Raw genomic sequence first — 71,520 nt, 5'->3', positions numbered from 1 at the left:
CCTCCCTCTAATCTCTAACAGTTAGGCCAGCCCGTTTTGCTGCTCAGACCTTGGCCAGAGTTGCCAAGTGAGCTCAGCCTTCTCCCATTCTCAGCAGCATTTGTTGATTCTCTCTCTGTGTTTAGATTACATGCACAGCGCCCACCGCCCTGTCACTGGGGGCCACCTGGGGAAAAAGGAGAGTAGTTATGTGGGCAGCGTGGTCACCAGCCCCAGGAAGTCGAGCCACTGCACGCCCCCGCCTGCCGACTCTGAGCTTGTCAGCTTCTGCTACCTCCATATGCGGGAACAAAGGAAGGAGCAGGAAAACCGGACAGATGTCAACAAGAACCTAATCTTCTTTGAAGAGACCAGGCCCCGAACCAAGTCTGACCCCACATCCAAAAGTTCTGGCCAAGGTTATGAGGTAGTACCTGATGACTTTGATGCAGCCAGCCTAGACCACGAGCCTTGTGCCAGCAGGGCCCGGTCATACACCTTGGACAATTCCCTTGGGGCTGAAGCCCTGAATTTCTACTGTGACTCATGTAAAGCCAAACTCCAGGAACAGCTGGGCCCTCGCAAAAGTGGGAGGCCAGGCTCCACTCCTGACAATATGGTAGACTTGATGTCCCTCCCACCACCAGGGAGTGAGGAGGAGGAAGAAGAAGAAGATGAGACAACTTCTCTGTTGCCTGCCATTGCTGCCCCACCCCCTGGTTTCCGAGATAACAGCTCTGATGAGGATGATCCCAAGCGCAGGGCTGTTCAGAGTCAGGAGCAAGGACGTCACCTGCGCGGGCTCCTGTATGATGAGATACCAGTGACACTGATCGACAGTGTGCAGACCCGGACAGTCCGAGATCATGCCCAAGAGCTCGATGATGCCCTGGTGTCCACCCTGCAGGCTCTGGAAGCCCTGGCTGCATCCGAGGATGGACCACACCCCCAACCCCCACAGACTGCAGGTAAACAGCCCGTTCCTCCTCCCTCTTACCTCCTCTTCTTTCCCTGGCATGAAAATGGCCAGCAGGTAAACATTGCTTTTTCTCAAGCTGATATTAAAGTTGCCATGATCTGTCTAGGGTAGTGGATAGGCCAGAAGTAGTACAGATAGGGTTCTGGGAATTCTGGTATGTGACAGTGATGCAGTTCAACTTTAGCCAGAGCCCCAACTCTTGCCATTTCATCTCTGTGGACACATCTTCCAGATACATCTCAAGAATTGGAGCTATGACAGCTCCAGACTCAGGCCAGAAAGGAGGATTGGAGAAAATTTGTGAGAACTATAAAAGATAGGAAAAGAATATCAGCATACACATGATTTTTTAGAAAAACAAAAAGAGCAACTCTATTGAGATGGCATCAGAAAAGCCAAGAGCCATCTGCTCCAGACCTGAGATCTTTATCCTGCCCAAGGACATAGGCTCTGAGTCAGGTGCACTGGAGTCCTGCCTTCTTCACTCTGCAAGTGTGACTGACCCCATGGCCAGACACTGTCTCTGAGCTTCACTGTTGTCATCTTAATGGTGTCACTTAGTGGTGAGGATTAAATGAGCTCACTCAAGCAGAGCACTTAAGCACTGCTTCACACAGAAGAAGGACTCAAGAAGTGGTAGCTACTTCAAGAATTATTAGAGGAGACCCATACACTATGCCTGCTATTCCCTATAAGATGTGCTCACCTGTCTTCTAGACAAACACGCACACCAGATAGATACCCATAGTCACACAAGTACCTCCATACACATCTACCTTTACAAGGGAGGCAGAAAGGGAATATGAATAAGGAATAGGAGGAAGCATGTGAAACAGCCAGGTGTGGACACAGAAGATGAAGGGGCTTTTCTATATGTGAGAACATCTTTGGAACTGGGAGGCCCCTGTGTGTTTGTCCCGGAGCTGGCATTTCTCTCTGCTCAAGGTTTGAAACTCAAAACACTATCTGCAGGCTGGGGATATGGCCTAGTGGCAAGAGTGCTTGCCTCGTAAACATGAGGCCATGGGTTCAATTCCCCAGCACCACATATACAGAAAATGGCCAGAAGGGGCGCTGTGGCTCAAGTGGTAGAGTGCTAGCCTTGAGCAAAAAGAAGCCAGGGACAGTGCTCAGGCCCTGAGCCCAGGTCCCAAGACTGGCCAAAAAAAAACAAAACAAAACACTATCTGCTTCCAGGATTGAGGTCCAGGTGGCTGCCATACAGAGTACAGGCTCAGCTAAATGGCCTCAGCTGCAAGAACTGTGGGGAGGCCTGGCCAGATGAGGAGGGATAGAAAGAGACCACTTTCTGCCAGCCCTTTTCAAGACAACTAGCAAATTTCCTAGCTGTTAAATCTAAAAATAGTGTTGATTAGCATGTTGTTTTGGATGTAAATTTGCCACCAAATGGCCCAGATATTCTCTGCCGCTTTTGTTATCCTTTTGTGTTTCTGCCTTTCATACCCCTTCTCACAACTCATTCCTCTTTGTCCCCTTCACCTTCACTCCTCCAACCCTAGACTGTGCAATCCTCCTAGGCTTCAATGGTTTTCCCCAGCTTGAAATACTTCTGGCTAACTTTGGGGTCCATGAACTTCTATATCTGGTGGGATGTAAGTATAACCAGTCCCATCCCTGTTCCTCCAGGTCTGATTGTGCTGGCCACAATCACTCCTGAATCCTCGCTGGACTCAGGCCATGAGACCAACTCTTCAGAGCTCACGGACATGTCAGAGATGATGTCGGCCATGAAGCAGCACCAGAATACCACATACTTCCTGGCCCAGCACCTCAATAAGGACAGCCTCCTTGCCCGCAAGGACCTGCCCTTCCGGATCCAGAGTTGCGCAGCCCAGGCCGTTCTCACGGCCCCTTATTCTCTTGGGCGCCCGGATCCCAACCCATCCCTCCAGCCAGCTGTCGCAGGCCAGAGTCCTGGTCCTCCAGGTGCTCGAAGAAAGCTGCCCCCATCTGAGGCTCAGGCGCAGGGAGAGCGAACATACTCACTGGCAGTGCACCCGGCACTGTCTCCACAGCTAGGCGAGCAGAAGAATCTGAGCCTTCTGCCTCCAGTTCCTGAGGACAAAGGGCCTGGTCATAGCAGGGCAGGCATGGAGATGTCATTGAGGGCAGCCACACCAACCCTCAGTGAAGAGCAGGTCTCAGAGCTGAGGGAGAACCTGCCCAAGGAGGTCAGGTTGAGCCCCAAGCTGATCCTGGACCCAAAAGGCAGTGTGACCCCAGCTATCATCTCAGCTGCCCTTCAGCAGGTGGTGCACAGCAAGAGCCTAGCCACACCCAGTGGGGCTTTGGGGAACCCCCCCAGCAGAGGTGAGCGAAGACTGGAGGCCAGCGTGGGAAGGCCAGAAGCTAGCATAGTGAGCAGCAGCAGTGCCAATAAGAATCCGAAGATTAAAGTGAGCCCCGGTGCTCCAGAGGCCTTGCGGAATTCCCAGCAGCATCTGGGCCCAGAGGTGTCTGCCAGCCCCAGAACACCCATGGGCAGCCGGGCTGATAACCTCCATCTCTTCCCACAAGAGGACAGACTTTCTATTCAAAGTTTCCCTCCCAAAAGCTATGTATCACGAGCGAGTAGGGAATCAATGGGCAAACAAGCTTCAGGGGAGATGGCGGGCAAGATCGGGCTGGAGGGGGCAAAGCCTCCCCTACACAAGCAGAGCACCAGCTCCAGCCAGGGGGAGAAGGGGCAACTGGAGAGCACCTCCAAAAGCAATAAGCTTGAGGAGACCAGCCTGGTTCCCCGAGCTGGCTACCCTATGGCTCTGCAGAGCCCTAGCTGCCAGCCTCGTAGCCACAGCCCAAGCTGCCAGCCCCGTGGTCACAGTCCAAGCAGCCAGTCCCAAGGTCAGAGCCCCAGCTGCCAACCTCGAGGCCAGAGTCCACTGAGGCCTCAGGTCACCAGTCGGCAGGTGAGCACCATGCCTTCCAGAAAGCTTGAAACCACCCTGGATGGAGCCCACTCAGCCTCCGAAGGCCCCACAAAGCCCAAATCATCCCGAGGTCCTTTTCGGCTCCGCAATTTATTCTCAGCTACCTTCCCCACACGCCAAAAGAAGGAGACAGATGAGCGGCAGGCCCAGCTGCAGAAGGTCAAGCAGTATGAGCTGGAGTTCCTGGAGGAACTTTTAAAACCACCAAGCCAGGGGGAGCTGCCGAGCGCTGAGTACCTGCAACCTCCAGCACCTGGCCGCTGCAGCTGCCAGCTCCGGAGCAGCCCCGTGCAACAAGGACCTGGCATGTCCCGTGAGCAGAGACGGAGCTGTGACTGTAAGCGTATCTGTCGAGGAGGCCGGCCACAGGCGGTGCAGACACCAGTGCCTGTCATCCAAGGGAGGGAGAGGGACAGAGTCCCCCCTACCCAGAGGCAGCCAGAAGCTGGCCCAGGCTTAAGCTTCAGCAGCCCAATCAATGTCCGGCGCATCCGATCCACCAGCCTGGAATCGCGAGAGTGCCGGTCAGACCCTGAGAGTGGTGTTTCGTGCCTGACCACGTGTGCCTCCGGGGGTGAATGTCTGGCAGCTCCCAACTACCGGAAACTGATGCGCCGCTACAGTGTCAGTGAGCTGGACCAAGGTGATAGTGCCTCGCTGACCTCAGATGTCTACCCGCACCCACCCCTGGGCATGCTGCCCAGGGAAGCCAAGGAGGTAGAGGCAGGCCTCCCTCTCAGCTTGGGTCCCAAAAGCAAGTCTGTGGAATCACCAACCCTGGGAGACCCCTCATACGTCCAGGTAGCCCCTGAGACCAAAGGCCCCAGACAGATGGCTGTGTTCTCACTGCCAGAGGAGGTGTACCGGAAGCCTGCCGACCTGGATGAAGACAGTGAGAGTGGCAAGTGCTGCTCCATCCGCTACTGCTTCTATTACCGCAAGTGCGACATGGCCGATGATGCCAGTGATGGCAAGGATGAACTGTCCTACTCCATCCCCATGAAGATTCTGCCTGGCATGAAATTGGATGAACAGGTAGTTCCTGTGGTGAGCAGAACCCTGCAGGTGCTGGACGCCGCTACCTGCAGCAGCAGCCCCGAGGCGTCCCGTACCCAGGAGATTGACCTGCGGGTGTCCACCTTTGAAGGGAGCCTGGCCAAAATCAATGCCCTGCGAGCCCATGCCTATGGCCTCCCTGATGGCTTCCTGGCTGCCCGACTGGACACCAATGAGCTGCTGACAGTCTTACGGCAGTGTGTGGCCAGCCCGGAGGCCCGTGCCCCCAAGCCCTATGTCTCCCAGATTTCAGAGTACAAGCTTGAGCTAGCTCTCAAGTTCAAGGAGCTCCGGGCTTCCTGCCGCCGTGTGGCCAACGTGGACAAGAGCCCGACTCACATGCTGGCGGCCATCACAGGCAGCTTCCAGGTGCTGAGCAGCCTCATTGAGACCTTTGTGCGGCTGGTGTTCATCGTGCGCTCTGAGGCCCAGCGCCAAGAGCTGCTGGCCAAGGTAGAAGAGGTGGTAAGGAATTACACCTTCCTCCTGCGTGCAGCTGAGGAGTCCACAGCCCGGAACCTCAGCCAGCAGCAGCAGCAACAACAGCAGCAGCAGCAGCACGCAGCAGCCACAGAGGCTGCCACGGGGCACCCACCGGGCTCCCCGACTTCGGCGACTGTTATGAGCACATTCACCCGCTCCTTAAAAACCCTTATTAAGTAGGGCATTGGCTTAGGCCTGCCCCTCCCCACCCACGGCACCAGGTTTGAGCTTTGTGGTCCTTGCATCTTGTGGTGAGTGTGTGTGTGTCTGCTGGGCCAGTCAGGGTCCAAGAGCCCATCAGTCTCCAGGGAGTGAAAACTCCCTTGACTGAGGCTCTCTCTTAAGGGCTGCAGGCCTAGCCGCTGCCGCCCTGGGGTCTTCCCGCATCGCCTGGCCTCTGGGTGTCACTGTGAGGGCAAAGGCCCCTCGCCACTACGCCTACTCCAGAGCTGTATTTTCTCTCTTCTCCTCTCCGGAGCTAAGAGGTGACATCAAGCTCACTTCCTGCTCCAAAGTGGGCACCAGGAGAGCTGGGGGCTTGAGCTCCTCGTGGCATCTGCTCCCCTACAGGGAGCAGCGGCAGTAGCAGTCGGCCCAAGCGCCGAGCCAAGAAGAGAGGGTGCTCCGTCCAGATGCACCTGCCCATCCTGGGCTCCCACTCACCTGGCAGGAGCCACAGCAGAGGCCCATGCCCAGGTAGGATGTGCGCAGAGAACAGCCAGGCCTGGCTGTTTGTGGCTGGCCCAACAGGCTGGCAACCTGAGGAGCCTTTGGCCTCAGGTACAATAGCTCCACACCAGCCAACCCCAAAGTGCTCTGCCCCTCACTGATGGGCAAGGCAGCTCAGTCCACTAGAGAGCAAGCCTCTGGGATCACCCCCTCACGTTAGGTAAGATACTTGGTGAAAATGTCTGCCCTGGAGACACCCAGAACAGACCTTGGAGCCTGCCTGGCCCAGCTCTGCTCTGCCCTGCGTGCAGGCTGTGGCCAGAGGCATGCGGTTCCATTCTCAACATCTCTCTACCAGACAGACTTGTGCTTAGGAGTTTGACTTAGCTATGGATTGGGGTAGGGGGTGGGGGGAGGGGGGCAGGGGTGGGGCGGGTGTTGATGACTATATCTTAAACTTCTGGAAGCTAGCGTGATATGTTAATCCTGAGTATATGCTTTTGGCTGTGTATTGACCCTGTGGATTTGTCTCTCTAAGAAAAGAAGCTGAGCGCCTTACCCGGTGCATTCCTGCACCTCTCTCTCCCTCTCCGGAGCCATCTGGAAGGGAACTCACACTGTTTAGCATCCTCCTTGACACACATCTGTTGCCGCCGCTGCTGCCACCACTGCTGCCACCGCCACTGCCACCACCGCTGCCACCCCACCCCACCCCCAGCCTCCTGGGAGTGAAGACACGGAGTCCCTACCAAGGTCCCACTGTAGGGAACAAAGAAAGCCAATGTTTCTTCTGTATAGATTGCTTCTTGTCCACCCCTACATTTCTCCCTGTGGCCCACCCCACCTCCCACACCCTTTGTCTGCCTCTCTTTCATCACTCTGAGAGGCCCATGTGAAATCTCTTGTTCTTATGTGAGTTTTATAAAGATGTACACTGTGCTGAGCCCCTGCCCAATCTTGGTACCCCCTACTGCAATAACCTTACCCCTGCCCCCGAGTGGCAAGGTCTCCTGGCAAGGAGGAGGGGTGTCCCTTCGCCAGAAGTAGTGCCCCCCCTCCTTGCCTCTCCTTCCCCAGGACCAAGTTGTTTAACGGGCCAGAGATGCAGCCAATGGGGAACCCTTTCCCCTACAACCACTGTCAGCCCCCCGGGCTGACGTGGTCTTCCTCTTCCCCCAACTTCTTGATCCTCCACCTTCGCCACTCAGCCTCTGCCTCTGCCTGTGTCATTCCACCACCATCATTCACCTCTCCCTCAGCCTCACGGAGAGGGAACATTTTCTAATGTCTGTACATAGTATATATACTACACAAATATATAAATTATATATATACACTAATTTATGTCTTGTTTTTCAAACAAGAATGATTAAATCTATTCATGTTATTATCCCAACAAGTCATTGCCGTGCCTCTCTGTGAGTGTCATTGTGTCCTTGATGGGTGCCAGCCCTTTGAATATTCCTGCACCTCTGTCCCTGGGTACCTGGATACTGATGGGTGACAAGAACTAAGGACCTTGCTCTTCTCATACCCCTGCCAGCTTCCAGGGGTTCCCTTTACTTCTCTTAGAAGCCTACTACTTATCACACATTGAAGTATTGTCTCTTTCTTTTTGTTGCCTCTGGGTCCTCTGGCTCACTAGACCACAATAGCTGCGACCTCAGAGACAAAGGATGGGGATCAGACAAAAACACATGTACTCCCACCCTACTGCTCCAGATGGCCAGGAACTAGGAGACAAGGTTTTAGGCCAGCTCTTGGATTAAGATTGGGAGATGAAACACCTGTTCACCTGAAGTTTAAACTAACACATCTCCTACATCGGTCTCTGATAATTTCTGCCAGGGAGAGGGATATTGATAGAATTATCAAGACCCTAAGCATGGCTAGTCTCTCTGGCTTTACAGTGATATCCTGCTGAAAAATTATTTCTGTTCTTCATTCCTTCTGGTATTCTTAGGTCCCTAGTAGCCTATCATTTACCTTTGTAGGAAATAAAGAAAGCTGTTGTAATTATTGGCTCATCCTTGTAATTCTAGCTAATTGGAAGGCTGAGATTTGAGGATTGATATTCAAGGCCATCACAAGCAGGAAAGTCCATGAGACTCTTCTCTCCAGTTAACCAGAAGTAGAGCTGTGGCTGAAGTAGTAGAGTACCAGCTTTGAGCAAAAAAGCTAAGGGATGGTACCCAGCTCCTGAGTTCAAGCCCCAGTACCTGCCAAAAAATTAGAAATTGCACTCATTACCTAACTTTTGAAATGGTAACCCCTCTGTACATCACTTTAATAATAACAAAATTACATTTCAAAAAATTAGAGGGAGTTCTCCCCAGTACTCCCTCAGTGTTGAATTAGAAAAAGCCCTTTCTCAGGGGAGAGAAGGAAAGAGAATGATAGAGGGTGAAGAATATCAAAATACATTATGTCCTTTTATTTTTTTTAAAAAAGGAAAAAGTGTTTCCTGTGGATAATGACAGTCCTAAGGACATGTAGCTTGATAATTTCAGTTCAGTCTGGCTGCATTTGCCCTGTTGTCTGGGTCCACAATCAGGTACAGTGGCCCTGAAGAGTCACTTCCACCCAAAGATTGACTTTAGTTATGTCTGCAAAGGTCCTGGAAAAAGATGTTTGGAAGCTAAGCACTAGGTAAGGAGGTCTTCAAATAAATGTTTGTCAAATGAATAAGTGTTTGTTGAGAAGACTGTCCTGAGCAAACTGTTACCATGAGTAAATGTCCCTCTCTTACCAAAGAAGGAGTTGGGACCATCCTCCAGTGTCACACCAACTCCACTGCGTCCCATCAACTACATCCCCCAAATTCCTAAAACTCTCCTGAGATGTGTGCTTCTCTCCTATTCTGTGGCCCAGGGCCAGTCTCTGCAGTAGCTGGTCACAGGGAGTAGGGATGAAGGAAGCAGCATATTTCCACTACCTTCACAACATCTCTAGCCAGGCTTGGAGCCTGAAACTTATGCTTTCCAACCATCCCGTATAAGTCCCCAAGAGCCTGACTCCTGCCTTTCTGACTTCAGCCAATTACAGAAAATGGGCTCAGACTGCTGGCATGGGTCCAAAGTGCCCATGGGGCTGGCACAGGCACATTTTTTTCAAGCTGTTGTCAAGGCACTGGGATAATAGGCAATTTTATCAGCAATGAATTGAGAGGAACTGCCTCAGCCAGAATTTTTGCTGCCAAAAGGGGCAGGGAAGGATCAATTGCCAACACTGGAAAGAAGCATACATTTATGTCTTAGGAATCAAATTTCACCAAGCAGCCAATAGGATGGGAGTAATGACCACATCCCACTCCTCAGCCCACAGCCTGCAGGCAAGAGTGAGGGTACATATAGAGCAAGGAGGAAAGCCTCCGTGGAGTGTGAACAAGTGACCTCTGAGGGTTCTGTCCTGAGCCCTGGTGAAATAGCTTGGGAGTCCAGACCATTCTCTTGGGTCCAATCCAATGCCCTGACCTGCTGCAAGACGTTGTCAGGTGGGAATGAGGAAGGCCACCTTCTCTCAAGGACAGAGTGCTTGTATCAAATCAGTGTTGCAAGTAACTCCCTCCCACATATGCCCACAAACCCACACACCAAACCTCTGGGTGGCATCCATGCTCCAGCATCACAAGAATGTGCATCCATGGTGATCCTGACATTTTCAGCTGTGGTCGACAAACCTGTCACTCAGGAATGTGGAATGCTCTTTCCTCTCTGTGCTCACATCTCATTTTTTTGCCAGTCCTGGGGCTTGGGACTCAGGGCCTGAGCACTGCCCCTGCCTTCTTTTTGCTTAAGACTAGCACTCTACCACTTGAGCCACAGCGCCACTTCCGGCTTTTTCTATTTATGTGATGCTGAGGAATTGAACCCAGGGCTTCATGCATGCTAGGCAAGCACTCTACCACTAGACCACATTCCCAGCCCTATCGTGTCTCATTCTTACTGGCAAAGCTTTTGTTGAAAGGAATACATGCCAGTACTGTGTAGGGATCCTTCCACAACACAGAAAGTACCTCCAGGGAAGAGCAGATAGTCCAATGTCTGTGTGGTAGAGCACTTGCCTAGCATATATGAAGCCCTGAGTTTGATCCCTTCCTCAGGAAATAAGAGCTAAGCATGGTGGCACAGCCTTTTAATGCTGAGGAGACTGGAGGAGGAAAATCATGAATTCTAGGGCAGCCTGGGCTATATAAGACCTTGCATAATGAGACTTTAAACTAAAAAGAAGTAGGAGAGAAGAAGGAGGGGGAAGCATGAAGCGGGGTGGGGGCTGGAGGAGGAGAAGGAAGATGAGGGGGGAGGAGGAGGGGGTGGAAGGAGGAGGAGGAGGAGGGGGAGGAGGAGGGGGAGGGGAGGGGGAGGAGGGGGAGGGGGAGGAGGAGGAGGCGGGACTCAACTCAGAAAAAAATTTATCCCTGCCCTTCAAAAAGCAAAACAACTTGCCATGTTCCTAAATGTTTTATGTACTTTCCATACATGATCTCATTTAACGATACAATCATCCTTTGAGAGAGTTATCAACTCCATTTCTCAAAGGACACTGAAATCCAGAGAGATGTAGCCACTACCTCCAGGTCACACAGTGTGGTAAGGGGTAGAGCAATTTTTATACCCAGTCCTTGTTTTCAAATACCTTATACTGCCCAGCCACACCTCCCAAGCACCTCTGCAAGAAACAGAGAGGTACATGCAGCCACACAGGTCAGAACACAGCCAGACAGCCTGGAGGTAACAGTGGAGCATGGAATGCAGGATACTTTGAAAACTTTCTCCCCCCACACACAGACCTGTCTTCACCTGTCTTCCCTGTACCATGTGCACCTCACAGAATCAGGAATGATACCATTGCTGTGCATGGTAATTTGTAAGTAGAGCAGTTATGTCTCCCAAAGCCACTATCAAAATATGCATGTAAGTTGCTAGGTGGCTCACTGCCTCCTTTTACCTGCCTATTGTTATAGGTTCCCTTTGTTCTCCCCAATCTAGGGTCTGGGTCTCCCAGGGCTTTATACTGTGCTGGTATACACATAGTCTGACACCAGTGGCCCACACCTGTAATCCTTGCTACCCAGGAATCTGAAGTGTGAGAATCACAGTTCAAAGCCAGCCCAAGCAGGAAAGTCCATGAGATGCTTTATCTCCAATTAACAGCAAAAATCCAGACATGGAAATATGGCTCAAGTGATAGAGCGCTAGACTTAATAGAGAAAGTTAAGGGGACAGTGCTCATGCCCTGAATTCAAGCCTCAGTCCAGTCACACACACACACACACAAAAACAAGTCACAGCTACAGGTGGCCTGTATTTCTGACATATGAATTTTTATCAAAGATCTTTTGAGAAAAATATCCTTCAGATGTCATATTAAGTCTTTTTCATAGAAAATATATCACGGAGGCTTGGGGGCATGGCTTAGCTGGAAGAATGCTGGCTAAGGAGCAAAAGCATCAAATAATGAGTTTGAGTCCTAGTCTCAGACAAAAAAAATGGAAGAAAATATATCATGGTGAGGAGTACAAAAGTTGCATGCCTTTGAAATACTTAGCCTTCCAAAAATATTTGAGACTTGCGAATATCTTCTCTGATCCATCATCAATCTAGCGTCCAAGTTCAGCATCCTCCACTTCTAGACCTGCTTCCATGGAAACAGTGGATAGCCTCAGGACCTATCAGATAAGCTAGCTTGTGGAATAGTCTCCAAAGGGAAGGCATCTAGGACTGGTCTGCTTTTGTAGCAACAGATAGGGGTCAAGCATGAGGCCTAGTTATCAAAGCCTCCCTCTCCTTGCCCCTTTCTGCCCCTCCCAGGTGATGGCTATCTCTCACATAAGCTGAGAGTCAGCCAAGAAGCACTCTAAGGGGAGCCAGCTTCCCTGCAAGGTGGAGATTGGAGATGTCTGCACCTGCAATGAGCAAGCAAACAGGAAGACCGTGTGGGCTACGTTGAGCAGTTCACCCCAGAATCAGGGCTCAGTTCTATTTTAAGCACAGTCATTGACTTGCCATATGATGGGGTACAAGTCATTTCACCTCCTCAGGCCTCTTTTCTAAAATGAAAATGACTGAGTTTTCAGCCTCCCTCTGCGGCTGTGAGGATTAATGAGGTGGCAGCTGTAAAAATCCTGACTCCTCGCTGTACATGCTTAACAAGTGCAAATTAAACTGCCCCATTTACAGTCAGTCCACAGAAACTAATTAAGCTTGCACTTAGGGTCTGGAACTAGAGCCTTGACTTGTATAAGTTTGGGGGTCTGATTCCTCCAAATGTCTATTGTTCTCACATAAGACCATCTTCTATCAGTTACCCTCAAAAGGGACATGCATGACCTTCCTCCATCCTGCCTTCCTTCCAACACCAAAAATCCAGCAGGCCCTCAGTGAACAGGCAGCCAATATTCCCAGTCTTCAGCCAATATTCTAGTTTGTTTATCTGGCATTCTCCAGATCTTCACTTATTCTCATCCTCCTTGCTAGATACACCTATAATCAAAGGTTTGAATCTTCAGTTATTCCTCAATATGAGGCTTCATAGGAAAGAGTGGGATGAGAGTATAGCTCAGTGGTAGCGTTTGCATAGTGTACATGAGGCCCTTTGCCCTAGTACTAAATTATTATAAAAAATAATTGGAATACTGGGTGCCAGTGGCTCGTAATCCTACCTAAGTAGGAAACAGATCTGAGAACCGTGGTTTGAAGCCAGCCTAAGCAGGAGAGTCTCTAAGACTCTTCTCTCCAATTAACCACCAGAAAACTGGAAGTGGTACTGTGGCTCAAAGTGGTAAAGTGTGATCCTTGAGCAAAAAGAGTTTGGGGACAGTGCTCAGGTCCTGAGTTCAAGCCCCATGACTGACAAAAAAGTCTCCAACAGAGTACACTGTTATTAACTATAGTCACTGTGTTCTACACTTGTTCTTCCCATAAAATAGTATACATATGACTGAGATCATGTAGTAATTATACTTCTAGGTCTGACTTGTTTCACTTAGTGTGGTTCCCTCCAGATTCATCCATGTTGTGGCAAATCCCACATTTTTTTCCTCACTGGAAAATAAAGGTCATACGTGGGAAAAGTTTGGGACTCTCTCTCTGTCTCTCTCTCTCCCCCTCCCTCTCTCTCTCCCCCTCCCTCTCTCTCTCTCCCCCCTCCCCCTCTCTCTCTCCCCCCTCCCCTCCCTCACTCCTTCCATGCTTTTTTTCTTTCCGTTTTTCTTCGAGACAGGGCCTTGCTTTCTAGCCCAAACTAGACCTGGAACTCATTATGTACCTTACACTGACTTTGAACAGCCATCTTCCTGCTTCTGCCTCCAGAGGTATAGGATCACAGATTGGTGCCATCAGGCCCAATCTAAAGTCCAAATCGTTCCAGCTTCTCAGTGGCAACCTCAAGCTTGTGTATTTTGCCCAAAGTTTTTTCCCCATATTTCCTACTTCCACCCTGGCAATTCACCAACCTGTGGCAGCGTGAAAGAGATTGTGAATGAGGTGGTTCACCTCCTGGCTTTGGTTCCCATGGGCTGGTCCAGACCCTTCTCTCTCTCCCTGGGCTTCATGCATTCCTCTAGCTTCTCAACACCCTACAGAGATATAACCCTCTAGCCTATCTTCTTTCAACTTAAATCGTTGTCATTTCTTCTCCTCAAGCCTAAACTGGTACCATCTATAGACTTGGGTTGGGTTTGGAGCCATGTGATGAACTGAATAAAACACTCTGTGCTGGCCCTAAGGACTACCTACAAAGTCACACTCATATTCAATGCAAGACGCAGTGCATCAGATCCTCTCATTGATATGCATGCTGTGTGATCTTGGTAATGTGGCTGTCAGAAATCCCTCTCTCAATTACAGGATTATGACAGTAGGGAGTAGCCAAGCCACTGAGGTAACATCTGTTCGTTTTGCCTTCTCTAGAACCCTAAGCACTCAGGCCCACTGATTGCCCCATGTAAACTAGGGCTCACATCTGCCCCTCCCTATCACCTATAAGCTTGAGGCTAAGTTTGCAGCCTGAGCAAGCTGTTTGCAGTTTCTCAGAAGTAAATACAATTCCTATTTCTTTTCTTTTTTTTTTTTTTTTTTTTTTTTGGCCAGTCCTGGGCCTTGGACTCAGGGCCTGAGCACTGTCCCTGGCTTCCTTTTTGCTCAAGGCTAGCACTCTGCCACTTGAGCCACAGCGCCTCTTCTGGCCGTTTTCTAGATATGTGGTGCTGGAGCATTGAACCCAGGGCTTCATGTATACGAGGCAAGCTCTCTTCCCACTAGGCCATATTTCCAGCCCTACAATTCCTATTTCTTTGGCCTATGCATCCCAATTCCTGTGATGTATAGACCCCAAACTGCTATATGACTTTGGTCACCAAGGACAGAGGAATTGGCAAGGAAAGCAAGAGATAAAGGACAAGTGTTGGTTCTCATTAGGTAAAGGTACACAATGGGACTATATCCTCCCTTCAGAGACCGGAAAAGACTCAAAAGAATTGAGTCAAAATGAAATGGACAACATGATAGGTTGGTTCAAACAGTTGCTATGAGGTAGATTGTAACTCCATTGGCCACCTGCATGTGACCTCGCATGCTCTGTAGGTATTGTAACCTCATTGGCCACCTGCGTGTGGCAAGCTTGACCATGTGGTGTTTGTCTTTATAACCCGATCCCAAGTGTGGCCTGTGGCGCGTGGTCCCAGCTCCCGAGCCTGGGCCGTGACCCTGGCTGGTCAGTATACTTTTTACTTCCCCAATAAATCCATCTTTTTACTTGAAAAAAATGAAATGGACAGATTGTCTGCTGAACAATGGGAGAGTCTTTGAGTTTTATTTCCTGCAACCTTGACTTGGCTCAGTAACAAAGTTGCAAGCAAAAGCTTGACACCAGGAACCAGGAAACTGGTTAGTTCTTACAGCTTCTCCAAGAACTAGCTGGTAGACTTTGAGGATTTGTTTCCCTTCTCTGACTACCAACTTCTTGCTATGTAAAATGAATAGAACCAGGTGCCGGTGGCTCATGACCGTAATCCTAGCTACTCAGGAGACTAGAACCTGAAGGATCTAAGTTTGAAGCCATCCAGGCCAGAAAAGTCTGTGAGTTTGCATTTCCAAAATTACTGACAAAATGCCAGACTGGGGACATGGTTCAAATGGTAGAGTACTAGCCATGAGCAATCAAGATGAGAAAGAGCATGCAACCCTGAGTTCAACCCCATACTTGTGCACAAGCACACACCCACGCGCACGAGCGCGCGCGCACACACACACACACACACACACACACACACACACACACACGAGATGCCAGGTGATGGTGAATCATGCCTGTTAACCCAGCTACTCAGGAGACTGAAATCTGAGGATCAGGGTTCAAAGCCAGACGTGGCAGGAAAGTTTGAGACTCTTAGCTCCAACTAACCAGCAAAAAGCCAGAAATGGAGCTCTTATTCAAATTGTAGAGTGCTAGCCCTGGACCAAAAAAGCTCACACACAGTGCCCAGGCCCTGAGCTAAAGCCCTAGAACACCTGTTTCCCCTGCCACACACAGAATAAAACTTTTAAAAATAAAATAAAATACGAGTCAAACTGGAAAGGTCTATTAGCTTTGAAGGAACTGTTTTTCCGATCATTCTTTCACAGGTACATTTTTAGTTTGTTTTTATGGCAGAATCTTGCTATGGCCTCAAACTCATGATCTTCCAATTTCAGCCTCCCTGGTACAAGGATTATAGGCATGTGCCATCTTGCCCAGCTTTCATTTAAGCTGTTTTAAATGAAAGCAAGCCCTTTAGCCTCGTCCAAATATTCCCCAAGTCACTAATTAAACTCGGAGAACTCTCCAGTTTATAGAAGTTCAACACCAGAACAAACCACAAAGCCCACTTTGGCCCTGCTGCTTCCACCTAATTACCATCTGTTGCAGGGGGGTGGGGGGGAGGGCTGAGCCCTCCTTTTTTAAATCCTGATTGATTGTAGCTCCCTGAGAAGCTAACTTTACACAAGAGGAGAAATAAACTCACAGAAGCCCCTGAAGAATAAAACTCATTTCTGCAAATCTTAACTAAGGTAAAAACAAACTTCACCATATGAAATAACTCTTTCAGAACAAGAATAAAATGCCAGACAGAAGACATAGCTCAAATGCTAGAATGCTAGCCTTGAGCAATCAGGCTGAGAGAGAACATGAGTGAGGCCCTGAGTTCAACTCCAATGCTGGCGCGCGCGCGCACACACACACACACACACGATGCCAGGAGCCAGTGGCTTATGCCTGTAATCCTAGATACTCAGGAAGCTGAAATCTGAGGATCAGGGTTCAAAGCTAGTTTGGGCAGGAAAAGGCTTTGAGACTCTTATCTCCAACTAACCACCAAAAAGCCACAAGTGGACCTATGGTTTGCATGGTAGGGTGCTAGCCTTGAGAAAAAAACCTCAGGGACAGCACTTGACTTGAGTTCAAGTCCTAGAACCAACACACACACACACACACACACACACACACACACACACACACACACACACACACACAATGTGTATTTGGGTTTTTGTTGTTGTAAATAGGCAAAATCTTCCCCTGTCTCCCTTTCTGTTCAGTGCTAACTAGGACTGATACACACACACAAACACACACACACAATGTGTATTGGGGGTTTTGTTGTTGTAAATAGGCAAAGTCTTCCCCTCTCTCCCTTCCTGTGCAATGCTAACTAGGACTCACACACACACACACACACAATGTGTATGTGTGTTGTTGTGGTAGTTGGAGTTGTTAATAGGTCAAGTCTTTTCTCCTCCCTCCTGTTTTGCAGTGCTATGGATGGAGCTAGGGCTTCAGCATGCTAGCCAAATTCTCAACTGCTGGGCCTCATTCCCTGCCCCCTTCTCTCTTTCCAATGTTAAATCCTTTTGAAAAGTCATTATGAAGTCACCTCTCTGTTCACTATGGTGGTACACATCTGCAATCCTAGCACTCAACAGGCTAAGGCAGCAAGACTGTGATTTGGAATCAAGCCTGGGTTACATAGTGAGACCATCTCAACAACAAAAAATAATGTTACCTTCTAAATTATGTTGAATGTCCATCTTGAATTTCAGGTCAAATCCTCAAGTGCTTAAAATTCATCCCCTCTGAGGACCCTATGCTAGAGACAGTAGAACAGAAGATTGGGAATCAGAGGAAGGGGCTAATGGGAGGTCCATCTTCTAAGAGCAAGTAAAATCAGTGTGGGCTGCTGAAGTGGAGATGCTCTCAAAGGTGTGCTCAGGCTTCATTTCACCAAAGACTTTGGATTCTTTTTTTTTCTTTCTGTCCTTTGTACTAGGGATGAACCCAGTGTCTCTGGCATGCTAAAGCAGTACATTACTGCAGGCCTCCTGCCAGAGACTTTGCAATCTCTCTGGTGTGATTCAAAAAGTGAGACACCCAGCTGCTAAGAATTTTGGCATTGAAATGAGTGGGCTGAATTGTTTTTAAAGAATTAAATAGCCAGACACTGGTGGCTCATGCCTCTATTGCTATCTAACTCAGGAGACTGAGATCTGAGGGTCACAGTTCAAAGCCAGCACAGTCAGGAAAGTCCAAGAGACTCTTATCTCCAATTGACCACCAGAAAACCGGAAGTGGTGCTGTGGCTCAAAGTGGTAGAGCACTAGCCTTGAGCAATAAAAGCTCAGGGACAGTGCCTAGGCCCTGAGTTTAAACCCCATTACTGACATTAAAAAAAAAAAAGAACCATTATTCTATGCAGAAAAATGAAGGGAAATTGAAGTCATCATATTGAGTGACATAAGCCAAGCTCAATAAGACAAATATTTTTTAACTCATGTGGAATCATCACCTGATTTAAAGGGAGGAAGATTTTGAGAGGAATCAGTGAAAGGGAGGCGGGGAAAGGGAAAACATAGTGAACAGTATAAATACTCTCCAAGTACACTACAAGTATAAAGTAGCACAATGGAATCCACTAAAAACCAATTAAAGAGTGGGACAATGGCAAGGAATCCATGACTCATGCCTGTAAATCCTACCTGCTTTGGAGGCTGAGATCAGGAAGTTCTTAGTTCAAGGCCAGAGTGTTCAGAAAAGGCCACTAATCAAAATCTTTTTATTTCTTAATTTGTGCCAGTACTGGGGGCTTGAACTCAGGGCCTAGACACCCTATGCCTGAGGTTGTGTGTGTGTGTGTGTGTTTCTCAATGCTAACATTCCACCACTTGAGCTATAGCTCTACTTCCAGTGTTTTGGGTGTTAAATTGTAGATAAGACTCTCATGAACTTTGCTGCCTAGGCTGGCTTCAAACTATATTCAGATCTCAGCTTCCTGATTAGCTAGAATTACAGATACTAGCCACCAGCACCCTGCCAAGGGCTATGTTGGGTTGGTTTTGTTTGGTTTTGTTTTTTGGTAGTGAAAGCTTTTATTTTAATTTACTATACATATTTATGTTTTATCAAGTTATTAAGTAGATGCAATGCCCTCTGTTGGTTTAGTTTACTCTTCAGTTACCATTTTCCAAGATTCTTTTATTTATTATTTTTTTTGCCATTCCTGGGCCTTGGACTCAGGGCATGAGCACCGTCCCTGGTTTCTTTTTGCTCAAGGCTAGCACTCTGCCACTTAAGCCACAGCGCCACTTCTGGCTATTTTCTATGTATGTGGTGCTGGGAAATCGAACCCAGGGCTTCATGTATACGAGTCAAGCACTCTTGCTACTAGGACATGTTCCCAGCCCTTCCAAGATTCTTAAGTGGGTGGGTAAAGACAGACCCTGGAACCTTCGTATAAGAGGTGACTGAGAGGCTGGGGATATAGCCTAGTGGCAAGAGTGCCTGCCTCGGATACACGAGGCCCTAGGTTCGATTCCCCAGCACCACATATACAGAAAACGGCCAGAAGTGGCGCTGTGGCTCAAGTGGCAGAGTGCTAGCCTTGAGCGGGAAGAAGCCAGGGACAGTGCTCAGGCCCTGAGTCCAAGGCCCAAGACTGGCAAAAAAAAAAAAAAAAAAAAAAAGAGGTGACTGAGAGCGCTAAAGATTGTGATCTGCAGACACTTCATACTGGAAACAAGTGCTTGTTCTTGGAATAAGAGGGCCCTCAGTCACTTCAATGAATTTGCCAATTCTGTGCAGCTTGACTATTCTCTCAGGGTTCTCAGATGCCTTCTCTTCTTTGAAGTCTATTTTGCATTTGTTGTGTTGAAATATTTCTAATGTCACTTTTGCTTCAACTTCCAGAGTTTCAAGTGGAAGATCTTTATATATTAACGTATATGCGACTTTTGTGAAGGGAAGTAGGTGCTCTTTGGTTGGCATTCAGTTTCTTATCCAAAACTACATCATAGCAGAAGGCGCTAGCGATTACAGGAACTTCCCGGGCTCTGACCAAGCTGGCCACATACTCATCTTTGAATGAATGCCCTATTACACAGTCCTTTATCATAGCACAATAACGCCAATAGGCTTTATTCACTTCTTGAGGATCACGATCTTTGAAAGTAAGAAAATTTCTCAGGGGCTGGGAATATGGCCTAGTGGTGCTTGCCTCATATACATGAAACCCTGGGTGCGCTTCCTCAGCACCACATATATAGAGAAAAAGCCAGAAGTGTCGCTGTGGCTCAAGTGGTAGAGTGCTAGCCTTGAGCAAAAAGAAGCCAGGGACAGTGCTCAGGCCCTGATTTCAAGCCCTAAGACATGCAAAAAACAAAACAAATAAGAAAATTTCTCAGAACTTGCTCAAAGGCTTATACTGTTGTGCCAAGTCGCAAGACCACCACCAAGAAGACCACCGAGACTCAGACATTCCGAAATGCAAAAGCAAGGCAAGGCATTATTTAAGCGAGCTGCAACTCGGGCCTCGTCCTACCCACCGACACAGCAGAGGTTAGGAGGGAGCCTCAAGCTGTGATTACACAGGGCTTATAAAGGCAAAGAACAAGGTTACAACAATCAGGTGTTCAAGCAAGCAAGATTAGGACACAGGTACAAATCTGATTGGCTCAGGGTTCGATTCTAAAATGGGGTTCACGTGGTAAAATGGGGTTCACGTGGTAAAATGGGGCCTGACTTCAAAGTCTGGCCCTTCATTTCCTCCTTTTTCTTTTTGGTACCTTGGGAGCCAATCATGGCTCCATTCTGTCCATTTCAATGGCTTGCATGTCTAGGGGATGATATAGAGGTAAGGCATGGGCCAGTAGGGCCCAAAGTAGTATCTGAAAATAACTCTGGTCCCTCGGTTTTAAAGGGGGGCTGATGGGTGAAGATCATCCATCTTCTGTAACTTCTTCAGGCTGACTCAGGAGCGTTGACCTTACCTAGCCAGAAACCTATAACCTTACCAAGGGACTGCAGGATTACTGCAAACTGAAAATTAACTTTCAGCTATACAGACTTACCATTAGCTATATAGTGTTTAGTATCCAAATGTAAGCAACAAAATAATACATAAACTTCTCAGCTGTGCTCTAAGGGTCGGGTGGCTATACCCGTATTCCTGAGCAAGCCCAAAACTACCTAAAATAAGGGGGTCACCTCCCTTTGGAGTGAGCTGCCAAAATAACATTAAAACATTAGCCTGGGTAGCAAGGAAAGAAGGCAAAAAGAAAATTATAACAATATTCAGTCTAACTTTCTTTTCTTGAGGCGAAGGCGAAGCAGCTGAGTTGGGTGCTTGGAGACCTCCCATCCACCACGGTAGTCATCGTCCAGGGCAAAAGGTTCAGCTGGCCTGGCATGGGAGCAATGGACCCAAGTGGTGATGCCATCTACCTTAAAGGTGGTGGGAGTAGTCAGTAGCACCACATAGGGTCCCTTCCATCGTGGTTCTAAGGATTTGGGGTTATGCCTCCGGACGAACACCCAGTCCCCTGGTCTGAATAAATGGGGGGTTGGGACAGAAGTGGAATCATATAATGCCTTAAGTTGGGGCCACATTTTCTTATGCACGAGCTGCAAATAATCAAGTTTACACAAAAATTCAGTATCATCCAAATTAGCAAGCAATTCAGTCTGAAGGCTAGGGATAATGGGCGGGGGATACCCATACATTATTTCAAAAGGAGTAAAGCCAAGCTGATAGGGAGAATTTCTTACTCTAAGCAGAACAAAAGGAAGGAGTGACACCCAATCTGCGCCAGTCTCTAAGGCCAATTTAGTTAAGGTCTCTTTTAGAGTCCGATTCATTCTACCTGTCCTGAACTCTGGGGTCTATAAGCACAATGCAATTTCCAATCCGTCCCCACTGCAGAGGCTATTCCCTGACTTACTTTTGAGATGAAAGCCGGTCCATTGTCAGACCCAATGGTGGATGGGAAGCCATACCTGGGTAGGATTTCTTCCAGGATCTTTGTAGCCACTATATTCGCAGTCTCATGCTTTGTTAGATAGGCTTCCACCCATCCTGAAAAGGTATCTACAAAAACTAGCAAATATTTGTATCCAAATTTTCCAGGTTTGATTTCTGTGAAATCTACTTCCCAATATATGCCTGGCCTATCCCCACAGAGGCGAGCTCCTTTAGTCATGCTTTGTTGATTGGGGGCATTGGTAAGCTGACAGGCCTTGCACTTTTTAACAATATCTTCAATAAGTTGATTTCCTTGTCTAATTTTCACTTTGGAGTGTCGGAGCAAGTCCTGCATTTTTCGGGTTCCCATGTGAGAAGCTCAGTGGATTCTCTTAAGGATCCCCTTACCCAGCCCTTGTGGCAAGGTAAGTTTCCCTTCACAAGTTTTCCACCAGTCATTGTTTCCTTCTCTGTGCAAGGGTTTTGTGGGCCATGGGAATTTTCTTTATCCACTCCAAGGCTTCTTGGGAATACTGGGGCACAGGAGGCAAAGCTCATGGCCCTGGGTCTACTAAAGTCTGTTCCCAGGAACTCTGACTTGTCTGGCTGATTTAGGCACAGAGATTTTTAGCACAGGCTATGTGCATCTGACAGCCAACGCTTGCTCTCCTGACTGGCTGGGGAACTGATCTCTGATGACCTAAAAAGTTACCTTTGCAGGCCTTTAACAGATCTCAATAAAGACACAATCTCAGGTCTACAAGCTTTCTTTCCTAAACAGATGTATCAGCTTAAAATTCTCACTGCCAGTCAGAGCTTTGAGTAAATGCGGGGGGTTGAGATTTTAATCTATCCTCTCATTTGACAAACTTACCCTGACTAACCACTATCAAAGATGACTGGAAAGTTCCTGCCCAGGAGACAGACACGGGCATTAGAAAGGCATGCTTATGAACTATTCTTCTAGGACTTCCCGGCTTTGATTAACTTTTGAAAGGCCAAACAGGAGTGACTCTAGGATCTGACACCATCTCTGCCATCCAAGCATTGGCTTACTGCCTCTGGATGCTCCATCACTTTTGTCCCAGAAGGAGTGACTTTTCACTGGACTTGGACTCAGGGCCTGAGCGCTGTCCCTCAGCTCTCCAGCTCAAGACTAGCACCCTACCACTTTTGAGCTCCACACCACTCTGTTCCCAGCACTCTGCTGGCTGATTAGAGACAAGTCTCTCACGGGGACCTTTCTCTGCCCAAGCTGGCTTCGAACCTCAGATTTCAGATCAGTGACTCTTACAAGAGGCCACTTTACTCCAATTAGAAGCAACAAGGTAGTCCACACAGAAGTAGTTTTTAAGCATGCTCTCTTACCTGGAACTTATTAAGGGTCAGTATTAGATCTCGACAAACTTGTAGGAATCACCTGTGCTTCTCTGTGGGCCTGCTGGAAACTGTTACAAAAAACCTACAAAGAAGCTGGAATGGCAATTAAAATTTTGGTAGCCATAATTCTCCTTTTCTCACTTTGCAATAATTATTTAGGACAATTTTACTTCCAAATTTCTTATCTAGAAATGTATTCTTGATTTCAAAAGCCTTTTTAACACTAACACAACACTTTAGCTTTTATCTGCATCGGAAAAACTGAAGCTCACAGGCATTCTGAAACCAGGTGCCGCCCTTTGCCTACGAGCTGTTTCAAAAGAGCCTCTTTTTTTTTCTTCAGTCCCAGTTACTGCATAGCATGAAGACCTTTGAATTTTTCCTTAATGCAAGAATTACAATTGGAAATACTTATCCATTCAGCTTTCCAATATATTAGTGAGAAACATTGGCCCATTTTGCCATTTCTTCCTACATACATAGAGTTAATGAGAGTTTACTTCTATCCCCATTAGTTTAGTATATATATGTCCTTTTAAATCCAAATTTCTGACACTTAGCTCTGATTTTTTTTTTAATTTTAATTAAAGAACCCTGAGAAATCCTTTAAAGCATTTGGTAATGCCCAAACTTGATGACCCTTTGAATTTAAACTTAAACTTAGTTTTGCATCATACTGCAGTCTTGAACATGTTCACACTCACACATGCACACACACATATATTTTCAAAAGATCTTAAAGTGTGCAGAATAAGCATCGGCCATACATTAAGACAAAAACCTTTAACAAATGATTTTAGCATTCTCCAGCCTCATTTTCCATGGCTTGATAGTTTTAGTAAAACATTTTTAGTCTTAGTAAAACATTTTAGCACACCAAACAATTTTCTGCTTAAGAAGGCTGTGTGGGGGTCCCCCTAGAGTTCTTTTTTTGTGGACACTCTCACTGATTGACTGATTGTGAGCTGTCACCTGTACATCTTTCCAGTGAGATAAAGTCAAGTCCAGGGGAGTGGAAGGAACGTTCCCCATCATCCGTTTGTCAGGCACAGCGCAAGAAAGAAACACACAAAAATAATCACAGGCACAAAGACCAGACAACACTTACAGACAGACTTAGGGTGCCGCGGCTTACAGGTTCTACTGTGTCTCTCCTGCCCCTGTGAGGGGGCAGACCACACAGTTTTGAGGCTCTCTCTCTCCCGTTCCTGTGTAGGAGCGGACCAGACAACCCCAAATATAGAGTGGACTGGACGGGCACCCATTACAAGGGCCTCCCAGTCCAGTCCTTCAGGTTCAGGATGGTAGTGGGAAGCCTGAGCCCCCTGTGAGCCTCCTCCAGGATGCCCATACAAGCGTGTCCACTCCGGCTGGTCCTTCACTACCTACAGGTTCAGATTCGGGCGGCTGGCCAAAACAGAAAACAAAACTACAAATCACACAGACACAGACACACAGAATGAACAGCGCTATTTTTTACCTTCGGAGTCTGGGGTCTCGGGGGTCTCTGGGGCCATCCCGGACGAGACGAAACCCCAAATGTTGTGCCAAGTCGCGAAACCACCACCAAGAAGACCACCGAGACTCAGACATTCCGAAATGCAAAAGCAAGGCAAGGCTTTATTTAAGCGAGCTGCAACTCGGGCCTCGTCCTACCCACCGACACAGTGGAGGTTAGGAGGGAGCCTCGAGCTGAGATTACACAGGGCTTATAAAGGCAAAGAACAAGGTAACAACAATCAGGTGTTCAAGCAAGCAAGATTAGGACACAGGTACAAATCTGATTGGCTCAGGGTTCGATTCTCAAATGGGGTTCATGTGGTAAAATGGGGTTCACGTGGTAAAATGGGGCCTGACTTCAAAGTCTGGCCCTTCAATACATGTCCAAAAGTTGTCCATCCACAAGAGCCAGAAGGGATTTCTTTCAGTACCACCCACTTAAATCTAGGAATTTGAAACCGATTGATGATCTAAATGCATGGCACAACTGTAAGGAATTGAAATGGTTTTGTTTATCATGAAGACAGTATCCAGGTCCATTTTCCCAACATGTTTAACTTCAGTCTTTTCAGTTCTGGGAGTCAATGATAACTTCCTGTTTTTCTCTTTATTAACAGCTCATTCCTCATTTCTGTCAGTTCCACAAGTGACAGCTGAGTAGCTAGTGAAGTTGCTATAAACCTGCAGCTGGCCACTCCTAAGAGAGCAGCCTGCCACAGCAACAGCGCCCATCTCCAGGGCAGCCCAGGGAAGCCCAATGGCCATGTTTTATTCTGTAACCCAGGTGTTGACCACTGTGTTTTGTTTGTTTTGTTTTTTGTTTTTTGCCAGTCCTGGGCCTTGGACTCAGGGCCTGAGCACTGTCCCTGGCTTCTTTTTGCTCAAGGCTAGCACTCTACCACTTGAGCCACAGCATCATTTCCAGCTTTTTCTATATATGTGGAGCTGAGGAATCAAACCCAGGGCTTCATGTATATGAGGCAAGCACTTTACCACTAGGCCATACTCCCAGCCCTGACCACTGTATTTTATCCATAGCTTCCCTTGAAATACTTGAAGAAGAAATAACAGAGTGGGGGCTGGGGATATGGCCTAGTGGCAAGAGTGCTTGCCTTGTATACATGAGGCCCTGGGTTCGATTCCCCAGCACCACATATACAGAAAACGGCCATAAGTGGCGCTGTGGCTCAAGTGGCAGAGTGCTAGCATTGAGCAAAAAGAAGCCAGGGACAGTGCTCAGACCCTGAGTCCAAGGCCCAGGACTGGCCAAAAAAAAAAAAAAGAAAAAAGAAATAACAGAGTGAACAAAGGGGTGGATTTTTTTTTTTTTTTGGTCAGTTGCGGGGCTTGGACTCTGGGCCTGGGCACTGTCCCTGAGCTCTTTTGCTTAAGCTATTGCTCTACCACTTGAGCCACAGCACCACTTCCAGTTTTCTGGGGATTAATTGAAGATAAAAGTCTCACAGACTTTCCTGCTCGGGCTGGCTTTGAACCATCATCCTCAGATCTCAGCCTCCTAAGTAGCTAGGATTACAGGCATGAGCTACTGGCACCCAGCTAGGATTATAGGTGTGAGCTACTGGCACCAAGATAAAAGGATGGTTTTGGATTCTATAGTGTCTGAAGTCTCAGAGGAAGGCAAAACCAGTTAGGAAGAAACATTCTATAGGGGGAGTAGAAGAGATATTTCCCAATGATGTATTTGGAAATATGAAATACAGTCAAAAAGCATACCTCAAAATTTTCTTTTCTTTCTTTTTTTCTGTGCCAGTCCTGGGGCTTAAACTCCCAGCCTGGTCACAGCCCCCGAGCTTTACCTTTCAAAGTTAGCACTTAGTCACTTGAATCACAGCACCACTTCTACTTTTTCTGAGTAGTTTATTGGAGATAAGAGTGTCACAAACTGGGCTGGGAATGTGGCCTAGTGGTAGAATGCTTGCCTAGCATTCATGAAGCCCTGGGTTCGATTCCTCAGCCCCACATACATAGAAAAAGCCAGAAATGGCACTGTGGCTAAAGTGGTAGAGTGCTAGCCTTGAGCAAAAGAAGCCAGGGACATTGATCTGGCCCTGAGTTCAAGCTCCAGTGAGGTGCCAGACTTTGAAGTCAGGCCCCACCACGTGAACCCCATTTTAGAATCGAACCCTGAGCCAATCAGATTTGTACCTGTGTTCTAATCTCGCTTGCACAGCTGATTGTTGTAACCTGTTCTTTGCCTTTATAAGCCCTGTGTAATCACAGCTCGGGGCTTCCTCCTAACCTCCGCTGTGTCGGTGGGTAGGATGAGGCCCGAGTTGGCAGCTCGTTAAATAAAGCCTTGCCTTGCTTTTGCATTTCGGAGTGTCTGAATCTCGGTGGTCTTCTTGGGGGTGGTCTTGCGACTTGGCACAACATTTGGGGGCTCGTCCGGGATAGCCCCAGAGACCCCGAGATCCCAGACTCCGAAGGTAAGAAAACAGCCCTGTTCATTTGTCTTGTCCTGTAATTTGTCTGTTTGTCTGTTTTGCTTTTGCTTATAAAAGCTAAAGTGTTGTGTTAGTGTTAGAAAGGCTTTGGAAATCAAGAATACATTTCTAGATAAGAAATTTGGAAGTAAAATTGTCCTAAATAATTATTGCAAAGTGAGAAAAGGAGAATTATGGCTACCAAAATGTTTAATTGCCATTCCAGCTTCTTTGTAGGATTTTTGTAACAGTTTCCAGCAGGCCCACAGAGAAGCACAGGTGATTCCTACAAGTTTGTCAAGATCTAATACTGACCCTTAATAAGTTCCAGGTAAGAGCATGCTTAAAAACTACTTCTGTGTGGACCACCTTGTTGCTTATAATTGGAGTAGAGTGGCCCCTTATAAGACTCATTGATCTGAATCTGCGGTTCGAAGCCAGCCCGGGCAAAGAAAGGTCCCTGTGAGAGACTTGTCTCTAATCAGCCAGCAGAGTGCTGGGAACGGAGTGGTGTGGAGCTCAAAAGTGGTACGGTGCTAGTCTTGAGCTGGAGAGCTGAGGGACAGCACTCAGGCCCTGAGTCCAAGTTGAAAGTCACTCCTCCTGGGACAAAAGTGATGGAGCATCCAGAGGCAGTAAGCCGCTGCTTGGATGGCAGAGATGGTGTCAGATCCTAGAGTCACTACTGTTGGCCTTTCAAAAGTTAAAGCCGGGAAGTCCTAGAAGAATAGTTCATAAGCATGCCTTTCCAATGCCCATGTCTGTCTACTGGGCAGGAATTTGCCAGTCATCTGTGATAATGGTTAGTAATGGTAAGTTTGTCAAATGAAAGGATAGCACTGGGGACAGATTGGAAATTGCATTGTGCTTATAGACCCCAGAGTTCAGGACAGGTAAAGAATGAATCGGACTCTAAAAGAGACCTTAACTAAACTGGCCTTAGAGACTGGCGCAGACTGGGTGTCACTCCTTCCTTTTGCTCTGCTTAGAGTAAGAAATTCTCCCTATCAGCTTGGCTTTACTCCTTTTGAAATAATGTATATAATTCTGCTTCTGTCCCTACCCCCCCCCCCCATTTATTCAGACCAGGGGACTGAAATCCTAAGAACCACGGTGGAAGGGACCCTAGACGGCATCGCCACTTGGGTTCATTGCTTCCACGCCAGGCCAGCTGACCCCTTTGCACTGGATGACAACTACCGTGATGGAACATGGGAGGTCTCCAAGCACCCAACTCAGCCGCTTTGCCTTCGTCTCAAGACTGAGACTAAGGTTATAGGTTCCTGGCTAGGTAAGGTCTACGCCCCTGAGTCAGCCTGAAGAAGTTACAGAAGATGGATGATCTTCACCCATCAGCCCCCCTTTAAAATCAAGGGACCAGAGTTGTTTTGGGGAAGATGAGGCAGGATAAACTAGAGGCATGCAAAACAGAAGTACAGAGACTATTCTTGTAAGAAATGGTGACAGGCCCTTTGGTTACTACATTGGGCCCTACTGGCCCATGCCTTACCTCTATATCATCCCCTAGACATGCAGCCATTGAAATGGACAGAATGGAGCCATGATTGGCTCCCAAGGTACCAAAAAGAAAAAGGGGGAAATGAGGTGCCAGACTTTGAAGTCAGGCCCCACCACGTGAACCCCATTTTAGAATCGAACCCTGAGCCAATCAGATTTGTACCTGTGTTCTAATCTCGCTTGCACAGCTGATTGTTGTAACCTTGTTCTTTGCCTTTATAAGCCCTGTGTAATCACAGCTCGGGGCTTCCTCCTAACCTCCGCTGTGTCGGTGGGTAGGATGAGGCCTGAGTTGGCAGCTCGTTAAATAAAGCCTTGCCTTGCTTTTGCATTTCGGAGTGTCTGAATCTCGGTGGTCTTCTTGGGGGTGGTCTTGCGACTTGGCACAACACCAGAAAAAAAAAAGTGTCATAGACTTTCCTTCCCTGGCTGGCTTTGAACCGTGATCCTCAGATCTCAGCCTCCTGAGTAGCTAGGGTCACGGGCATGAGAATGAAACCATTAGTGATTCCCCTCTGCTGTCCCCTTCAGGTCAGAATCAGATGTGTCCTTATTAGGACTCCAGACCTTATTCTCAAATCTTCCAACTGTCATCCAAACTTTTCCAAAATCTGGTTTTATATCAAGGTTGACCAGAAAGAGAACCAGTAAAGTGTATCTCAAAGTATTTATTGTCAGGAAATAGCTTATAACACTTGGGAACTGGCTAAGCAAGTTTGAAATCTGAGAGGCTATTAAGAAGGGCAACAATCCCATTAATGAAGCTGCAGTCCCCTGGTGGAATTTCTTTTCCTCAGGGAAACCTCGTTTCTGCCCTTAAGGCCTTTTGATGGATGGGATAAGCTCACCAAGATCAACTAGGAAATTCTCTTTTAAATTCAGCTGTCATAGATGCTAATCACATCACATGATACCTCCACAGCACCACCTTCATCTGTTCTGTTTCTTTTTTTTTTTTTTTTTTTGCCAGTCCTGGGCCTTGGACTCAGGGCCTGAGCACTGTCCCTGGCTTCTTCTCGCTCAAGGCTAGCACTCTGCCGCTTGAGCCACAGCACTGCTTCTGGCGGTTTTCTGTATATGTGGTGCTGGGGAATCGAACCTAGGGCCTCGTGTATCCGAGGCAGGCACTCTTGCCACTAGGCCATATCCCCAGCCCCTGTTCTGTTTCTTCATTCTGGTTTACTTCAGATGGAGCTCACGCTATAGCCTAGGCTGGGCTGGAACTCTGATCTTCCTCCTCAGCCTCCTAAGTGATTAGATTACAGGTGTGTACCACCATCTAAATCTTCGTTTGATTCAATAACTAGAACCGGGGCTGGGAATATGGCCTAGTGGCAAGAGTGCTTGGGGCCCTGGGTTCGATTCCTCAGCACCACATATACAGAAAATGGCCAGAAGTGGCGCTGTGGCTCAAGTGGCAGAGTGCTAGCCTTGAGCGAGAAGAAGCCAGGGACAGTGCTCAGGCCCTGAGTTCACGGCCTAGGACTGGCCAAAAACAAACAAACAAAAAAAAAAAAAACAATAACTAGAACCACAGGCAGGCAAAGCTGATATATAAAATTCAAGCATGGCTGGGAATATGGCCTAGTGGCAAGAGTGTATACATGAAGCCCTGGGTTCAATTCCCCAGCACCACATATATAGAAAATGTCCAGAAGTGGTGCTGTGGCTCAAGTGGCAGAGTGTTAGCCTTGAGCAAAAAGAAGTCAAGGACAGTGCTCAGGCCCTGAGTCCAAGCCCCAGGACTGGCCAAAAAAAAAATAATAATAATAATAAAATAAAATTCAAGCATCACAAACTTCTACTAGGCCTCCTTGCCTGAGCTCGCAACACCCCCCATCCTTTACCCCAGCTCATCCTGTACCCGCATTTCCCTGTCCTGACCTTTGCAAAAGTTCTTCTCTGTATTTTGCAAGTCCAGGTTGCATCCTTGGTGTGTGTGGGGGGAATGGGGGTTGAGTGCAAGCATGTGTGCATGAGTGCCTAGGCACTGCCCCTGAGTTTCTTTTCCTCAAGGCTAGCACTCTACCACTTGGGCAACAGCTTTATTTCTGGCTTTGGAGTAGTTTACTGCCTGGGCTTGCTTTGAACCACAATCCTCAGATCTGAGAGTCCTGAGTAGCTAGGATTACAGGTATGAACCACCAGTACCCGGTGCATTGTTGGTCTTATGGGGCCTATTTCCTGCAAGGCCCTTCTTAGATCCTCCTAATTTGAGCATTTCTCATGTCCTCAAATGAACCACATTTCTGCATTTTGTGTCTGCATTGTTCTTTCTCTGTGGGACCATCCTGATCCATAGGCCCTGATACATAGGAACTCAGCACATTTCTCCTGAATTCTATCCTGGAAGCCATCATAATTTATATTTAACTCAGTTGCACCTTTCAAAACTATGCCCCACCTTGTCCCTAATCTGATGGACTAATTTGCTGACAATCATCCATCCCTAAAGGTCTAAGGGCATGTTATTGTTCTTTTAATTTATATTTCCTTTCAATTTTCCTCTCAGGACTAGACAGTCCCCAACTTACAGTGGCTCAAACTACTTTTTTTCAACTTCACAAGGCTTCAAAAGTAACATACAATCTGTAGAAATACTTTGCATTTCAAAGTTCGTGTTGTAGCTGGATGCCAGTGGCATCTGAGGCTTTCCCTTTGAAGCCAGCTGGGGAAGGTAATTCCACGAGATTATCTCCAATGAAGCACAGAAAAATCCAGAAGTAATGTTGTAGCTCAAGTGATAGAGTGCTAGCCTTGAGCAAAATGAGCTCAGAGATAGTACCCAGGCCCAGAATTCAAGGCCCAGGACTGGCAGAAAAAAGAAATAGTACTTGAGATAATCAGTTTACATAAGCCAGAATAATTTATATTGGGTGACAGTTTCAGACCATGGTCAGTTGGCACCATCCCTGTGGACCTTTGATGTCACAACATATTATGGCAAGAGCATATGGCTGAAGAGGCTTATTTACCTCATGGCACCTGGGGAGCAAAGAGAGGAATTGTCCCAGTATCTCCTTCAAGGACATGCCCCTAATAACCTACCTTTCTTGCAGTAGGCACCTTTTAAAGGTTCCACTACTTCCCAAGAAAGAATGGTGACCAATTAAGGCTATCCCAAACCCTTAGTATATGGACCTTTCAAGGACAACTGCAGCAACAGCTCTTCCTTCTCCTCCTCCTGCTCCTTTTTGTTCTTCTCTCCAACTTCTCCTTTTCCTTTTTCTTTCTCTTTTTTGTGCAAGTACTAGGGATTGAAGTCAGGGCCTGTCCCTGAGCTTTTTCATTTGTTGTGGAAAAACTGAACCACTTGAGCCACAGCTCTACTTCTGGCTTTTGAGCAGTTAATTGGAGATAAGAGTCTCATGAACTTTCCTGCCTGAGTTGGCTTTGAATCACTATTCTTCCAATTTAGCTTCCTGAGATAGAATTACAGAGATGAGCCTCTCCAGCCTAGCCTCTCCTTTTTCTTCCTCTTCTTTTTGTATGCATTTTTGTCATGCATTCATTGTAGAAGGGTATCATTGTCATATTAACCTACATCCATGCAATGTATTCTAATAAAACTCTCTCTCTGTTACTGTCCCTTAACACCCTTCCACCTTCTAAAACAATTTCCATAGCTCTCCTTGTTGTAATTTCTTATATGCAAATGAATTACTTCAACCATATCCATTTGAATTTACCCTTCTCCTCCCACTGAAAACACCCCTTCCCCAATATTTTATTTTATTTTATTTTATTTCCACAATATTTTATTTCCCCAATGTTTTATTTTCCTGTCATTCATTATTTTAGTGTATATTAATTGTATCAAGTGGTTTCACAATGGTATTTTAGATTAAAACTCTATTGCTTTCTCTTTCCCTATTCCCCATCTCCCACACTGTCCAACAGCTTTTGTTGAGCTTCTTTATGCCATCTTGTATTTAAAAAGTATTCCTTTTAAAATTTTTGAAAATTATTCTTTCTTTTTCCCTTATCCCCCTAAACAGTCACATTTAAGATAACATCTCTGTTGACCAGGTTGGTCTTGAACTCCTGGGCTCAAATATTCCACATTTCCCAGCATTTGAAGTACTGGACTTCAAGTACACAAGGGACTACAAGTGCACACCATTACAACCCCAGCTCGCTCCTGTTTTAAAAACCTATGCCTTCTTTGCTTTCCACCTGGGGAGACCTTTCTCCTCACAGTCACTGCACGCCACCTGCAAAAATACCTCCCAGGATAATCCATGTACAAGTGATACTTTTGTGCTGGAGGCATAGCTCAAGTGGTAGGATACTTTTCTAGGAAGCACAAAGCCCTGGGTTCAATCAGCATTTTTTAAAATTTTATTTTGTCAATAATGGGGCTTGAACTCAGCCTGGGCCCTGTCTCTGAGCCTTTACACTCAAAGCTAGCGCTCTACCACTTTGAGCCACAGCTCCACTTCTGGTTTTCTAGTGGTTAATTAGTGATGTCTCATGGACTTTCCTTCTCAAGCTGGCTTAGAACTGCAATCCTCAGATCTCAGCCTCCTGACTGGGCCTGAAGCAATCAGTATTTTTAAGTGATTTTTTTTAACTGCTGGAATTACATAACACCTTAGGCCTTATATCTGCTCCTCCTGGACCCAGAGCTACCTCCTAAAACATTTCCCAGACTTTCTTGTAGTTAGGTGTGATTTACAATTGGGTTCTTGCTAAGGGGATATGAGGGAAAGTGAGATGGACAAATTTTACCTTGCTTGCTGAAAAGCAAGGAAATCCCTTGTCTGGACTTTTTCCCTTTCCCCTTTCCATGAGCTGCAATGAGGAGGTGTCTATAATCTAGCATGGAGCGACCTGAGACTAGCTACCCTGTTGTGCAAAGAGAAATCTTTTGCCTCAGTTAAGCTGCTGTACTGTAGAGTCTTTTTGTTACTGAAGGTTATCCTTCATCCAAACAGGCTTCTCAGTGGTAGTATATTCAACTATACTGGGCCTTATGATTATCTGTACAAATGTCTGACCTCCTCTATTAGGAAGCCAATTCCTAATAAGTTTCTCTGCTTCCTGCATCTATTCTCTTTTTTTTTTTTTTGGCCAGTCCTAGGCCGTGAACTCAGGGCCTGAGCACTGTCCCTGGCTTCTTTTATGCTCAAGGCTAGCACTCTGCCACTTGAGCCACAGCACCATTTCTGGCCATTTTCTGTATATGTGGTGCTGAGGAATCGAACCCAGGGCCTCAAGTATACAAGGCAAGCACTCTTGCCACTAGGCCATATTCCCAGCCCCCTGCATCTATTCTCAGCAACTGAAATGATCATTTTAAATATCAAGTCAGGTCATGCCATTCTTCACTGAAAATCTCTACTTAGTAAAATAAAAATTCTTAAAGAAGACCAGGTATGGTAGCTAGCACACACTTGTAAGCCCAGCTACTTCAGAGGTGGAGGCAGGCAGATTGTAAGTTTAAGGCTAGCCTAGGAATAGACCCTGCCTCTAAAATAAATAACACTCGGGCAATGGTGGCTCACACTTGTAATCCTAGCAACTGAGGATTCTGTGTTCTGAGGACTGAAGTTCAAAGCCAGCCCAGGCAGGAAAGTCAGTGAGACTCTTATACCCATTTAACCACCGAAAACCTGGAAGTGGAGTAGTAGTTCAAGTGGAAGGGAGCTAGCCTTCAGCAAAAAAGCTCAGGGACAGCATCCAGACCCCTAAGTTCAAGGCCCAGGACTTGCGCGCGCACACGTAATAAACAAATAGAAATAGAAGGACTGGGGGTATAGCTTAAATGATAAGAGTGCTGACTTGAGGCCTTAGGTTTAATCTCCAATATTGCAATAAGTAAATTCCTAAAACAATGTTAACATCCTGCTTAGTCAAAACTGCCTCAGTCTTATCTGGGTGCCTTAATCCTCTTCCTTTCTTTTGTAAGTAACTCCACCCCTCTGCCAGGATACTCACTCAGCTCTGGACACACCCATCCCCTTCCCACTCCACAATTAAGTCAGACATTGCTGCCTTAGGTTATTCACACCCTTAATCTTTCTTCAGCTTATCCCTAATGTTAATGTGGCTCTTCTTTTTCCTCTTCCATTCTTTCATGAAATATATTCCCATATAATAAGCATAGGATTGTGCAACCTTACCTGACTTTCTCTACAGCATATATGACCACCGCTTGAAGTGGAACATATTTTCTTTATTTATATGTTTACAGAGAACACAATCTCCTTGAGAAGAGAAGGTCTTTGATTATTTACCACTGTTGTCTTGTTAGTGACCTGACAGAGTCTGACACCAAAAAAGTGCTCAATAGTTGGGCTGGTGGCTCATTCCTGATTCTATCTCCTCAGGAAGCTGCAACCTACGGGATTATGGTTCGAAGCCAGTCTCACAAAAAAGTTTCTGAAACTCCATCTCCAGTTAATTAGCATAGGCTCAACTGATAGAGCACCCAGAAGTGCTCAAGGCCCTGAGCTGAAGTGATCAGCAAATATCAAATCCAAGAATTCCTTGGGAGCGAGTGCTTGTAGTCCCCCATTTAACAGTTTACTACAGTGTATGCAATAAAGTACTCAGTAAGTAAATATATAACAATAAACTGTAATAGAACAATACTGATTTTATGCCTTTCCTTTAAAAAATAGTATCACAAAAGTTTATTTATACTGAGAAAACAAAGAATGCAGAAAGAAAGGGAAAGGAGAAGGAATTCCAAAAGGTCCTAAATCGAGATATCCATATGCCTTTCCTCCATATGTTAATATCATGCAGTTTGCTTTCATCTCCAAGTATGCCTGTACCTTGAGCCTGTAACACATTCTTTTTTGTGCCAGTACTGGGGCATGAACTCAGGGCCTGAGCACTGACCCTGGCTTCTTTTTGCACAAGGTTAGCACTCTACCACTTGAGCCACAGCTCCACTTCTGGCTTTTTCTATACGTGGTGCTGAGGAATCAAACCCAGGGCTTAGTGTATATGAGGCAAGCATTGTACCACTAGGCCATATTCCCAGCCCTTAACACATTTTTGGGTAGTGAAAATATGACAAATGTCAGAAGACAGTCACAGAAACTACAGAAAATGACAATAGGGCACAGAAAGGATACTGCTTTGAATATTTTCTTTTTCTGTCATATGCAAAATTAAGCTAGTAGAACAAATGATTGTAGAAAACACTTTCTATTTTTTTTGTTTGTCAGTCATGGGGCTTGAGCTCTAGGTCTGGGCACTGTCCCTGTGATAGCTCAAGGCTATCACAGTGCCACTTCCAAATTTTTGGTGCTTGCTTGGAGATAAGAGTCTCATGGGCTTTCATGCCCAGGCTGTCTTTGAACTGTGATCCTCAGCTCTCAACCTCCTGAGCAGCTAGGATTACAGGCATGAGCCACAGGCACCAGACAACACTTCCTATTTTTAAGATCTGTAGTTATGAGCACTGTAGTCAACTTTTTCATCTTCCTCATCCCTGTGTTCTTCTTATTTCATTTACTCCCCATCAACCTCCTTCTTTCATCTTTATATTTCCAGTGCCTGGGATTGGAACCCAGGGCTTTGCACATGCTAGATAGGTGCCCTGCCACTGAGTTACATCGTGTGTTTGTGTGTGTGTGTGTGTGTGTGTGTGTGTGTGTGTGTGTGTGTATGTGTGTGTGTGCTTGTCTTCAACTCAGGGCCTGGGTCCTGTCCTTGAGCTTTTGTTCTCAAAGTTAGTATTGCTCTTGAGCCACTGCTCCACTTCTGTCTTTTTTGGTAGTTAATTGGAGATGAGAGTCTAGGATTATAGGTATGAACCACCAGTGCCAGTGGCTCAGTGAATTGTTATGCCTTCTTCATAACTAAGCACATAAATTTTGAAAAATCCTTTCATCATTCTTTTTTATTGTATTTCTTTAGTTGATACACAGAAGGGTTACAGTTAAATTATTCAGGCACAATAAGTACACTACTTTTTGAACCATAACTTCGCTTCCATCTCTCTTTTCCATTTTTCCCTCCCATCCCCACCCATAAGATATCCAGTTCATTTTCTACATAGTGTCTAGTGTCACTGTTGTATTTGTTCATCCTTGTTCCACCTTTTATGTGCCCTCCCTTACTCTCCCAAATACAAACTAACAAACAAGACAAAAGGAAAAGAAAACAAAACCAGCAACAGTGACAAGTAAAGAATGTCTTTTGTTTCCTTTTCTTGGAGTTCATTTCATAGAATATAATTTTGTGTGATCATCCATCCATAGCTATTGAATCTTTGTCCACCACTCCTATGCATAACCTCGTTTGGCCTCTATAAGTAGAATGACTAGGGTCTTATATACTTTATCATGTCCCAGTTTTATTTACTTGAGTCATTCAGTGTGTTTACTTGTAGATTTATAGGCACATTGTAGTTACCACAAATGAGGAAAAATATGCAGCCTATATTTACTTGTCTCTGGCTTACATGGCTTAATATATTTTCCAAGTTTTTCATTTTTCTTTTTCCTCTCAATTCCCTTCCACACAATCCGTTTTGATTCTAAAATTGTATGCATTTTCACTTCTTATCATGGATAGAGTATGTCTAATTAAAGCATATATAAAAATATGGTTCAAATTGGTCCAATGAGCAAGTAGCTTTATTAAAGAATAAAAAAGCCAGGTGCTGGTGGCTCAGATCTGTAATCCTAGCTACTCAGCAGGCCGAGATTTGAGGGTTGCAGTTCAAAGCCAGTCCCAACAGGAAGTCTATGAAACTCTTATCTCCAATAAACTACTCAGAAAAAGCTGAAGTGGTGCCATGGCTCAAGTGGTAGAGTGCTAGCATTGAGCAGAAAAGGTCAGGGACAGTGCCCAGGGTCTGAGTTTGAGTCCTGCGACTGACAAAAAGCATGCCTAGAGAAAAAGCACATTAGCCACTCAAATGTGCCCTTGAGGCTCACATGTGGGAGATGGTATTGAAAAGTAGACTTTCCAGTTCTTTTAGGGGACTATATTCCTTTGGAAGGATTAAATAAATCCAACATTCCCTGCCCAAACATTTGGAAAATGTACACTCCCTCCTTTGTTCGAACCTACTTGATCTTGGCAATAGGAACAAAAGATAGTTTTGCCCTGCAGTATGTCTGCTGGGAGTCAGGTGTAGTGCCTTCAGCCACTTTCCTTCAGAGACTGGTCTTACCAGCAGAGACAACAGTTTGTAATTGCAGTGGGTAAATAAGTCCTTTGGATGAGGCAGTATGGGTGTCTCTGCAGTGTTTAAGTGCTTTCATTCAACTCCTTCATTATAAAAGTTGGGTCGGAAAACTGCACAGTATTAGGGCTGTCACTGTGATGACGAGACTTTTATTTTTTATTTTTGTCATTTTGGTTTGTTTGTGCTTTGGGGGAGATATATGTGGTGCTAGAGCTCAAACATAGGGCCTCACACTTAAGTACACAGCTCTTTACCACTTAGTCATACATCCAACCCTAGGAAACCAGTATTTCCTAAACCAGAAGCCCATCATGGTGGTACACGCCCTTAATCCCACTGTACTGACTGGGGCAGGACGAGGATGCCTAGCTTGAGGGTAGCAAAACCTTGTCTTAAAAAAACAAAACAAAAAACACGTACAAGTCAAAAGCAACCCAAAAACCAAGAAAGAGTATATCAGAGCCAAATTTAGTCTCTTGTGCTGAAGAACAAAAAAAGCAAGTGTGGTTGATTTCCCCCAGAGCGGGGAAGATCTGGCCCCAAGCGTCATCACCGTCATCTCCCCACCCCACCCACATCTTTTCATTCTCAGTGAAACGTCTGAGTGCTTTCTAGACAGCTCTCCCAACTGCCAAGCAACCGGAGGCGGGACTATTTCCAAGTCTCCACCCCGCTCTGGCCTCCAACCAATACCAGCGCTCCCTGAACGGAGGCGAAGGCCCCGTAGCCTCCGCCTCCCCCCCCCCACACTCCGCTAATCAGGGCGGCAAGGGTGTGGACTTTCCCCATTGGTCCTGCCCCCCCCACCCTCCCGGCGCTCGGTAATTTAGAGGCGCGCGCCGGGCGGGAATGTAAGATGGCGGAGTAGTACCGTGAGGCAGTTAGCATTCAGTCTCTGCGCTGACCTCGCTTCTGGTCTTCGCAGCACCCGTGGCCTCTGAGGGAAAAACTCCTAGGCTAACTGTCCAAGATGCCGAATATCAAAATCTTCAGCGGAAGCTCTCACCAAGACTTATCCCAGAAAATTGCCGACCGCCTGGGCCTGGAGCTGGGCAAGGTGGTGACTAAGAAATTCAGCAATCAAGAGACCTGGTAAGGACGAAATTGAGATCGTGGTCAGAATTCAGCCGCCCCTGTCGCGGAGGCTGCGGGGACTGGGGGCTGGGGCGTGGGGCCGCCTCTGAGGAACTCGGGCTGGGGATAAAACGGTGGCCCCCGGCGTGCGCGCTCCGCGTGCGGTTTCCGTTATTTTACCTCTCGCATGGGAGTCAGGTTCATTTTCACCGTGCGGTCGGTGGATGGTATCAACACAGGGCTTGGGGTGAAGCTGTTAGGATTGAAGGTAAAACGAGGCCACACCCAGTGTGGGGATGGTGGCTGCAGTGTACCCAGGGAAGGGCAGGGTAGAGAGGCTTAGCCTCAGCCATGGGGACACGTGGCTTGACGCTTCCCTGTTGAATCGCCCCTGTGAGACTGGGTTCTCATCCACTCATAGACTTAGTATACATCGGGAGCCTACTGTGTTTTGATCCCAGATAGTGTTTTCTAGAAGTTTGAAAAGCAGCTTTTGAATTCTAAATCCTATCGGTTGGGCTTGGTACTGAGGGAAACTGACGTTAGATACTGAAAGCGTGGAAATAGTACCGACGACATCCCTTAGATCGACAAGTATTGGTTATTCACATTTTTAGAATTATCTACCGTGTAATCCGAGCCACCCTTAAGTCTAGTTAATCGGATAATAAAGGGATGCACTAATTGCATCCTTCCTTGACAGTCTACATCTCAGCTTTAGTCATCTCGAGATACTCAGAGCACCTTAGTTAAGAAATACATCCTTGCCCTTCTCCAATGTTGCTATTGGTACTGTACCACATGAGCAGGTTTTCAGGAACACCAATTTATCCAATTTGGGGGGCTGTTGAGAGGGAACCCTTATATTTGAATGTTAAAATAACTAAGGACAGGCACTTCAAGGGAAAACTAAATGGAACAGTGCATTGTAATTTGACTTTTTTTCAAAGCTTTGTTATTTGCTTACCCCCCCCCCATTCACCCTCCCACTGGAATATCTGGGAAATAACTTATTTCCCTTTTTTTCCAATGCCCCTTTCTGCTAAAATTGGACTATTCTGCTTCTGATTGATGTCCTTTGTATTTTGTTGCTACCTAATTGATCAAATCAAAGCACTGCCCAGTCCTAAATAATCAGGGTGTCTTTTGCTTAAGGATCAGTTCAATTAGGAAAAGTTACTTCAAGCATTTTTATAAATGCTTTTTACTCATTTTTTTCTTTAAGCTGATTTCCTTATGGCTTTTAGACAGCCTATAGAAGTAATGGATATCCTCCAGGAATACTGGGCTGCAGATTGTGATGTAAACGATTGTGCAAACACTGATAGTATCTGTAACCAGGCAATACCTTAGCCTAAGAGCTTGCAGGCTGCTGTTAGAACTTTGACCACACCATTATGCTTCCCTAGACCTTAATAGAGAAGAACTAGGACTAGACTCTGAGTGGCAGTATAGCTAGGGGACAAGAATACTATGTTTGTTCTTTTATAAGCAATGAAAGTTTATTTGACTCATGGTTCTAAAAGGGTGAGAAATCTAAGAAGGTTTTATTTCCAAGGTTCCTTTAGCTCCTGTGGTTATTAAATCCTTTTCCAGTGGTTTCAGGGAAAATATGAAGACTGTTTTCTCCTTATGTTAATCCTACCCTCTGTAATGCTACATACCAGACAAAACCTGAAGCTATATTGTTGGAAAGCAACTTAATTTTCCAGACTGATTTTAATTAATCCCAACATGAATAATTCCTGACTGGCTAATTTGCTTGTCTCTGGCTTAAGGAACTATTTGGTTCTATAGATGTGCTGAATCTTTATTGAATATAAAACCTACTTTTCCTGCCAGGTGCCAGTGGCTCATGCCTATAATCCTAACCACTCAGAAGGCTGAAATTTGAGGATCAGGGTTTCAAAGCCAGCCCAGGCAGGGAAGTCTGTGAGACTCTTATCTACAGTTAAACACCAGAAAACCGGAAGTGGCACTTAAGTGGTAGCATGCCAGCCTTGAGCTGAGTTCAGGAAAGCGACTAGGCCCAGAGTTCACACCCTGCTACCAACCAAAAGAGCAAACAAAACCCAGGAAATATGGGTTGCATGGTTTCCCTCATTTAATATCACTAGAATATGTCTATGACACTCTTAGCAGGGGATCACAATAGCCCAACCACTAAGTGCATAGAACCTTATAGAATGAAGTATATCAAAATGAACTTGAAGAATTGGAAATGAGAGGTTCTTATTATGTCCTGTATGCGGTTATTTCTATTTTGTTCTTTCTGTTTTAATCATCTGCACCCTTTGTCTTGTATATAAGCAAATGGGACAGTGGAAGGGAATTGGAATCCCAGAAACAGCAGGACAAAGGATTAACTAATGCAACAGGGATACTTAATAGATACTATGTTGGAAATGAACTTTGCAACCGGTGGGGCAGGGGTAATGGGAGAAAATGAGAGTGGGTAACAGTGTTTCAAAAGAAATATACTCATTATCTTAGTTAGATAACTGTTATCCCTGTTCACCTTCACAATAAATTAAAAACAAAGTCTCATGGACTTCCTGGGTTGCCTTTGAATTGTGTCCTCAAATCTCAGCCTTGTGAATAGCTAGTATTACACACATGACCCACCAGCTCCTGGCTCACCTTTTGATTTATGACCTCCCAGATGTTTTACAGTTGTATTTAAATTTTGTAGAAAATGTAAAATGTTTAAAGGGGGGGGGTTGTTTGTTTGTGTTGTGGGGTTTGAACTCTGGGCCTAGGCACTGTCCCTGAGCTCTTCAAGTCTAGCACTCTACCACTTGAGCCACAGCTCCACTTCAGGCTCTTTTTTTTTTTGTAGTTTATTGGAAGTAAGAATCCCAGGGACTTTCTTGCCTGTGATCCTCAGATGTCAGTCTCCTAAGTAGCTAGGTTACAAGCGTGAACCACCAGTACCCAGCTTTAAGATATATTTTTGTTAATGTAAATTAATTATATAAAAGGATTTCATTGTGATCTATACATGCTTATAATGTACTTTGATCAGTTTTACCACCTCTGTTTTAACAGCCTCCTTCCTTCCCTAGCAGTATATATCAGATAGCTTGTTCCTTTAATATTTAGTGTAAATAGTTTTAGGACGCTGTGTGGATTTATAGTTACAGCATTATTTTGGTTGCTGGTACAGGAGCATGAACTCAGGGCTTCTGTGCTTGCACTCTTTCTTGCTCATAGCTGGCATTCTGCCACTTTAGCCACAGTTCCAGCCTGGTTAGTTGGAGATGTAGTCTCATAAACTTTTCTGCCCAGGCTGGCTTCATACATGGATCTTCCACGTCTCAGCTAGGATTTACAGGCATGGCTAGGATTTTCAGGCATGAACCACTAATGCTAGGCGATACATAGTTTAATTTATTGGTGGTGTTTAGATCCTTGCACATGTTATACTAGCTAGGCAAGCACTGTACAGCTTGACTCACACCCCCCAATTACACCATAATTTTAGATAACTAAATTGTTCAAATTGTTCAAAATCAGTCTTTGATAGCTTTACCACTTGAACCACACAGCTCCCCCCCCAGCTTTTTGGTAGTTATTTGGAGATAAGAATCTCACATTCTTTCCTGCCTGGGCTTGCTTTGAACCTTGATCCGGGGATCTCAGCCTCCCAAGCCATCCAAGCCCGTATGAAACGAATTTTATAAAACCCTTAACACTGCGAGGAGTCTACAGAGAAGGGAACTAAAATTCAGAAGTTTACTTGGTTGACTAAAAATTGAATACTAGGTTTTATTTTTTCCCATTCCCTGGAGTTAATTTTGAGACATTATTTTATATGATAGGAGTTATTGTTCTTTTAAAACTTTTGCTCCTATGGGATCTTAATTTGATTATATAATTTTTTTAGACATAGTAAAATTTGGTCTCTCTTAATATTGACAAAAATTCTTACTTGATTTTCCTGGGCTGGCTGACAGGAAACGTATTTTAATGTTGGTTGCTTAGGATTTTTTTTTGGTTGGTTGGTTGTGGACTTCAATTCAGGGCCTGGGTGCTGTCCCTCAGCCACAGCTCCACTTCTGGTTTTTTGTTTGTTTATTTGTTTGTTTGTTTTTTTGCCTGTCCTGGGGCTTGGACTCAGGGTCTGAGCACTGTCCCTGGCTTCTTTTTGCTCAAAGCTAGCACTCTACCACTTGAGCCACAGTGCCACTTCTGGCCTTTTCTATATATATATATGTGGTGATAAGGAATCAAACCGAGGGCTTCATGTATACAAGGCAAGCAAGCACTCTGCCACCAAGCCACATTCCCAATCAGTCCACTTAGGACTTTCTTAACCATATCTTTTGCTTAGTTAATCCCATGCATTTTGTACATGCCAACATTTCCATAGTCAAAATTCTTTATTATAAGAATACCATCTTTTAGATTCACTTTATTTCCTTTTTGTATTTCTCCTCCATTGAAGCTGGTTTTCTTAGTATGTTTCTGGTCTCTTCAGAACATCTGGGAAGAAAATTTGTTCCAGACTACTAGAAAACACCCAGTAACCAGAAGGAGAGAACAAGTAGTAATACTGCCCATCCAGTTGCTAAACTAGGTCTTTCTACCTAATAGATTATATTAGGAGCAAACGAGTTATATAGGCACAACTTTTCTTCATTTAAGTTGCCAATGTAACTTGTCCAAATTTAGAGGAAACCATAAGAATGAGACTTTAGATGCAGGTACTGGAGCTTGAATTCACGGCTGGGCTCTTGCTTGGCCTTTTCCCTCAAGGCTTGTGTTCTACCTCTTGAGTCCCCCTCCTCTTTCAGCTTTTTGCTGATTAAATGGAGATCATGGACTTTACTGCATGAACTGGCTTTGAACCTGCATCCTCAGATCTCAGCCTCCTAAGTAACTAGAGGATTATAGCTGTGAGCTGATTTAAGAGTATTTTGGCTGACCACAGAAATATCTTTGTCTTTTATGCTTCTGTGACCTTAATTTTCACTGAAGGTTGCAGAAATGGTTTATTCAAGGTATAGTAATGCAGCTTAAATGTTTGGAAGTTGGGGGGTGTAGCCCAGGTTACAGTGCTTGCCTAGCACATGTATGTAGGCTCTGGGTTTGATCCCCAACACTGTTAAGTTTGGTGGTGGGGGCTTACACCTGTAATCTATGCACACAGGAAGCTGAGATCTGAGGATTGCAGTTTGAAGACAGGCCAGAAGTAAAAGTCTGTGAGACTCTATCTCCAATAAACTACTAAAAGAAGCTGGAAGTAGAGCTGTGGCTCAAGTGGTAGAACACTAGCCTTGAGTGAAAAGAAACTCAGAGATAGCATTTAAGTCCTAAGTCCCCTTAGGCTGCCACAAAAGAGTGGTTCTTTTGAGATAACTATAGATTTATATGTAGTTATAAGGATCAGTTCAGTGTATTCATTGCCTAGTTTGTCCCAAACTCCCATTGTCAGGTTTTTCTAGTTTTGTCATTTCATGATAGAACTGGTATAATGCAACCAGCATGATGACATTGGTAACAGTTAAGGTACAAAATGGCCCTGTCCCTGCAAGGATCTATCCTGTTCCATCTGGTAGCCACACCCGTTTCCTTCTACCACTGTGGTTTTATTTTCTATTTGTCTGGTTTTAATGTCTTAAAAATGTGTTGGAAAGTGTTCCTCAATCTGTTTTCTGAAGCTGTCATTTAGTCTTTCAGGTACAGAAATCCCTCTATGAACCAGCTTTTTGTTTCATTGATTTTTTTTTCTGTTTTCCTGTTTCAGTTTTATTGATTTGAATTCTATGGTTTTCTTCTTTCGTTTGCTTGTTTTGTTATTTTTCTAGTGTTCAAGTGGTTTTTGGTTTTCTGTCTGTGTCTCTGTCTGTCTGTCTGTCTGTCTCTCTCTCTCGTTCCAGTCTGGGGGCTTAAACTCAGGGCCTGGGCACTGTCCCTGAGTTTTTTTTTTTTTTTTTGGCCAGTCCTGGGCTTGGACTCAGGGCCTGAGCACTGTCCCTGGCTTCTTTTTGCTCAAGGCTAGCACTCTGCCACTTGAGCCACAGCGCCACTTCTGGCCATTTTCTGTATATGTGGTGCTGGGGAATTGAACCCAGGGCCTTATGTATAAGAGGCAAGCACTCTTGCCACTAGGCCATATCCCCAGCCCGTGTCCCTGAGTTTTTTTTTTTTGCTCAAAGCTAGTGCTCTACCATTTGAATTACAGTTCCACTTTTGGCTTTATTTTTTTGTAGTTAATTGGAGATTAGTGTCTCATAGACTTTCCTGCCCAGGCTGGCTTTAAACCATGTTTCTCAGGTCTTGCGCAAGCCACCAGCACCTGGCTGGTTTTTTTCTTTTTGTTTGAGGCAGGGTTCTTCTATATAGCCCCAAATTTGCATCCCAAGTGCTGGGATTACAGACACATGTGCCACCATTTGGCAAGAACTTAATAAACAAATAATTCACATCAAGTATAAGGACTATAGTATAAAATACTTTTCTGTATTCAGTGCCCAAGGAAGGTTTATCTTCACATATCTTAAACTAATGTTTTCCTTGCTTGCCTCGTTTTCTCTGTTTTAATTGGTTTCTGATTTGATTTTTTCACTATTTATTTTGTTTTTGCTTGATACTGGAGATGGATCCCAAGACCATGCTAGTCAAGTGTTTTGTAGCTGAGCTACATGCCCACCTCATCTGGGAGAGGTATGGGGTAGCAGTGATCCTAATAGAGCACATACAGCAAGTAGTTTCTGAAGCCATGCTTTTGATGCCTACCTGCACTAGTGAGAAAAGAATGCATCTTTTTATAACAGTTGCCTTTTTTATTTAGAGTAAAATTTTTCTGTTGCCCAGTAGGAGTTTTTGACCATTCTACTCTTGCTTGTCTGTACACCTCCCTCCCACTCCCCCTGCCACACCTAAGGATTAATTGGGGAAGTGGTACTGCTGTGTGGTAGTTCTGAGTTGATTTCTTTAAAAAGAAACCCAGCCCCCTATTTCCCTTTACGTAGTGTTAAGGATTGAACATGGTGATTGTACTAGGCAAGTACTCTACCACTGAGCTACATGGCTACTAATTCTTTTTTTTTTCTTTTTTAGATTCTAAGTTTTTCTAGGTACCAGACCCAAGTATGGGTATTGAAACTTTCATCATATGGTAAATTATAGCCCTACTCTGTAATTAGCATAAGTTCCTATGAAGTTTACAACTGGTGATTCATTCCTTATGATATTCCTACTTTCATTATGTATGAACTAAGTCACAGGTGATGTATCAGATATGTGTTCCTAACATATGGTCATCTTCCTGAAATTATGGTCCAATTATTTGTGTATACTTCACAGTAAGTCAACCTACCTTTTTCATGCCATGTCACATGTATAAGCTCATAATACTTATATAGGGCACTAGAGGAAGTGGAAGCAGTAAGCTGCCTCTGGTATAGGGGGCTCCCTCAGAAGAACTCATGAAGCTTGAGGGGCCCATCCACACTATTCTTGTAGGTTTTTGTTTTTGTTTTGCCAATCCTGAGACTTGAACTCAGGGCATGGGCACTGTCCCCGAGCTTCTTTTTTTTGCTTAAGGCTAGCACTCTACCACTTCAGCCACGGCACCATTTCCAGCTTTTTCTGTGTATGTGGTACTGTACTGAAGAATTGAAACCAAGGCTTCATGCATGCTAGGCAAGCACTCTACCACAAAGCTACATTCCCAGCCCAGGAAACTATGGGTTTTAGACTTTTCTTTACAATATAGTTTTGAAAAAAAAAACACTTTTGTTATTTTGTCATTGTTTATTCTAGTGTGGAAATTGGTGAAAGTGTACGTGGAGAAGATGTCTACATTGTTCAGAGTGGTTGTGGTGAAATTAATGACAATCTAATGGAGCTTTTGATCATGATTAATGCCTGCAAGATTGCTTCAGCCAGCCGAGTTACTGCAGTCATCCCATGCTTTCCGTATGCTCGGCAGGATAAGAAGGATAAGGTAGGAGCAGATTTGTTCTTTCTCTGTTTTGTGCTGGTGTTTGAACCCAGAGCTATATATGCAAGGTAAGTGCTTTACCAATGAACTGTACCTTGAGTCCAGTTTATTTTATCTTATTTTTCGTGTAGTCCTGGGGATTGAACTCAAGGCCTGGGCACTATCTCTGAACACTTGTGCACAAGGCTAGCCTTCTACCACTTGAGCCACAACATACCCAGCTTTTTGGTGGTTGATTGGGGAGATAAGAGTCTCATGGACTTTACTGCCCAACTGGCTTAAACCTCTCTTCAGATCTCAGTCTCCTGAGTAGCTAGGATTACAGGCATGAGCCACTGGTGCCCACCAAGTCCAGAATATTCTTAAGCGGTGAAAGGAGGACTATTATGTAGTAATGAATTCTTTAACTATAATATTAGATTATTTTTATTAGCATCCACTGGTTGTACACAGAGAGGGTTCATCATTTCTACAGTGTACACTGTATTCTGATTAACTTCACTTCCTCTCATCAGTCCTTTATCCTACTCTATTGGACATTTAAAAATCTTATTTCCTTTGGTATTGACCTATCTTCAAAACAATAGGCATATGATCAGTTTAAATAAAGCAATGTGTTTTTATTTTATTCAACAAATATATGACTTTCATTTAGCTCATTTTTGATCACATTATTAAGACTAAGTACCAATACTGTGGAGTAGAATACTTTTTGTCCAAGACTGGAACTCAAACTTGTTATCTGATGCTTGCTTTTACAAATTTCCAGCTCTCTACCACCTGAGCCATGCCTCCAACCCTATAAGGGTTGTTTTTATTTATTTTTTGTTTTGTCTAAGACTGGAACTCTTGATAATCTGAGGGTTACTTTCGCTCTAACTGGGGCTCTACCACCTGAGCCACCCCTCCAACTCCCTATATTTTTTAAACTGTAGGAAATTCCTAGCCAGGTACCCTGATACACACCTGTATTCCCAGTTACTCTGGTGGCTAAGACCCAGAGGATTCTTTGAGCCCAGGAATTAATTCTAGGGCAGCCTGGCAGACAGTGAGAACAGGTCTCAAGGAACAAAATACCATTATAATAGATCCTCTCAAAAATATCATGCAATCAGAATCCTCATTGTGACCTTCATAAAGTTTCCTATGCTTGGTATATTAGAGGATGAAGCATGTACATAAAACTCCACAGATCTAATGACTGATTATTGTCCAAGTTTTACATGCAATACCTAGGGAGAAGGACAGATAATCTTATTCTAGTAGAATGTGGAGTGGAGTGCGGACTTTGCTGTTGTACAGGGTGCAGTGCTTGAAGGGAGTTGAGGTTGTTGGAAAGTTGACCTCCAGATGAGTCAGTAGTATAATTTATAAGGTAACAACTTATACCTTGTGATGCATTTTTGAACTTTGGCAGGTGAGATGTCATTACGGGTATAAGTATAAGTGCATTAAAAGGTTTTATTAAAATTTTTTCATTAGCACATATCAGGGGCTTTCATTGTACTATGTCCACATGTTTACAATATATTCCAATGAATGTTTACAATGTATTCCAATCAGTGTTTACAATATATTCCAATCAGTGTTTACAATGTATTCCAGTCAATCGCACACTCTCATAATTTCTTTTCTCCCTTTCCTAGAACAATTTCAACAGGCTCGATTGTTCTGTTTTCATACTGCAAACATCTACTTCAATCATATTAATCCTCTTTCATTCTCCTTATTATCCTACCTCCCTCATACCTAGTAGCCATCCTCCAACAGCCAGTTGCTCTTTCCCTGCCCCCTAAACTCCCTCTTGATCAACACTTTATGTATTAAAATACTGAATTTGAATAATTGAACACTGGAAGCAGTAGAGGCTGAAACTCGGTATATAAAGTTAGGAAGATAATTTTTTTTTTTTTGGTGGCCAGTCCTGGGCCTTGAACTCTGGGCCTGAGCACTGTCCCTGGCTTCCTTTTGCTCAAGGCTAGCACTCTGCCACTTGAGCCACAGTGCCACTTCTGGCCATTTTCTATATATGTGGTGCTGGGGAATCGAACCCAGGGCTTCAAGTATATGAGGCAAGCGCTCTTGCCACTAGGCCACATTCCCAGCCCCAGATAATTTTATTTACTGTAGTGTCTTTAGTTGGAATAAAGATATTGCACTTAGTATTTGTTGTAGATTATGATGTACTCGGTACCACATTGCTTTCCATGACTTTTCTAGTAGCACAGTTCCTTAAATAGAGCAGGTACTTAATAAATATTTCTCAAGCAAATGAAGTGATTTTCCATTTTTTTCTTTCCATTTAGAGCCGGGCTCCAATCTCAGCCAAGCTGGTTGCAAATATGCTGTCTGTAGCTGGTGCAGATCATATCATCACCATGGATCTACATGCTTCTCAGATCCAGGTATCAGTAAAAGCTAAATATTGGGGGTTAGAAAGATCAGAGGAGAGTCAGACATGGTGGTACACATCTGTAGTCCCAGTTTCTTGAGGGGCTTGAGGGCTGAGAAAACCTGCCCAAGTAGATAGCTCAAGTAAGCTAGACATGAACAAGAAAATTTAACCTTATTTAATAAACCTAGAAAAGAATGCAAGGTGGGCTGTTAACACCCACAGCATAAGGGCTAATGCATTACTTTATGATTTGAAAATATAATAAAATTGCTTGAGGACAATAACTTACATTTTCATTTTTACATACATAAAGAGTTTCTTCATACATTTTAAGTATACTTGAAATATTGATGAAAAGTTTAAAGTATAAATTAAAAGTATAGATTAAAAACGTGTTGACTAGACATTAGCCCTTCCACAAAGATCTTACATGCTGTAATAAGACTTTTTATTTATTTTTTATTGTTACAATATAGTTGATGTACAGAGAGGTTACAGTTATGGAATAAGACTCAAACCCACAGCACCATATTTCCAAGGATTAAGACAGTTACTTTGACATTTTGTACAGCAAATGACCAGATCAGTATACTGCTTCAGCAGGTTCCAGATCAAACAGCTATTAACAAAAGCCATGAAACTTTGTCAGATGTTTCATTTATTTACATTAGAGGTTATATAAAATGTCTGGCGCTACCTGATAGAACATTTTCAAATGAACATAACAAGTTACATGATTCTATAATTAAATCAAAGGCTGAGATTGAACAGGAGGCTTTTTTTTAGAATTTACTTTATTATTATTATTGTAGAGGTGATATACAGAGGGATTATATTTACATGTATCAGATAATGAGAACATCAGTGTCTGCATTCCACTGCTACACGTTTCTACCCTTTCTCCACGTATTCTGAACAGCAGTATTGGGTAGCTCTAAGTTTCACTAGAGTTGCTTTTTTCCCCATTTTTTTGTTATTATTAAGATGATGTACAGAGGAGTTAGTTACATAATATAGTTGTTTTTAAAGTTGTAGAACCTGATTTTCCTTTTTTTTCTCTCGTTCTTTTCTTCGTCAGTCATGGCGTTGAACTTTGGGCCTGGGCGCTGTTCCTGAGCTCTTCAGCTCAAAGCTAGTGCTGTACCACTTGAGCCACAATGCTACTTCTGATTTTCTGGTGGTTAATTGGAGATAAGAGTTTCATGGCCTTTCTTGCTAGAGATGGCTTTGAAACATGATCCTCAGATCTCAGCTTCCTGAGTAGCTAGGTTTACAAGTGCGAGTCACCAGCACTAGGCAGAATGTGCTTTTTCTTAGAAACCCAAACTAAGGGGAGTAGATTACTTCATTTATTTTACACTATTTAATATTTCAAAGCATTATTGTTTGTCTTAAGAAAATACAGTGAGATATGTAGTACAGAGGATTGTACTTATTATTGTAGAATAAGGACACTTTAATACAAGTTAATTTGTATAAACTCAAAAGACATTTCTTCTGTTTGACCATATATAATAAACAGCTTCCACCAAGTTAATATACTATAGGATTTTGAAGTGATTTATTAATAACTCATGAGTGTGCATTTTTTTGCCAGTCCTGGGGCTTGAACTCAGGGCCTGAGCACTGTCCCTGGCTTCTTTTTGCTCAAGGCTAGCACTCTACCACTTGAGCCAGAGTGCCTCTTCTGGCTTTTTCTCTGTGTATGTGGTGCTGAGGAATTGAACCCAGGGCTTCATGTATGCTAAGCAAGCTCTCTACCACTAGGCCGCATTCCCAGCACACTGAGCGTGCATTTTTGCTGGGCAGTTCTTACAGCCTTTGCTAAACTTGGCTGTTCCTCATAGGGGCACATTCATGTTCCTATGGTTAGGTATGAGGTGGCTAAAGGATGGTTTTGCTGATCTTGGCTGCCAAACCCTCAGTTGGATCTTTAGAAATTGCAGTAAAGTAGTCTCTATGTATGTAAGTCACTACTTCTTAAATGTTAGCCATTTATTATTGGAAAAGAAGGAACAAAGAAGCCAGACTGATCCAGCCTTTTACTCCAGGGCTTTTTTGATATCCCAGTGGACAATTTGTATGCAGAGCCTGCTGTCCTGAAGTGGATTAGGGAGAACATCTCGGAATGGAGGAACTGTACCATTGTTTCACCTGATGCGGGCGGAGCTAAGAGGTATGGATGAAAGTACTACTGTGATTTCCAGGGTGCTGGGAAGTCTTTCAGATGATTGTATCACAAAGTGATGTTTTCCTAGCCAAGCAGTATAGTTTGTATGTACTTCTGAGTTCCAGTCACTAGCTGTAACATAGATGACATACAGATTTACTCTTTTACTGACCTGAGTTACTACTTGGAAAAAAAAATAGAAAGGGAGCCCTAAACAGTTATTCATGGTTTTGTGGGCTTGACTGACATATTAGTGATTTGGCACTGAAGAGCTAATGGTACTACTACAAACCTATATGGAAGGGTAGGAAAGTTGTTATGGAAATGAATGTTAGCTACTATTGAACTTCATGTTAGTGGATAAACAAGGTTTTACATACATCTTTTTTTTTTTTTGGCCAGTCCTGGGCCTTGGACTCAGGGCCTGAGCACTGTCCCTGGCTTCTTCCCGCTCAAGGCTAGCACTCTGCCACTTGAGCCACAGCGCCGCTTCTGGCCGTTTTCTGTATATGTGGTGCTGGGGAATCGAACCTAGGGCCTCGTGTATCCGAGGCAGGCACTCTTGCCACTAGGCTATATCCCCAGCCCTACATACATCTTTTAAGGCTGCAGGTTAGATCATTCGATCCTTGGGATTAAAACTTTAACCATGGGGCTGGGGATATGGCCTAGTGGCAAGAGTGCTTGCCTCGTATACATGAGGCCCTGGGTTCGATTCCCCAGCACCACATATACAGAAAGTGGCCAGAAGTGGCACTGTGCCTCAAGTGGCAGAGTGCTAGCCTTGAGCAAAAATGAAGCCAAGGACAGTGCTCAGGCCCTGAGTCCAAGCCTCAGGAAACTTTAACCATGGAAGAGAGTAAAATATGGTGTGTGTGTGTGTGCGCGTGCGTGCATGTGCATGTACGCATGCACACATGCGTGTGTATATGTGAGTGCCAGTCCTGGGGCTTGAACTCAGGGCCTGGGTGCTGTCCTTGATCTTTTGTTTTTGTTTTTGTTTTTGGCCAGTCCTGGGGCTTGGACTCAGGGCCTGAGCACTGTCCCTGGCTTCCTTTTGCTCAAGGCTAGCACTCTGCCACTTGAGCCACAGCGCCACTTCTGGCTGTTTTCTGTATATGTGGTGCTGGGGAATCGAACCCAGGGCCTCATGTATACGAGGCAAGCTCTCTTGCCACTAGGCCATATTCCCAGCCCTGTCTTTGATCTTTTGAAGCTCAAGGCGAGTGCTCTATTGCTTGAGCCACAATGCCACTTCCAGCTTTTTTGAGTAGTTTGGAGATGAGTCTCACAGAATTTCCTGCCCAGGCTGACTACAAACCATGATGCTCAGATCTGAGCTTCCTGAGTAGCTAGGATTACAGGTGTGAGCACCCAGCACCCAGCAAGTATGGCATTTTTTTTCAAATTTTTATTATCAAACTGATGTACAGAGAGGTTACACTTTCATACATTAGGCATTGGATACATTCTTGTACTGTTTGCTACCTTGTCCCTCATACCCCCCTCCCCCCTCCCCCTTTACCTTCCCCCCCTCCCCCCTGAGCTGTTCAGTTCACTTACACCAAACAGTTTTGCAAGTATTGGCTTTTGTAGTTGTTTGTCTTTTTTTACCCTGTGTCTGTCAAATTTGGTATTCCCTTTCAATTTCCTACTTCCAATACCAGTATACACGGTTTCCAATATACTCAGATAAGATTACAGAGATAGTGTAGGTACAAACATAGGAAGGTGATACAAGAACATCATCAATAATAGAAGCTACAGATATACATGGGACGTTGACAGTAGTTACAACTATGATATAACAATTGTTTCCATAACATGGAGTTCATTTCACTTAGCATCATCTTATGTGTTCATAGGGGTATAGCTATTGGTCCTTGTGATGCTCTGCTATGACTTGCCTAAACCTGTACTAATTATTCCCAGTAAGGGAGACCATAGAGTCCATGTTTCTTTGGGTCTGGCTCATTTCACTTAGTATAACTTTTTCCAAGTCCTTCCATTTCCTTACAAATGGGACAATGTCATTCTTTCTGATAGAGGCATAAAATTCCATTGTGTATATGTACCACATTTTCCTGATCCATTCGTCTACTGAGGGGCATCTGGGTTGGTTCCATATTCCAGCTATGACAAATTGTGCTGCGATGAACATTGTTGTGCTGGTGGCATTACTGTGATTTTGTTTGTGGTCTTTTGGATAGATACCCAAAAGTGGGGCTGCTGGGTCATAGGGGAGTTCTATATTTAGCCTTCTGAGGAATCTCCATACTGCTTGCCAGAGAGGCTGAACCAGTTTACATTCCCACAAACAATGAGGTAGGGTTCCCTTTTGGTCACATCCCCTCCAACAATTGTTATTGTTAGTTTTCTTGATATATGACATTCTTACTGGGGTGAGATGGAATCTCAATGTTGTTTTGATTTGCATTTCTTTTATGGCCAGTGATGTAGAGCACTTTTTCATATGTCTCTTGGCCATTCTCATTTCCTCATCAGAGAAGTCTCTTTGTAAGTCCTTAGCCCACTTGATGAGGGGGCTATTGGTTCTTTGTGGTTTTGTTTTGGAAGAAGGTAATTTTTTTAGTTCTGCATATATTTTAGAGATGAGGCCTTTGTCTGTTGAATGTCCGGTAAAGATCTTCTCCCAGTCTGTGGGCTTTCTGTTTATCTTGCGAGCTATGTCCTTTGCCGTGCAGAAGCTCTGCAGTTCGATGCAGTCCCATTTGTCCAACCTTTCTTTAAGTATGGCATTTTTTTTATGCTACTGGGGATTGAACTCACGGCCTCTCCCTTGCTAGGACAGAGCTTTATTGTTTGGTTTTGTTTTTTTGCCAGTCCTGGGCCTTGAACTCAGGGCCTGAGCACTGTCCCTGGCTTCTTTTTGCTCAAGGCTAGCACTCTGCCACTTGAGCCACAGTGCCACTTCCGGTTTTTAATATATATGTGGTGCTGAGGAATCGAACCCAGAGTTTCATGTATACGAGACGAGCACTTTACCACTAGGCCGTATTCCCAGGCCAGACCAGAGCTTTACAACTTGGTCATATCACTAACTGTGTATGCTATTTTTATTTAAAAGCCAAGACCTTAAAACTTTTAGCAAATTCTTTGTCAGATATTGCCCATTACCATATTTTATAGTTCACAGGGTACAAAATAAAAACCCTTGGGGGACTGGGAATGTGGCCTAGTGGTAAAGCGCTTGCCTCCTATACATGAAGCCCTGGGTTCGATTCCTCAGCACCACATATATAGAAAAGGCCAGAAGTGGCGCTGTGGCTCAAGTGGCAGAGTGCTAGCCTTGAGCAAAAAGAAGCCAGGGACAGTTCTCAGGCCCTGAGTCCAAGGCCCAGGACTGCCAAAAAAAATAAAAAATAAAAAAAAACCCTTGGGTTTTTTTTTCTTTTTGTGTGCTAGTACTGAGGCTTAAACTCAAAATTCAGCATGACACTCCTCTTTACCTTTTTCTGTTCAAGACTACTGCTCTATCCCTTGATCTACACTTACTTGCACATCTCTTGCCTTCTTACTGGTTAGACATAAGAGTCTCTTGAATACTCTGTGAACCTTGATTCTCAGATCTCAGCCTCTTAAATAGCTAGGATTATAGCTGTAAGCCGCCAGCACCCAGTTTGAGAGCCCGTGATTATCTTAGTGGATTGGGCCTCAGTAATGCATACAAATCGTATGACATGACACACAGTGTTTGTTGTTTTTGCTGGTATAGAGGCTTCAACTTGAGGCAATGATTGCTCTCAATTAACTTGCTCAGCCATTTGAGCCATGCCTCCACCCTAGCTTTTTGGTGGTTATTTCCTTGGAGATGGAATCTGGACATTTTGCTGCCTGAACTGACTTTGAACACCAATCCTCTAGATCTCAGACTCCTGACTAGCTAGGATTCCAGGTTTGGACCATCAATGCCAAGATTTTACAAATATTTTTCTTGTTGGAGAAACACAAAATGAAGAGCTACAAAACACAGATGATTAGGAAAACCTAATTCAGGACTTTCTAAAAGCCATTCAAATCTTCAATGACTTTCTCAACAGCCTCTTTAATTTCAGTAATTTTGGTGGAACTGATAAGCTGAGAACTTGAGTTCTGTTATCTAGCCAGATGTATGGCTTGATGAACCCTTTGTAATATCACTAGTTACCATCTGTGATACTAGAGACACATTTAAAAAAATCCCTACACTGGTAGTTGCCACATTTGTTTCTTAACTTCTGGGCATTTTGTTCACATGATGCCAGAAGATTTGGAAAATAGTCACATTTGAAGTAATAGAGCGGGATTTCTTTCAAGTTTGGTATAAGAAAGCTCCCTTCAGCAGATGGCTTTTCTGCTTTTCATAAGTTCTTCATTGTGATTGCCTTATAGTGTTGAATTTTCTGAGTGGCTGTTCCTTGTGTCTTGGCAGGTTGTCAGGAATAGGTAAGGATCCCTGTGTGATTGTAAGCTGCAGTTCTTCATTGAGTATAGTAAATTATGTTTTCTCTGTCTTTTCTGCTTTGATAGTGACTGTTGGCTACTGAGCACAGTCAGGGATACTTGAGAAAACGGACATGCATTTACTATGGATTGATATTGGGTACCTAAGTAGGAATAAAGGAGAGTTTGTTTACATCAAAGAGCAAATTTGTATAGAATAGTGGTTCAAACCTTACGATCATCTCTGATATAGCATAAGCAAAGGGAACAGGACATGATGAACCAAAGCACATGCTTCTTATTAAAGCACAACAAAGATGGCGGAGTACAGCATGGATGCACATCACTTGGGATAACCCGCTGCTATTTACCCCTAAGTGCCTCTCTACTTGAGTGAATTATGTGGTACTTTGTCACCAGACAGATTTGTCTTCTCTCCAGTCTTCTAGTGTGGTTCAATATAAATGTAGTTTGTAATCAGGGAAAAGAAGTCAGAAGTGTTTTATTTGGAGATAGCCTGGGTTGTATAGTGAAAGGCCCAGTTTGTCTGGTTAACTGGTATCACTTTCTTTCTAGCATTCGTAAAAGGAATTCCCCAGCTTGGTGTTCAGGTATAGTTGACACTGACTTGGTGGATGTTTTTCCACCATCACAGAGGGAAGCAATGAGGGCATGGGCATTGGAACAAGCTGTGCACAGCTCCACTCCCACAAGCTTTAGGTTCACATCTCACCACATCCATAGTCACGGGTCTTCTTCTGCGATGGAAATTGGTATAATTTTTGCACTCCCAATTTAGTTAATAAGGTCTTCTTCTGCCAGTCTACTAAACTAATATATATTTGCCTATATTACTTACCAGGACTGGTAGGGGTATCTTCTTTCTGCCTAGAATGAATGATTATCCAAATTGAGAAACACATTCCTATAAAAGGTATGATTTAATAAATAAAACCCAGTTTGTTTGTCTTTGAGATGCTGATGATAGTTGCTTTCTTCCAGCCCTGGGAATGATTTAGTTTCAAGGACTATTCTTCGCCCAGGAAGCCAGCCCATTCTTCTGTGCATGTGATGCTGTGGAATCGAACTCAGGGCCTCATGCGTGCTACACAAGCACTTTACTACCAAGCTACACCCCTAGCCCTACCAGCCTAGTCTTCTGTGTTTGAAGCCATATACATGTGTATTTAAATTAACTTGGAGTATCTACTGTTTTACAGAGTGACCTCCATTGCAGATCGGTTGAATGTGGACTTTGCATTGATTCACAAAGAGCGGAAGAAGGCCAATGAAGTGGACCGCATGGTGCTAGTAGGAGATGTGAAGGACCGAGTGGCCATCCTTGTGGATGACATGGCTGATACTTGTGGCACGATCTGTCATGCAGCTGACAAGTATGATGTTGGGGGGCCGGTCAATAGGTGCAAAACCCTAACTGAATTACTAGACCTAGCTGATTTCTTTTTGGAACAGAATTGAAGGAGGGGTAGGTAGATTTTTTTGGAACAGATATTGAAGGGATAGGTACCAGTAATGGGACTCATGCTGTCATTTAGCTTTCCCACTCTCAGCTGGCACTGTACCACTTGAGCCACAGCTCCAATTCTAGCTTTTTGGTGTTTAGTGGTTAACTGGAGATAAGCATCTCAAGGCCTTATATTTCACCCTCTTTTTATAAAAATTTAATTCATATATTAATTGAACACAAATTTTTTGACAAGGTGTTGTGCAAAAAGGGTACATTTACATAGTAGGGCAGTGTGTACATTTCTTGTGATATCTTACGCCCTGTTTTTCTTTCCCTTCTCTAGGTGAGGTAGACATACATATAATATACAATTTATCAAGAACATATACAGTAGCCACGTGGCCAAGCCCAAGAAAATTTGCCCAGGGCTTTAAATGTAATGTCGATATTAGACGATATGTCGACAGTAGTAGTCTTATATGAACGTACATACATAGCTTTTGAGCTATTGTATTCCACTGAGAGGTCGATTTTTGACCTCTATATGTTGAGTAGTTGTTTGGTTTTAGTTACATAATGTTGGGTCGCTGCCCCAATCCTGTGGGAAATACCATTTGACAAGCAGTTTTTGGTTTCACAGACCTGGTCTCTACTGTCTCTCCGTCTCCCTTTCTTAACAGTCATATATCAGGGAGATCATGCCCCTTTGTTTTCTGTGTTCTAGGCTTGTCTCGCTCAACATTATTTGTTCAAGTTCTGACCATTTCCCTGCGAATAACAATATTTCACCATTCCTAATCGCTATGTAGTATTCCATTGTGTATAGGTACCATATTTTTTGGATCCATTCATCTGTGGAGGGGCATCTGGTTTGTTTCCATATTTTGGCTATTGTGAATTGTGCTGGAAGTACAAATGTCTTTTTGATATCTTGGAACTTGCTGTTTAGGATAGATGCCTAGGAGTGGTATGGCTGGGTCATAGGGTAGGTTGAGCTTTTTGAGAAACCTCCATACTATTCTCCAAAGTGGTTGTACTAATTTGCACACCCACCAACAATGGAGAAGGGTTCCTCTCCCCGCACCCCCTCCAGCATTTGTTGTTGCCTGAGTTCAGAGTATAGGCCATACTAACTGGCGTGAGGTGGTATCTCAGGGTTGTTTTTATTTGCATTTCCTTTACTACCAGGGATGTTGAACATTTCCTCATGTGTTTCTTTGCCATTTTTATTTCTTCTCTTGTGAAGTCTCTCTTTAGCTCCTATGCCCATTTCCTAATTGGTTTATTGGGCTTGGATGGGGCTTAGTTTTTTGAGTTCTCTGTAGATGACAGATATTAGGCCTTTGTCTGTTGCTGTGCTGGTAAAGATCCTTTCCCATATGGTTGGCTGTTTTTCTGTTTTGGTGGCTATGTCCTTAGCTGTGCAGAAACTTTTTAATTTGTACTAGTCCCATTTGTCGAGTCTCTCCCCTATTTGTTGTGCCCCTGGGACTATATTCAGGAAGTTTCTTCCTGTGCCTGTAAGTTCTAGCGTCTTTCCTACTCTGTCCTTCAGTAGTTTCAAGGATTCAGGTCTGATATTGAGGTCCTTGATACATTTTGAGTTGATCTTGGTGCATGGTGATAGGCTTGGGTCTACTTTGAGTTTTCTGCATATAGCTGCCCAGTTCTCCCAGCACCAGTAGTTGAAGAGGCTATGTTTATTCCATTATATGTCTTCAGCTCCTTTGTCGAATCTTCAATTCTAATCCATTGGTCTTCCGGTCTGTTTTTATACCAATACCAGGCTGTTTTTGTTATGATGACCCTATAGTAGAGCTTGAAGTCTGGTATTGTGATACCTCCTGCACTGCTTATTTACCTAGAATTACTTTGGCTATTCTATGTCTTTTGCTGTTCCATATGAATTTATGGGTTGCTTTCTCTATTTCAGTGAAGAATGTGCTGGGATTTTGATAGGGATTGCATCGAATTTGTATAACAATTTGGGCAATATGGCCATTTTCACTATATTGATTCTGCCTACCCATGAGCATGGGAGGTCTTTCCATCTCCTTGTGTCTTCTTTGATTTCCCTTATTAGATTTTTATAGTCCTCATTAAATAGGTCCGTCACGTCCTTGGTTAAGTTGATCTCTAGGTACTTTATTCTTTTTTTGGCTACTGTAAATGGAATTGTTTCCATAATTTCCTTTTCTGTTTGTACATTGCTGGTGTACAGAAAAGCTGCTGACTTTTGTGGACTGATTTTGTATCCTGCTACTTTGCCAAAATGGTTTATTAGGTATAGGAGTTTGGGTACTGAGTTTTTTGGGTCCTTCAGATATAAGATCATATCGTCTGTGAATAGGGATAACGATTTCTTCCTTGCCGATGTGGATCCCTTTGATGTCCTCCTCTTGCCTTATTGCTATGCCTAGTGATTCCAGCACTATGTTGAAAAGAAGTGGGGAGAGTGGGCATCCTTGTCTTGTTCCTGAGTTTAGGGGGAATGATTTAAGTTTCTCTCCATTTAATATGATGTTAGCAGTTGGTCTGTTGTATATGGCTTTTATTGTTTTGAGGAATGTTTCATCTATTCCTGTTCTCTCCAGATCTTTTAATAAGTATGGGTGTTTTATTTTGTCAAAGGCTTTTTGGGCGTCGACTGAGATAACAATGTGATTCTTGATTTTAGTTCTGTTTATGTGGTGAATTACATTGATTGATTTACGGATGTTGAACCATCCTTGTGACTGTCGGATGAAGCCTACTTGGTCATGATGTATAATTTTCTTGATCAGTTTCTGGATCCTGTTCGCTAATATTTTATTGAGGAGCTTTGTGTCTGTGTTCATTAGTGATATTGGTCTGTAGTTCTCTTTTTTTGTTGGGTCTTTGCCTCGTTTGGGAATGAGTATGATATTAGCTTCATAGAATGAGTTTGGGATTTCTCCCTCTGTTTCTATTTTGCGGAAGAGTTTGAGGAGTATTGGTATTAGCTCCTCACTAAAGGTTTTGTAGAATTCGTTGGTGAATCCATCTGGGCCTGGGCTTTTCTTTGTTGGGAGGTTTCTTGATTACCTCCTGTATCTCACTGTAAGTTATTGGTTTATTTAGTTGATTTATTTCTTCTTGGTTCACTTTGGGCAGTTTATACTTCTCTAAGAATTGATCCATTTCTGTAAAATTATTGTTTTTCACTGAGTAGAGGTTCTGGAAATAGCTCCTTATGATTGTTTGAATATCATGTGTACTTGTATTTTTTCCGATCGAATCCCTGATTTTTATGTATATGAGTCTCTTTTCTTTTTTTGGTAAGTCTTGCGAGGGGTCTGTAGATTTTATTTATTTTCTCAAAGAACCAGCTTTTAGTTTTATTTATTTGTTGAATGGTCTTTCTATTTTCAATCAGATTTATCTCTTCTTTAATCTTTGTGATCTCTCTCCTCCTAGTCATTTTAGATTCGATCATTTCTTGTTTCTCCAGTTGTTTTAGTTTCATCATGAGGTTATTCACCTGCTCTACTTCCATTCTTTTAATGTGAGTGCTGAGGGCAATGATCTTGCCTCTCAGTACTGCCTTAGCTGTGTTCCATAGGTTTCTTTGTGATGTATTTTCTTTGTCATTGTGGCTTATGAATTCGTTGATTTCATCTTTAATTTGGTCTGTGGCCCAAGTGTTGGATAACTGTGGGTTTTAGCATCCAAGAATGTGTATAGCCTCTGTGGTAACCGTTGTTATTGAGGGTTACCTTTAATCCACTGTGATCAGATATAATACATGGGTTGACATCAATACTTTTGTATTTGCTGAGGTTCTTTGTGTGGGCTATGACATGGTCTATTTTGGAGTATGATCCATGGGCTGCTGAGAAGAAGGTGTATTGGGTCTCTAGGGTGGAAGATTCTGTATAGATCTGTCAGATCCATTTGGGATATGGTGTTACTTAGGTCCTCAGCTCCCTTGCTGATCTTCTGGGTGTTGGATCTGTCTCTTGGAGAGAGTCGGGTGTTAAAGTCTCCCACTATGATTGTGTTTGGGTCTCTTGTTCTGTAGTTCTGTGAGAATTTGCTTTACATATGTAGGGCCTCTTTTGTTCGGTGAGTATACATTTATCACCGTGATGTCTTGATTCTGGATTTTTCCTTGTATTAAAATGTAGTGTCCTCCTTTGTCTTTTTGAGTTGATTTTAATGAAAAGTCCAGCTTGTCTGAGATCAGGACGGCTACACCTGCCATTTTGGTAGGTGCGTTTGCTTGGAAGATCTTGCTCCATCCTTTCATTGGGAGCCTGTTTTTGTCCCTTGCTATAAGGTGGGTCTCTTGTAGACAACAGATGCCAACTTTTTGTTTTGCGGATCCATTCTGCCAGTCTGCTCCTCTTTATCGGAGAGTTTATACCGTTTATCTTCAAAGAGATCAAGGATAAGAGTGTTTTTTCTCCTTCCATTTTCTTGTTGGGCTGTTTTTTCCTCTTTTTTTTTTCTTGTCTTTAGTGAGCTGCTCTTTCTGTTGGGCTCTGGCTATTGTAGTTTCTTTCTGTTTCTGTCTGTGTGTCCTGTACGATTTCTGTTGGGTGGGATTCCCCTCTTAGAATTCACTGTAGGGCTGGTTTTTTATTCACATACTCCTTTAGATCCTCTTTGCTATGGAAAGATCTGGTTTTCCCTTCGAATGTGAACTCCACCTTCTCTGGATATTTAATCCTAGGTTGCACATTGTTGGTCTGTAGAACTTGGATGGTGTTCTTCCACTCACTTCACGCTTGGTAGGTTTGTGTGGAGAGGTCTGCTGTTATTCGAATCCTCTTCCCATTGTAGAAAATTTCTTTCTTCGCTTTGGCTGCATTCAGAATTTGCTCTTTATTCTTGAGATCTGAAGTCTTGAATATTATGTGCCTTGGGGTGGCTTTTCTGGGGTCTGGCCTGCCAGGTGTCCTATAGGCTTCGGTTACCTGGATGAGGTCCCTTGTGAGATTGGGGAAGTTTTCTGCAATAACTTTATTGAAAATATGATGAAGCCCTCTGCTTTGGTGTTCGGCTCCTTCTATTCCAGTTATGCGCAGATTATATCTCTTGTCTTTGTCCATTAGTTCCTGGATTAGTCTTCCCTGAAGCCTCACCATTTCTTGGAGTGTGGTAATTTTCTGGTTCTTGTCGGCTGCTTCATCATCCAAGAGAGAGATTCTGGATTCCATATGGTCAATTCTTTGTGCTGTGGATTCAATTGCGGAGTTTATGGATGTCAGAGAGCTATTTATGGTTGTCAGATCAGCTCTGATGGTGGAAATTTCTTCCTTTAAAGAGTTGTATTTTAAATGTATTTTTTCATGCATTTCACTTCTCAGGATGTTAAGGTCTTCTTTAACAGAGGTTTGCATTGTATCCATTTTTGCTTCCATTTCTTTCTTGGCTTCCTGGATATCCTTCAAGACTTCCCCTCTAAACTCCTGGAATTGTTTTCTGATTTTGTTTCTAACGCTTTCCATCATTTCTGTTAACATGGCCTCATTTGCTTTTTTTATTCTCCATCTCCTCTTCAGTTGTGCTGCTTTTTGGAGCTGGCGAGTTGGCTTGCCCTTTGAACTGTGCTATATTTCTTTGTGATTTGCGCATCTGGAGATCTGTGGGTGGCTTTCCTGGTTTGGCTTTGTGCTGGTTCCCGCTGGTCCGTCAGTGGGAGCCTTGTGTCCCGGTGGTGTCCTGGCTCTGGGTTTGGGTTTGGGTGTTGAACCTTGCTTCCCAATGGGTGAGCGTGACCTTCTCAGTTGTTGCTGCACTTGGGGGCCGGTAGGTTCTGTGTCTTTCTCTGCGGGACAGTGTCCTGCCACTGTGTTGTGCTGACCCTAGCGTGCCCCTGGTGTGGGTTTGCTGGTCGCTGATTCAGCGTGGCGTGGAGGCTTATTTCTTCTTTGGTTCTTTTTTCCACTCTGTATCTTGGTCAGAGGAGCTCACCTCTCAGGCAGTTCGCCTTCCTGTGTGGCCAGCTCCGGGGCCGGTGTTGTTGAGGGGCGGCCCACCCACTTGTGCGAAAGGCGCTAAGCTGAGTGGGCACCGCCGCTGGCGAGCTCTGCCCTCCTGTGCGGGCGCGCCTACCTGAGCGGGGTACGCCTACCAGAGAGGGCGCTGTCGCCGGGGGTTCCGCCCACCTATGCGCTGTGCGCCCACTACAACGGGCGCTGCCGCTGTGGCCCCGTCCACCTGAGTGGGGTACGCCTACCAGAGCGAGCCCCGGGTTGTTGGGTTGTGCTTGCGCCCTCTTGCAAGTCCGCTGTGGGGGGATCAACTGTCCGGACGCGGGTTAGCGCCCTCAGACTGTGCCTCCACTGCGAGGGGGGCGCGTGATCAGGCCCAGGTGTCCCTGCTGTGCTGGTATTGCCCACCAGCACCTGTGATTTTAGTTGTAAAAGTCCGCGAGGTCCAGGCGCCACGGGTGGGGCTTGCACTGCTGGCCGTCCCCCGCCCCTGTTGGGAAGGGGGCACGGCCGGCTCAGCCAGTTCAGGCTCCTGGGCGGCCTTGGGGCTGCTCCACCTTTCCCCTGCTAAATTCCTGTGACTTCCCGGAGCCTGATGGGGCCTTCCCGCCTGATTTGGGGGTTCTTTGTTCCCTCGGGGTGGGGAGGGGGAGGGAGGGAGATCTAGCTTCTTTGTAGGGTTTGGGTCTCTGATAGCTGGTCTCCCATTGGGGGAGGGCTAATGGGGGACTCACTGGTCCTGGATTGTGTGTGTGTTCCGCACCGCCGTTGGCCCTTCGGGGGTGGAGTGCTGGGGTGTGGCGAAAGGTCGTGGTGGCATCCCCGGCTCTCCCCTCCCCTTCTGCACTGCTGGGTTCCCCCGCTGCTCACGTCCAATCCCGGCCGTGCAGTCCCGAACTTCCCCTCGCCGCCATCGCTGTGTGTCTTGGTCCGCGCTCCCCCTGGGGTCCCTGGAGTCCCGCTGTCTGGACTCTGCGCTCCCAGTGTGAGTTTTCAGCAGTTGGTCTGCCTATGGCTGGGTCCCCTTTCCCAGCCTGGCCCTGTTCGGGCCAGGGTCGGCTGGTGGGGGGAGGGTACCCCGTAGATTCTCCAGCTCCGTGTAGGTTTTCAGCTCTTCTTTTTTGCTCCTGTTTTTTTTTTTTTTCCTGTGTTTCTCCACTGCTTCTGGCTGCTGGTTTTGCTGGGTTCTTGCTGGGTTGTTGGGTGCTGGAGTTCCCAGCTCGCTATTCCGTTGGAGCGAGTTGGGGTGCCTCCCTACTGTGGCGGTGCCATCTTCCTCTCTTCCTGTTTTTTTCATATCTCACCCTCTTGAAAGCTAGGATTACAGACATGAGCCCTACTGGTGCCATCCTTCATCTTAACCTCGTGACTGTTTTACCTGGCACATTAAAAAAAAATACTGACCGGATCCTAGTCACCAGCTTCTTGCTTCCCTAGTTTATCATATTCACTAGCTTTGTACTTAGCTAGGTGTCACTCTACCTATTGCCTACCATCCAAGCCACTATGGGCTGCATTATTTCTTAAAATGTTCTATGATTTTTGTACCTTTTTTTAGCAGTGTTAAGGCTTTGAATTCTGGGGTCTTGTGCTTACTAGGTGGTACCTTACTATCTGAGTTAATCCCCCCTAACCTTTTGTTTTATTTTTCAGTTAGTGTCAGGTTTTGCCTGGGACAGCCTTGGACTGTGATCCTCCTACATATAAATGACCCTCCTGGAGAGCTATTTTTTTCTTTTAGATATTGGAGTTTGAATACTAACTTGCTCTTGGTGAGCAGGTGCTCTATAACTTGAACCATGCACCCAACCCTCTCCTGTATAGGTGGGATCACAGGCACACTCTACCATGACAGATATAAGGTCTCGATAACATTTGCCCAGGCTAGCCTGGAACAAAGAACATCCCAATCTCAGCCTTGTAAATAGTTAGAATGACAGATGGACCCCAACTACACCCCGCTATTGTTTGAGATGGAATTGCTTAAACTTTTCTTAAACAACAATCCTCCTGGTCTCTACTTCCAAGTAGATAGAATTATAGGCATGAACCACTATTCTCAGAATTTATTTGAGGCAGTTAGGATTCTTAGCCTAGAGAAGCCTTATTCTGCCCTGCCTCAGCTTCCCAAGTTCTAGGACTAGAGGTATCCACCACCATGCCACCCCTATGATTTTGTAATCTCATGAATATCTGCCACTAGTATATAAAAAAGTGCCCAAGTAGCCAGGTATTAGTGGCTCAAGCCTATAATCCTAGCTGCTGAGAAGTTACATGAGGGGTTGTGGTTCAAAGCCAGCCAGGGCAGGAAAAAATGTCCATAAGAGTCCATCTCCAATTAACCAGCAAAAATCCAGAATGGCGGTACCAAGTATGAGTGAGCAAGCTGAGCAAACAAGTTCAAGCCTCCTTGCCCTAGCAAAGAAAAACATGAAAAATGTCATTAGATGTGATTATTGGCTTAGATCCTTGAGTTTACTTAACATTTGTAACGTTGATTTTTTCCTTTCTTAGGTAATTGATGTACTAATTGTAACCGATCAACTTCTTACAATGGCAGCAGCTTACCATGATAATTTCTATCTCTTCCATGGCACAACCCAATGCAAGTGTTCTTGCTTGGGTTCAATTTCAGGGGATCAGATTTTTTCTCTAGAAAGGGAGAAGAACAGAGGGTCACCAAGGAAAACTATATAAGTTCTGCCACAAAGTACCTTCATGCACATTCTCCATGGTATGGACAGAATCCTCCTGTGGAGCCATAGCCCCAAGCCTGATGGGCTTGAGATTGCCTTTGAGAGTTATTTTGATGTAGATGATGTCCTTCAACAGCAGAGGCCTTTGGATGACCTTAGTGTCCTTATGAGAAGAAAATGCTAGAGAGCCAGCTGGCACTCTCCTGGTGAGTGTGCTCAAGAGATTGTAAGAGCACACAGCAAGGTGGCTCTACCTCGAGGTTAAGAAACAAAGTGGACCTTGACATTGGGTTTGCCAGCCTCTGGATCTGTAAGAAATAAGTCTCCTTCACCCACCAAGTCTATTGTATTTTATTATGATAGACTAATACATTCCTCTTTTGCTCTACTCAGATTCCATTGTAACATGTAACACTAATCCAAATCAACTGTTTTTCCTCTAGACTTCTCTCAGCTGGAGCTACCAGAGTTTATGCAATCTTGACTCATGGGATCTTTTCTGGCCCAGCCATTTCTCGCATCAACAATGCCTGCTTTGAAGCAGTTGTAGTCACTAACACTATACCTCAGGAGGACAAGATGAAGCATTGCTCCAAAATACAGGTGAGGATAAGAACATAGCAAGACCAAGTATTTAGGAGGTGGTTACATAACATTGACTTAGATAGCTGAATTCTGAAGATTCCCTTGAGTCTTAAGGGTTTAGTCTATCATCACCATTTTGATGTGCCTGAGTCAAGATTTTTCCTCCATTATTGGTATCTTTTTTTTTTTTTTGGCCAGTCCTGGGGCTTGGACTCAGGGCCTGAGCACTGTCCCTGGCTTCCTTTTGCTCAAGGCTAGCACTCTGCCACTTGAGCCACAGTGCCCCTTCTGGCCATTTTCTGTATATGTGGTGCTGGGGAATCGAACCCAGGGCCTCATGTATATGAGGCAGGCACTCTTGCCACTAGGCCATATCCCCAGCCCCATTATTGGTATCTTGACCCTTTCCTAAGTGGTTAGAGTACAACATGTTAGAAAATGTAGCTGAGTGTGGGCTCCTGAGGGAGAGTGCTTAACTTTCCTGCTCACCAGCCCAGGCTCCAGGTGGGCTAGTTAGCTCTGCCCCTAAGTACTGACTTGCTACCTGTCTTACTTTTGTAGGTGATTGACATCTCCATGATCCTTGCAGAAGCCATCAGGAGAACTCACAATGGAGAATCTGTTTCTTACCTGTTCAGCCATGTCCCTTTATAATAGAATAACTTCAGAGGCTTTTTAAAAATGAAGTTAACCCCACCCCCTTGTTCTCCCTTGGTTTTTCTAGTATTTGACAAATTTAGCAGAAGACCTAGCTTGCTCCAGTGTAGCTTTCTACATCCCACACTGTATATTAGAATTAGTGGATCCTAATTTGGGGAAAGACAAATTGAGATAACTGCTGGGATTTTCTACCTGCATTATCTTATCCTGGCTTCCTTGGTCATTTTATGACCCCTGCAGCATTCACTAGAGCTCAGCTGCCATAAGATTTGCAGACTTTTGAGCATGTTCTGCAAAGCTGTTTTAAATGTGATTGAGAAAGTTTGGATTCCTTTGCATGTGAATGCTTTGGGTTTTTTTTCCCCTTTGTTGCAAGTAACTAGCAACAAAGCCTGCATATGTGAAACAAATTCTCCAAGGCCTACTACATTACAGCAGGTCTGAACAGCCCCTGTAAGGCAGGAGTAAGCAGTTCAGCTTAAGCAGGATCTTCAAGTGGGGATGGAGGGTAGCTCAGTGTAGCAAATGTGTCTTGGGAGGAAGAAGCCTGATCTATCATCATCATCTGCTTGACTGTGTAGCTTGGATACTCCTTTGTACCTAATCCTTTTTATTTGGCATTACATTCAGCCATCTTGACCTGGCCAAATATCATTTGGGGCCCAACTAGTCATTGTACTCTTGTCTTCTGCAATACAGACTTGCTTCCTGCTGGGTAATTGTTAACGTTCATGTTAGATAATTTGCTGTAGTGTAATCTGTCAGCCTGCTACCACTGTGGTTGTAGGTTTTAGGTGATATCTTACATAGTGCCTTTTAACTAATAAGTATTTAATTTTCCTTGGATCCGTTTGGCCTCAAGTGAACTGAGACTATTTTCAAGAGACTGATATTATTGTCTGTTGTAGAGAAAACTAATAAAGTGTTCGTGTGTGATTTGGGTCTGTAGCATATCTACATTGATTTCTCTCCCGAAGGTTTGGTTTAGAAGTAATTCTTGATTTCTGGTAATTTCCTTTGTTTCCAAATTCCTAACTACCTTCTTAAGACAAGAGAAAATAATGCAGTGGTTTTATTCACCTGCAAGACAAAGATATTGAGGTTTTCTGAGGGTTGGAGAAAATTAATTCTGTGCCCTATACTTGAATCATAGGGAGTACTGATTATTCGTGGGAATCAAATTAGGTATTTACATAGAGGAGAAGAATAGTTTGTGTTTTATTCATTTCGAACCAATTTTTCCAAATATAGTAGTTTACATCCACTCATCAATTTTAACATTTCCTTTCAGTTATGAAAATTACCTGTAATTGGGCAAAAGCCATCACCAGATTCTGGTCATACATTACTCCTTGCCTCCTCATACCTAAAACCATAGATTGCCTGGACCTAGGCTGGCAGTCCCCAAAGCTAGTATTTTAGCTTTATCTCAATTGGGGGCTGCTACTCAGTATACGTTCCAGGTTGAATTTCAAATGCTTTCTACTAGAAATGTTGACTTGTTTGTGCATTGGTGGCACAGAGCCCATAACAACCTGAGGGTTATTAGAATTAGCCTGGAATTCTAAAGAAAAAGATCATTTTCTTGGCTGGGGTGTAGCTCAGTGGCAAAGTGCTTGCCTAGCAAGTGCAATGTCCTGAGTTCGATCCCCAGTACCAAAAAAGAAAAGACAAAAAAAAGATCATTGTAAGAAATCTGGTGATGGGTGGCTCCTCTCTCACCCCAGAATTATGAGACTGAGAGAAGATAGCTTTGCACTATTGGCCTAGAGGCCTCTATCCAGATTAGAGACTATTTATTCAAGGTAAATGTTCCATGTGTATTAAAAAAAAAAAAAGCCATTGTCCTAGGTGCGGAAATGGAACCAGCCTTCTTCCTTTGTACCTGTTGTCATTAAAGACATCCTTTACTTGATTAGATTCCTGAAGCCCAGAGCCTGGCTTTGTGCTATATCTTTACAGAAGATCACAATCCTCAAATCTCAGCCTCCCGAGTAGAATTATATATGTGAGTCACTAGCAGCTGGCTTACTCCATGCTTTTTTCACATTATTTTTGGACTAAGAATGTGGCTCTAATTGTCAAGCCTCTGTAGAACAATCTTGAGCCCTTGCATTCTGTCCCTAGTATAAATTAATCAAATTTTTTATCTTTTAGCCTAGTGGCTCACACCTGTAATCCTAGCTACTCAGGAGGCCAAGATTTTAGGACAGAAGTTTGAAGCCAGCCTGGGCAGGAAAGTCCATGAGACTTATTATCTCCAATTAAGCAGCATAAAGCCAGAAGTGGAGCAAGCACTAGCCTTTAGTGGTAAAGCACTAGCCCTGAGCACAAAAGCTCAGGGACAGGGCCCAGGCCCTGAGTTCAAACCCCAGAACTGACACACATGTGCCCTCGCATACATACCACAATCCAGCCAAAACTGAGCAGTCCATTTCACCTGGAAGTATATTAAGCAGTCTCAACTTTTATAGATCTTAGAGTACAAGAGTACAGCCTGGAAGGATACAAAGGATGAGCCCTTTCATACAGCAGCAGAGCAGAGCCGACCAAGTAGGGCTATCCTGTACTAGAAGCCTCCCTTGCTTTCCCCAAGGACCAATGTTGCTCCTGAGTTGCCTCCAGCTGACACCACCAATCCACAGTACTCAAATTCCTGCAGCCACCTCCTGGCTCGAGGCCTGCAGTGCTACATTGCTACCACCAGGGGGAGCTAATCAGGTGCCAAGACAAGGAAGGGACACCTATGGAAAAATGACTGGAGGCTCTAGCTGTAAGTAACCTGAGCACTTGTCAGCCTTTCAGGACCCCTCTTCCTCTGTGTGTCCCCAGCAGCCAGGGTGACAGCATGATACCCAGTTCACATTAAGCAGACCGGCAAGTGCACACATCCTCAGTGTACCCCTCAAAGCATTTTCACAAACCAAATTCTGTGCTAGATGCTGGGAAGACACGAGTGTGACAAAGTTTGGAACCATAGGGATGGATGACTAAGATTGGCATGGTAAATATGTTGATAATGAAGAACCAGGTGCTACCAGAGCAATGGAGAAGGCACCATAGCCAGAATTGGTTGGGAAAGAGTCCCTGGAGATAATTTGACTCTTGAAGCAGAAGTTGGTCACCAGGTGCTGGCGGCTGACACCTATAATCCTAGCTACTTGGGAGGCTAAGATCTGAGGATCGCAGTTCAATGCCAACCTGGGTAGGAAAGTCTGTTAGACTATTATTTCCAGTTAACCACCAGAAAACCAGAAGTGGTGCTGTGACTCAAATTGGTAGAGCTTTGCCTTGAGCTTTGAGAAAAGCTCAGAGGCAGTGCCCAGGCCCTGAGTTCAAACCCCACAAGCAAGAAAGAAAGTTGGCAAAAGCGAGCAGGTAGTGGCTCAAACTTGTAATCCTATCTACTTAGGAGGCTGAGATCTGAGAATTGTGGTTTGAAGCAGAACAGATCATGAAATGTATCTCCAATTAATAAGAAGCTGGAATTAGAGCTGTGACTCAAGTGGTAAAGTGCTAGCCTTTAGTGAATAAGCTAAGGGAGAGCACCTAGGCCCTAAGTTCAAATCTCAGGACTAGCACACACACAAAGACAGAACAAAGAAACAGGAATTAAAACGGCCATCAGGGATACAAACAACAGATGCTGGCATGGATGTGGGGGCAAGAGAGCCCTAATACATTGTTGGTGGGAATATGAACTAGTTCAACCACTCTGGAAAGCAGTGTGAAGACAAAAAAAAAAAAACCACAAAAACCTCTTGGGCGTTTATCCCAAAGATTACAAACCAAGATACAGTAAAGCCACCTATACAACCATGTTCACTGTTGCACTATTCACCACAGCCAAGGTAAGGAAACAGGCCAGATGCCCCTCAATGGATGAATAGATCAAGAAAACACAACAGAATTTTACACATCCCTTAGGAAGAATATGGCATCATTTGCAAAGAAATGGATAGATTTGGGGAAAAAATTAACTGAAATAAGTCAGGCCCAGAGAGACAAAAGATGCATGTTTTCTCTCAGATGTGGAAGCTAGGACAGATTTATAGATGTACAAGTTAATACATACAGGGTCATATGCAAGTGTATACAGATGTGTTAACCAAAGTATGATGTTCGAAGGGGAGAATTCAAACAGTAAATCCTTGGAAAACCTAATTCAGTTCAACAAAATGAATTCCAAGAAACTGGTACTTAAAAGGCCTGGGGGAGGAGGACAAAGTGAGGGGGGTACACAAGAAGGGAAGAGGGGAGAATGCAGTCATAATAGTCAATGCATATTCTATAAAAGTAGGAAAATGGAAGAGAGGCATTGGGATGGAAGGAATGGAGAAGAATGATGAAAAAGATAACATCGATCAAGATGCATTCTATTATAAACTGTTGAATGGTACTTCCTTTGTATAACTACTTAAAGGTAATGAAAGTATACTTAAGAAAACAAAAGAAACCATGGAGATTATTAGACCAAATAAGAAGCCTCCATAATCTACCACCTCATGACAATCATGATTTTGGTGTGCTTGGGAGCCATGCTCAATTGAAGCCAGAGCAGCAGTAGGTTAACTAATCCAAGTCAAGGCCCAGCCTTAGAACCTGAACAAGGAATGGCAAACAGGAACTCACCAAAAAGCAAGGCAAACACAGGAGAGCCTGTATGTGGGCTGAAAAGTTAGCCCTATAATCCTTTAAATGTGTTTTTTAACTTGTAGTATTTAAGATTGATCCCACAGC

The 71,520-nt window shown here is 44.5% G+C and overlaps 2 protein-coding genes and 1 pseudogene across 2 annotated transcripts in view; 2 read left to right on the top strand and 1 right to left on the bottom strand.

Annotated features, from left to right (window-relative positions):
- Frmpd3 (FERM and PDZ domain containing 3) overlaps positions 1–7,512 on the top strand; it is a 145,123-nt gene extending 137,611 nt beyond the window's left edge. The window contains exons 14-15 of the mRNA XM_048336119.1: positions 126–947; positions 2,606–7,512. Coding sequence (XP_048192076.1) covers positions 126–947; positions 2,606–5,628 — 3,845 coding nt within the window. The 3' untranslated portion in view covers positions 5,629–7,512. The remainder of the gene's footprint in view (positions 1–125; positions 948–2,605) is intronic.
- A 9,725-nt stretch (positions 7,513–17,237) lies between these two features.
- Positions 17,238–30,097, bottom strand: LOC125343000 (annotated as a pseudogene).
- Positions 30,098–38,205: 8,108 nt separating this feature from the next.
- Prps1 (phosphoribosyl pyrophosphate synthetase 1) lies at positions 38,206–67,716 on the top strand. Its single transcript, XM_048336411.1, has 7 exons — positions 38,206–38,473; positions 46,226–46,409; positions 48,713–48,811; positions 50,853–50,977; positions 56,635–56,808; positions 65,979–66,138; positions 66,682–67,716. The coding sequence occupies exons 1-7, from the start codon at positions 38,352–38,354 to the stop codon at positions 66,772–66,774; spliced, it is 957 nt and encodes a 318-aa protein (XP_048192368.1). The 5' UTR covers positions 38,206–38,351; the 3' UTR covers positions 66,775–67,716.
- Positions 67,717–71,520: the final 3,804 nt, after the last annotated feature.

The sequence above is a fragment of the Perognathus longimembris genome, chromosome 28 (assembly GCF_023159225.1).
Source record: "Perognathus longimembris pacificus isolate PPM17 chromosome 28, ASM2315922v1, whole genome shotgun sequence".
In the NCBI taxonomy this organism is placed as follows: domain Eukaryota; kingdom Metazoa; phylum Chordata; class Mammalia; order Rodentia; family Heteromyidae; genus Perognathus; species Perognathus longimembris.
This window is presented reverse-complemented; position numbering and strand designations above follow the sequence as displayed.

Coding starts and splice junctions, on each gene's coding strand:
- Prps1 (XM_048336411.1), top strand. CDS start 38,352: ATGCCGAATATCAAAATCTTCAGCGGAAGCTCTCACCAAGACTTATCC. Junction 46,410..48,712: donor GGCAGGATAAGAAGGATAAG/GTAGGAGCAGAT, acceptor CTTTCCATTTAG/AGCCGGGCTCCAATCTCAGC. Junction 56,809..65,978: donor ATCTGTCATGCAGCTGACAA/GTATGATGTTGG, acceptor TTTTTCCTCTAG/ACTTCTCTCAGCTGGAGCTA.